General features: G+C 46.6%; 3 protein-coding genes, 1 long non-coding RNA gene and 7 pseudogenes across 6 annotated transcripts; 1 reads left to right on the top strand and 10 right to left on the bottom strand.

The window, feature by feature from the left end:
* Window positions 1–5,709: 5,709 nt before the first annotated feature.
* On the bottom strand, window positions 5,710–7,038 carry LOC125540110 (36.4 kDa proline-rich protein-like). Its single transcript, XM_048703698.1, has one exon. The coding sequence runs from the start codon at window positions 6,957–6,959 to the stop codon at window positions 5,997–5,999; it is 963 nt and encodes a 320-aa protein (XP_048559655.1). The 5' UTR covers window positions 6,960–7,038; the 3' UTR covers window positions 5,710–5,996.
* A 4,576-nt stretch (window positions 7,039–11,614) lies between these two features.
* On the bottom strand, window positions 11,615–12,234 carry LOC125534342 (putative lipid-binding protein AIR1). The gene has a single exon (XM_048697593.1). It carries the CDS (start codon window positions 12,188–12,190, stop codon window positions 11,795–11,797), a length of 396 nt encoding a protein of 131 aa, XP_048553550.1. The 5' UTR covers window positions 12,191–12,234; the 3' UTR covers window positions 11,615–11,794.
* Window positions 12,235–13,216: 982 nt separating this feature from the next.
* Window positions 13,217–17,742, bottom strand: LOC125540109 (haloalkane dehalogenase). The gene is made up of 11 exons (XM_048703697.1): window positions 17,269–17,742; window positions 17,106–17,181; window positions 16,636–16,721; window positions 16,092–16,185; window positions 15,933–16,009; window positions 15,720–15,847; window positions 15,239–15,310; window positions 14,939–15,009; window positions 14,290–14,365; window positions 13,948–14,091; window positions 13,217–13,638 (listed from the first exon to the last, which is right to left on the bottom strand). Exons 1-11 carry the CDS (start codon window positions 17,584–17,586, stop codon window positions 13,596–13,598), a joined length of 1,185 nt encoding a protein of 394 aa, XP_048559654.1. The 5' UTR covers window positions 17,587–17,742; the 3' UTR covers window positions 13,217–13,595.
* An 18,424-nt stretch (window positions 17,743–36,166) lies between these two features.
* LOC125540108 lies at window positions 36,167–38,771 on the top strand. 3 transcript variants are annotated; one of them, XR_007297190.1, is made up of 4 exons: window positions 36,167–37,011; window positions 37,757–37,835; window positions 38,201–38,292; window positions 38,457–38,771. It is a non-coding gene; the product is annotated as an uncharacterized LOC125540108 (long non-coding RNA). The 3 variants fall into 3 exon arrangements; XR_007297189.1 differs by having other exon boundaries at window positions 36,167–37,835; XR_007297188.1 differs by lacking the exon at window positions 37,757–37,835 and having other exon boundaries at window positions 36,172–37,011.
* Window positions 38,772–40,905: 2,134 nt separating this feature from the next.
* Window positions 40,906–43,469, bottom strand: LOC125538170 (annotated as a pseudogene).
* Window positions 43,470–44,201: 732 nt separating this feature from the next.
* Window positions 44,202–44,958, bottom strand: LOC125538169 (annotated as a pseudogene).
* A 1,343-nt stretch (window positions 44,959–46,301) lies between these two features.
* On the bottom strand, window positions 46,302–46,971 carry LOC125538168 (annotated as a pseudogene).
* A 49-nt stretch (window positions 46,972–47,020) lies between these two features.
* Window positions 47,021–48,366, bottom strand: LOC125538167 (annotated as a pseudogene).
* A 2,079-nt stretch (window positions 48,367–50,445) lies between these two features.
* On the bottom strand, window positions 50,446–51,623 carry LOC125538166 (annotated as a pseudogene).
* A 789-nt stretch (window positions 51,624–52,412) lies between these two features.
* On the bottom strand, window positions 52,413–54,698 carry LOC125538165 (annotated as a pseudogene).
* Window positions 54,699–56,352: 1,654 nt separating this feature from the next.
* Window positions 56,353–60,273, bottom strand: LOC125538164 (annotated as a pseudogene).
* Between the last annotated feature and the right edge of the window lie 11,331 nt (window positions 60,274–71,604).

Here is a 71,604-nt window from a genome sequence, read left to right as displayed (position 1 = left end):
AAATGAATAAACGTCTCGCATCAACCAAGATCCAGATATAATGTTTATGCTCAACCCTGGCACCAAATAAAAATTATTTAGGTCTAATACTAATCCCGAAGGTAGATGTAGAGGTAGCGTGCCGACCGCGATCACATCGACTTTGGAACCATTTCCCACGCGCATCGTCGCCTCGTCCTTAGCCAATCTTCGCTTAATCCGTAGCCCCTGTTTCGAGTTGCAAATGTTAGCAACAGAACCAGTATCAAATACCCAGGTGCTACTGCGAGCATTAGTAAGGTACACATCAATAACATGTATATCACATATACCTTTGTTCACTTTGTCATCCTTCTTATCCGCCAAATACTTGGGGCAGTTCCGCTTCCAGTGACCAGTTTGCTTGCAGTAGAAGCACTTAGTCTCAGGCTTAGGTCCAGACTTGGGTTTCTTCTCCTGAGCAGCAATTTGTTTGCTGTTCTTCTTGAAGTTCCCTTTCTTCTTCCCTTTGCCTTTTTTCTTGAAACTGGTGGTCTTATTGACCATCAACACTTGATGCTCCTTCTTGATTTCTACCTCCGCGGCTTTTAGCATTGCGAAGAGCTCAGAAATAGTCTTATTCATCCCTTGCATATTATAGTTCATCATGAAGCTTTTGTAGCTTGGTGGCAGTGATTGAAGAACTCTATCAATGACACTATCAACAGGAAGATTAACCCCCAGTTGAGTCAAGTGATTATGATAACCAGACATTTTGAGTATATGTTCACTGACAGAACTATTCTCCTCCATCTTGCAGCTATAGAACTTATTGGAGACTTCATATCTCTTAATCCGGGCATTTGCTTGAAATATTAACTTCAACTCCTGGAACATCTCATATGCTCCATGACGTTCAAAACGTCGTTGAAGACCCGGTTCTAAGCCGTAAAGCATGGCACACTGAGCTATCGAGTAGTCATTAGCTTTGCTCTGCCAGACGTTCATAACATCTGGTGTTGCTCCTGCAGCAGGCTTGGCACTTAGCGGTGCTTCCAGGACGTAATTCTTCTGTGCAGCAATGAGCATAATCCTCAAGTTACGGACCCAGTCCGTGTAATTGCTACCATCATCTTTCAACTTTGCTTTCTCAAGGAACGCATTAAAATTCAACGGAACAACAGCACGAGTCATCTATCTACAATCAAACATCGACAAGCAAGATACTATCAGGTACTAAGTTCGTGATAAATTTAAGTTCAATTAATCATATTACTTAAGAACTCCCACTTAGAAAGATATCCCTCTAATCCTCTAAGTGATCATATGATCCAAATCAACTAAACCATGTCCGATCATCACGTGAGATGGAGTAGTATCAATGGTGAACATCAATATGTTGATCATATCTACTATATGATTCACGCTCGACCTTTCGATCTCCGTGTTCCGAGGCCATATCTGTTATATGCTAGGCTCGTCAAGTTAAACCTGAGTATTCCGCGTGTGCAACTGTTTTGCACCCGTTGTATTTGAACGTAGAGCCTATCACACCCGATCATCACGTGGTGTCTCAGCACGAAGAACTTTCACAACGGTGCATACTCAGGGAGAACACTTATACTTTGATAATTTAGTGAGGGATCATCTTATAATGCTACCGTCAATCAAAGCAAGATAAGATGCATAAAAGATAGACATCACATGCAATCAATATAAGTGATATGATATGGCCATCATCATCTTGTGCTTGTGATCTCCATCTTCGAAGCACCGTCATGATCACCATCGTCACCGGCGCGACACCTTGATCACCATCGTAGCATCGTTGTCATCTCGCCAATCTTATGCTGCCACGACTATCGCTACCGCTTAGTGATAAAGTAAAGCATTACAGCGCAATTGCATTGCATACAATAAAGCGACAACCATATGGCTCCTGCCAGTTGCCGATAACTCGGTTACAAAACATGATCATCTCATACAATAAAATTTAGTATCATGTCTTGACCATATCACATCACAACATGCCGTGCAAAAACAAGTTAGACGTCCTCTACTTTGTTGTTGCAAGTTTTACGTGGCTGCTACGGGCTTAGCAAGAACCGTTCTTACCTATGCATCAAAACCACAACGATAGTTTGTCAAGTTGGTGTTGTTTTAACCTTCGCAAGGACCGGGCGTAGCCACACTTGGTTCAACTAAAGTTGGAGAAACTGACACCCGCCAGCCACCTATGTGCAAAGCACGTCGGTAGAACCAGTCTCGCGTAAGCGTACGCGTAATGTCGGTCCGGGCCGCTTCATCCAACAATACCGCCGAACCAAAGTATGACATGCTGGTAAGCAGTATGACTTATATCGCCCACAACTCACTTGTGTTCTACTGTGCACAACATCAACGCATAAAACCTAGGCTCGGATGCCACTGTTGGGGAACGTAGTAATTTCAAAATTTTCTACGCACACGCAAGATCATGGCGATGCATAGCAACAAGAGGGGAGAGTGTTGTCTACGTACCCTCGTAGACCGGAAGCGTAAGCGTTAGCACAACGCGGTTGATGTAGTCGTACGTCTTCACGGCCCGACCGATCAAACACCGAAACTACGGCACCTCCGAGTTCTAGCACACATTTAGCTCGATGACGATCCCCGGACTCCGATCCAGCAGAATGTCGGGGAAGAGTTCTGTCAGCACGACGGCGTGGTGAAGATCTTGATGTTCTACCGTCGCAGGGCTTCGCCTAAGCACCGCTACAATATTATCGAGGATTATGGTGGAGGAGGGCACCGCACACGGCTAATAGATCTCAAGGATCAATTGTTGTGTCTAGAGGTGCCCCCTGCCCCCGTATATAAAGGAGCAAGAGGGAGGGGCGGCCGGCCAGGAGGAGGCGCGCCAGGGAGGAGTCCTAATCCTACCGGGAGTAGGACTCCCTCCTTTCCTTGTCCAACTAGGAGAGGGGGAAGGAAGGGAGAGAGGAGAGAAAGGAAAGGGGGGGGCGCCGCCCCTCCCTCCTTGTCCAATTCGGACTAGAGGGGGAGGGGGCGCGCAGCCTGCCCTGGCCGCCCCTCCTCTGCTCCACTTTGGGCCCATGAGGCCCATTAACCCCCGGGGGGTTCCAGTAACCCCCGGTACTCCGTTTTATATCCGATAACTCCCGGAACCATTCCTGTGTCCGAATATAGTCGTACAATATATCAATCTTTATGTCTCTACTATTTCGAGACTCCTCGTTATGTCCGTGATCACATCCGGGACTCCGAACAACCTTCGGTACATCAAAATATATAAACTCATAATGAAACTGTCATCGTAACGTTAAGCGTGCGGACCCTACGGGTTCGAGAACAATGTAGACATGACCGAGACACGTCTCCGGTCAATAACCAATAGCGGAACCTGGATGCTCATATTGGCTTCTACATATTCTACGAAGATAGGCAAAGCGGGATACAGCTCGTTTATTACCTCAAAGAAAACAAGAAACAGGTCTTTTCTAATCACGGAACACGAGAATAGCATGCACGGGAGAAGGATTTAGGGAAAGGTACACGCTGCTTTTTCGGAGTCTATAGGCCCTTGAATAGTAAGCCCCGGAATTACTAAATTGTATGGTTGTTTTCCGCGTGGTGAGCAGGATCCAACCCATCGAGCGGTGGCCCTATCCAACGGTTGGTTCTTGTTATAATGGTTGGGGAGACCTTTGATTGTGAATACCAAGTGGAACAAGCGAGTAAAGAGGGAAGGCAGTCTAAGTTTTCAATCCAGTGTCCTAAGCGCCCTTATCTTTTGACTTTTCTAAGGATAGCCGAGTAGATATACTAGAATGGGATGAATCGAGCACGAGAAATCACTAGGCACAGGGGAGCCGTAAGGAAGAGGAGATCTTTTATCGGTCAGACCGCATAACAACATACGTTGTTCCCTTTGTCATCGGTATGTTACTTGCCCGAGATTTGATCATCGGTATCTCAATACCTAGTTCAATCTCGTTACCGGCAAGTCTCTTTACTCGTTCCGTAATACATCATCCCGCAACTAACTTATTAGTTGCAATGCTTGCAAGGCTTATGTGATGTGCATTACCGAGAGGGCCCAGAGATACCTCTCCGACAATCGGAGTGACAAACCCTAATCTCGAGATACGCCAACCCAACAAGTACCTTCGGAGACACCTGTAGAGCACCTTTATAATCACCCAGTTACGTTGTGACGTTTGGTAGCACACAAAGTGTTCCTCCGGTAAACGGGAGTTGCATAATCTCATAGTCATAGGAACATGTATAAGTCATGAAGAAAGCAATAGCAACAAACTAAACGATCAAGTGCTAAGCTAACGAAATGGGTCAAGTCAATCACATCATTCTCCTAATGATGTGATCCCGTTAATCAAATGACAACTCATGTCTATGGTTAGGAAACATAACCATCTTTGATCAACGAGCTAATCAAGTAGAGGCATACTAGTGACACTATGTTTGTCTATGTATTCACACATGTATTATGTTTCCGGTTAATACAATTCTAGCATGAATAATAAACATTTATCATGATATAAGGAAATAAATAATAACTTTATTATTGCCTCTAGGGCATATTTCCTTCATCTTCTTGGTCGCTGGCGGCTGGGCGGTGGGGGAAGCGGCGGCGGGAACCAGCTTGCTCCCCGGCGGCAAAATGGCGGCGGCGGGCGAGTGGGGGCAGGGGCAGCGTTGTTGGGCGGATGTGGAGGCGGCGGCAGCTGGAAGAGTCGCCGGAAAAATGGGCGGCGGCGTTGGTGACGGAGGAGGCGGGGGCGAGGGTTGCTTGTTGGCCGGGGGGAGGGGAGGCCAATGTGCCACAGACAAGCGGGCCCGAGGAAAGGAGTAGGCGAGCGCGCGTCCGTCTCGCGTCTGCGCCGACACAAATCAGGCTCAAAAATGGGTCGGGAATGGGTCGTCCACGGACGAAAAACGGACGCGCGTCCGTTTCGGTCGGCGCGTTGGGCCGCCTTTTCTGTCCGCGCCGACCCGAACGGACGGCCGCGGATGAAATGGGTCGCCCCATTAAAGTTGCTCTAACCGATGCTATATTCGTAGGATATAACGTTGAGGTCCGTGCGATTTTTTTAATTATTCTTTTTTCTTGACTTGATTATAAATTTTAGTCGACTGATACGTAGACACATCCTATTGAGAAATACTACTCTCTCTACCGTAATATTTGTCGTTGAAGCCGCTGACAAATATTACGGTACAGAAGGAGTGGTACATAATTTTATATAGGGATAAATACCATTGTTCCCCTAAAGAGGGGAAAGGGGGGGAAGGGGGGGGGTGTTAAAAAATGTTGTCAGAATACCGAGAGCCGCTCGGTAGGTTTACTGAACCACGCCATCTGTTGTAACCGTTTTTGTACCATGTTCTCTGTTATTTTGAAGGTTTCATTTATTTGGAAAAAAAAATTCACAAGTACATAAGGATGTATGATTAGATTTTAAGATGTGAGCTCCATGAAAACAGCAAGTTCGTGGATATTGATAGTGAGCAGCGTATCTGCTAAAAATCCATGAATTTGTTTTTTTCTGTGTGTAGCTCACATCTTAAATAACCCATGGAGTATCAATGTATCACAGTGAAAATTTACACACATGTAGATGTACATGTAGCCTTTTTTGAAACTTGATTTTTTTTTCGAGTTTTAGAAAAATGGGGCTCCATGCAGGTTGGAGGCTTGGATTACCTTTTGAAATCAGTAGAAAAATGAAGTTGTTCAAGGGAGCATCATGGACGAGAATGGAATTACATCACCAGGATAAATAGTTTGAGGTTGGTACACAATACAATTACACCTTCCATAGGAACCGGATATACAAATCTTACAAGATGAATATCAAACGGAAAGATGGTAATAATAGTAATAATAATAATAAAATAAATTGTAGTAGTACTAAATGAACAAACAAGAAGCGAGTGGCTTCATCGACCGAACAACAACCTTGATTTCAAACTTGTGGCTTAAATTTTGCGCGTCGGATGTGGAACGGACGGACGGATCAGGCGCAGGTGTAGCCCGGGGGCACGGCGCAGCCGCAGTCGTTGACGAGCAGCTGGAGGGCGAGCGGCACGTAGAGGGCGAGGTTGAGCACCTTGGCCTTGATGGCCGTGCAGAGGCACGCCGCGGCGGTGAGCCCGGCGATGCCCTCCACGAGCGGGCAGCACTTGACGCTGGCGTCGCCGATGTGCAGCTCGTTGCCGAGCAGGTCCAGGCACACGCCCAGCTTCAGCGTGTCGATCGGGCACGTGTCGGAGGAGGGCGTGGGGCTAGGCGTGGGCGTCGGCGGAGTCGGCGCCGGGGTCGGGGGAGACGGGGTGGGGGTCGGGGGCGAGGGAGGACACGCCTTGCGTCCGCCGTGGCGGGTCTTGGGGGACGGGGAGCCCCCGATGATGGGAGCCACGACGCCGATGACGGGAGTGACAACTCCCCCGACGACGGGGACGCCGCCAACCACGCCGCCTACGGTGCCGACGACTGGAGAGACCACGCCACCGGCGGCAGGGACGGCGCCGCTGACGACGGGGACTTTGCCGACGACGCCGCCTACGGTGCCGACAACAGGAGCAACCACGCCGCCGGCGACTGGGGTGACTTTGCCGACGACACCGCCCACGGTGGGGACGGCGCCGCCGACGACTGGGGTGACTTTGCCGACGACACCGCCCACGGTGGGGACGGCGCCGCCGACGACTGGGGTGACTTTGCCGACGACACCGCCGATGACCGGGGTGACTTTGCCGACGACACCGCCGACGGTGGGGACGGCGCCGCCGATGATCGGAGTGACGGTGCCAACGATACCGCCGACCGGGGGTATGCTGACGCCGCCGGCCGAGGGCGTGCCGCTCGACGGGGTGCCGCTGCCGCACCCGGAGGCGGGGGAGCACGCGAGCACGACGGTGGGCGAGGAGAGCGCCAGCATGGCGAGCACCAGCAGCGCGGAGATCTTCGTGGACTCCATTGCAGCTACCTCTCCGAGCTCAGGCGGCGATCGACCGGGTCCGTGTTACGTGGGGTGCTGCTGTGCCTGTGTCTCCGGCCGAGCACGCTTTTATAGGCGCGCGCGCGTGACGGGGGCCGGGCGTGGGGCACGCACGGGAATTATTGCAGCGCGCGCGATGCCATTGGTGTGCGGTGGCAATGGCATGCAATGCGGATGGCTGGCGGAGCCAACCCAACCGGCCGGCTGGCCGGACCGGTCACGTGGAGGCGCAGCGGCGGTGGGGGGTGGGGGATCGCCAGTGCAGCTGGCCGGCTTGGCTGGTTGCCGAAGCGGCCAAAAGAGGCGCGGCCGGCGTGTGACTCGCCCTTGTCCGCGCCCGTCCGCGCGCTGCATGATTGCAGCCTAGGTGAGCTAGCGTGATGCGCCTTCCGAGCTACGTAACGTACCTAGTTGCTTCCATGGTTGGGCCTAGGATTAGGGCTAGATATGTGTGATGTACGCGTAATCAATCGGTCGGTACTGTGTTTGATGTGCTATGTGTTCGTCTTCCTCGCGCCCTGGGTTCAGTTTCAGACGTCCTGCACTTTCAGTTCAGCAAGAACAGCGCGGAAACCATGAGGCGGATTGAAGTTTCTGGTTTTGTTGCAGTGGAATTTAGGAGCTATGCGCAGTCCATGTGGCATATGTTCATCTCAACCCGCACTTTCAGCGAGATATGTGTGGTGTACGTGTAATTGATAGGCACCACTGTCTAGTGTCCTGTGTTCATTCATCTCGCCCGGCCGCTGGGTTTAGTTCCAGTTAAACTTCAACGTAGTGCAGATTCTGCAAGAAAAGCGCAGAAACGATGGGTGAGATTGAAGTTTCTGGTTTTGTTGCAGTTGAGTTGAGGAGCTATGAGGAAAAGCAGTTCATGTGTACTATGTTCATTTGAACCTGCGCTTTCAGCAAGAAGGGTGCAGGAGAGGAAACCGTGGGTGACACTGAAGGAAGTTTCTGGCGTTATTAATTGCAGTGCAATTGAGGAGCCATGGGCAGTTCATCAGTTGAGGTACATATCGGATCCTCCCTTGAGATATATACCTTGCTTACATGCAGAGAGAGGGCTGGCCAGGCCAGTTGGGTCGGCGTCCATGTCTGCTTCACAGTAAGAAAGCTGTTTCCCTCCAGCGTTGCGTTTGGAGCTGTCCGGCCAGTACTCCAATCATCGACCTGTAGCCAGCTGATACACTGAGCGAAGACCCCCTCAGCATCTGCTGGGTAGCTCGATCCCAATGCCTCGATCGGTCGGTTCAGCATTGCAATTTGCATGCATGCATGCATGTGAGCGACTGTGCAACCCCAAAGCAAGCAATCAATCAAGCAACACCTTTTGCATCGATCTACTAGCTAGCTAATAAGCCCGGCTAAAATGTTCCATCGGCCGGTCTAGTCAGTAGTCACACACATCTCATCTCACACTACTAACCTACATCCACACACGCATACCGACCGGCGCGCAGAGGCCAGAGGCCAGCCAGCAGCACACGCCATCGATCGAGATCGTGCATGCTCATGTGACGGGGACGTACGTGGCCGCGCTCATCCGACAGGATCGAGCGAGGCCAGTTCAGCGCGATGGGACGTACGTACGCAAGGCGCCTCGTGATTCCCCTTCCACCCGATCGACCGGCGCCAGGATCATCGACGTGCCTGGCTGACACCGCCGCCGCGTTTGGCCTCACGCATCGTTTCGGCAACCAGGCCCGGCCCTAGCTAGCTAGACAGCAAGCGAAGTTTGTGGCGACGACGTGAGCTCCAGCCGGGTCGTCTTGGCGAGCGGCATGGGCGGGTATTTGGTCGCATGCGTATTCAGAGAGAGACAGGCAGGGCAGAGATCTCGTGTAGCTGTCTTTCATGGGATTTTGTAAGTACGCATGCGAGATTAATTACCCCATGGTTATTTCGGCTTGAGATTTCATCGATCAGGAACTGCGCGTCGGCGTGGTACACACACAAGTCGCAGCCACGGCGCCGCAGAGGTAGCAGCCTACGGCTTGGGAAGAGGATGGAGCCATGGAGGAACGGCGAGGAGGCTGTGGAGCGTCCCGGACGGAAATGCACCGTTGGTGGTGTGGCCACGCTGTTCGGACATGGCCGGAGTGAGCTTGAGCTGCTAGTGCATTTCATCAAACATGTGCTGTGCGTACTCAAGGATGGCATACATGGCAGGCAAGGCAACAGGACCAGCTATGGTCGTATGACAGAAATAGAAGGAGGACCGTGTCTTCGTGGCAACTCATCCATCATCCAATAATAACGACGATAAAAGTGGAACTATCGTTGCACCGTGGACGTCAAATAGAACAACTCAGTAGATGGAAAAATATGATCATTTGCACGAGAAACATAAACTAGTCCGAAGTACTCGTCATGCCTCGTATGTGATGTATAAATGCATAACCCACCTTTTCCTATTAGCTTGAGCTTTTGGGTGAACTGGCTTGTGTGTATAGTTCTACATCGTACGCCCATGGTCATGTCTTTGCCACACCTGTCTGAAGCCAAAATTTTGATATCTTTATGCATCTGGCTGCAGAACCAGGCCAACCCGACACATTTTTTTAACACGTTTAAATTGTATAATTTTAATCATAGTATTTGAATTCAATCTTGGTAGCATTTCATACATGTGCCAAACATTCAATTGTTTCAAATGCAATGTTTACAAAATTTGTTCCTGTCATTTTTATCTAATTTCATTTATCTTTGTGACACTGAAAAAAATTGTTCATTTTAATGAATTGTTTCAGTGACATTTCATCGTTTCAAAAAAGTCTAACTTCAATAATTTTAGTCATATTTCAATCCATTTAAGAAACATTTCACAGATATCACATAAATTTCAATTGTGTCAGTCACACTTCAATCTAACTGAGAAACATCTCATGCACGTGCTAAATATTTCTTTGTTTCAAAAAAAGTATCAATATATTTCAGAAGCATATAAATATGCACGCAAATCTCAATTGTTTGAGTCATATTTCAGTCATTTTCATTGTACATGTACTAAACATTACTCTAAATATTTTGCTTGTTTCATAAGTATATGTTAGGTTACGTGCGTTGGCAACGAGGAGACTCCACTGCATAGTGGTTCCTTTAGAAACCCAGTAATATCTCTCTCTCTACAAAAGAAACTTTCACCAGGCCATGCACGTACCATTTTAATCACAATATTTTACATCAATGTTGGTAATATTTCATATGTGTGCCAAACCATTTTAGTTGTTTCAAACGAAATGTTTGCAAAATAATGTTCCTGTCATTTTTATCTAATTTCATTTATCTTTGTGACACTAAACAACATTTTGTTTCATTTTTATGAATTTGTTCAGTGCCATTTTATCGTTCGAAAAAAGTTTGAAATGTATTTCATAAATAACCACACAAACTTCAATAAGTTTAGTTGTATTTTAACCAATTTTAGAAACATTTCACGGATATCACAAAAATTTCAATTGTGTCAATCATACTTCAGTCAAATTCTGAACATCTCATGCACGTTACTAAATATTTCTTTCAAAAACAAGTATCAATATAATTTAGAAATACATAAATATGCACACAAATCTCAATTGTTTAAGTCATATTTCCGTCAATTCCATTATACAAGTACTAAATATTTCATTGTTTCGTAAGTATGTTAGGTGTACGTTACATGTGTTGGCAATGAGGAGACTCCACTAGAAATGAGTCCGCACTGCTTGAAAAATGGCCGTTGCCGTGTTTCTTTATCTTTGCCGAGAGCTGAACTCGGCAAACTCTCTGCCGACTGGGGATCGGCTTTCACCGAGTTTATCACGCGCTCAGGAAATATGAAAATTGCGGTAGGGCTCCCCCATCTCTCTCTCTCTCTCTCTCTCTCTCTAAAAAACTCTCACCAAATACAAGCCTTTCAGCAGGCCATGCACGTAACCGAACAGTGTCACAATGCAAGGTTTACAAGCCAACGAAGATTATATTTTGGCCTGAGCGCATGTCCACCGCCCGATGCCCCCACTGGAACTGTACAGAGCAGTATGCATAACGAGATAACACGAGGTGTGGTCTACGTGAAGAATCCGGCACTCCAAAAAGAAAAAAGACCCCAACCAAATTCGATACTGCACCACTCACTCCGATCCACGCTAATTATCGTGTATCTCGCAGGTTCCATATATAACGTGCAAACTTTCTGATTAATCGATCGGCACCATAGCTCTCCAGTACCATCAGGGCCAGTGGTCATGGTCATTTCCTGCCACACTTCCAATCTGCCTCGAGTCGTACACAAGTTTGGTGCACCGTCACATCAAAACGAGCCGGTGAAAGATCGACCGACGGGGTCCAGGGTCATGGGGATCAATGTACGATCGACCTGATGCATGTGATGACCATCCCGTTTCGTACTCCATCCGTCCCGCCATATACCGCGCGTCAATGTTTACAAATTTGACCACTAATCTTTGTGAAAGTGTATTGAGTTTAGCATGTAAAAATGGTATGGTTCTGCCTAGCTTGTAAATACTTTCACATCGTGTGTTTTTCACGCTAGTTCTGTAAGCATTCTATATGTGAGATTTGTAGTCAAAAGTATTCCTCACCAAAAAAAAATTTTGTAAACCCCGGCCTCTCCTTCGTGGAAAGCAAAATAAATAAACTGACGATGATTCATGTATAGTTGACGCAAACATGCAATTACGTTTGCATACACCGGGAAGTGAAACAAAATGTCTACAAGTCGAAGAAGAAAGCAGTTTTTTCACTTTGACAGACAGCACTGCTCAAATGCATGGGCACTCGCTTCCACCAGACGAAACAACATCAACATGTCACACGCACTTGAAGCCGTCGGGGATCTCCGTCTTGCAGGCGCTGGCGAGGAGCTCGACGCCGACGGACCACTCGGCGGAGACGAGGCCGAGCACGCCCTCCTTGGCGGCGACGCAGAGGCACGCGGCGGCCTCCGTCGCGGCGAGACTGCCCACGAGCTGGCAGCACTCGCTCCCGAGCTGCGCGCCGGCCTGCGCGTCCGCGAGGCCGAGCACCGCCGCGCACGCGCCGAACTTGACGGCCTCCCACGGGCAGAACGGGTCGGCCGGGACGCCCTTGCTCCACAGCACCCTACGTGGCGCGCCGCCGGCCGTGGGTAAACCGGCGGCTGAGGAGAACGTCGCCGCTGCGAGGAGGAGTGCGAGGACTGACGCGGTGATGCCGAGGCGGGCCATTCTTGCGCGCTAGCTAGCTGTAGCTTAATTTGGAGCCGTTGCCACGCGTGTGTTACGTGCATTTTTATACTGACATCATTGCCACCGTATTGTCCAGGTATACGTTCGCTGCAGCAGATCAAGGGTGTGCCGTGATCGCGAAAAAGTAAAGCGAGATGTACACACGATTCCGCAATTCCCGATTGGTTTACTTTTACGGTGTGCATGAGTGTGTTCGGCATTGCACGATGCTGCCTTCCAGGCTGTGTTGGACATTGCATGATGTGTGACTGGTAAGGATGACACGGCACGATGGCAGCTCCGGCCGGCCGGCTGGTGGTCCATCCATGGCCTTGTGCGTCCCGGGCGATAGTACTTGAGCCAACCAGCGAATGCCGTATGGGGTATGGGCATTTTCTCCATGAATGCGCTCCGTACGCTACGTACGTTGGGAGCTCATGTGACGATGGGATGGCTTCGTCGAAGGGAACAAGGCATGCACAGGGAGACGGCGGGGCCGCATGCATGCATGCATGCCGCCAATGGCGCCAGGGTCGCCTTAGCTAGCTAGCTAGCGTGTTGCTTCAGCCTTTGGTCAGGATCTCCTCCACACAGCAGCTTAGAATTTATGTAGATCTGTAGTTTTTCTGTGGAGTAGGGCAGAAGAGTTGGGATCGATAGGGATACGATCTGCTCGTCCATGGCTCCATGCGTGCCCGCCCATGTGCTAGGCCAGCAGCTGGTGATAGCTCCAGCGGCTGGCGCTACGACCAAGGTCAGTCCATGTCCATGACAGTAAGCAACGCCAGCAGAGGGTAGCTGGTCGCGCCAGCCACCCCCGGTCCACCTTGCAGACAGCTAGCCTGCCAAGTTCAACTTGGGAGCCTGCCTCGGCCGGGGTCGGTTCACGATGCTACACACACTGGAGTGCCCTTCCTTCTGCCAGCGGAGACCACTGCGCTGCGCTCACGGCCACCGGCCGGCAGACCAGAACCGGGGTCGAACCAAGTAAATAACTGCACAGCTGGGTAACTGAAGATCATGCCGTCCGTCGCATACATACATTTACTCGCATGATCTTCAACCCTTTCATTTACAGTGCGAGTAAATGTACCATGTGCGTGTAATCAACTCTTGTATATACACGCAAGTTGTCCTCAACCGCCCTTCATCTACACAATGTGCATCTGAACTGTACAGTTTCATATATATACCAACTGATCAACCACAGCTTTAACCTTGTATGATGACCTCCTTCAATAATAGACTAACAACGCTGCTACACACACGATAGGATCTGGACGATTTCTGCACGATGCAGCAGATCATGCCATCCATGCGTAGTGGACAACTGGGTATGACCTTTCGATCCTCCATCGTCCATAGTTCGTCCACACCAAGTCGTCCGCATAGTAGTTCCGATAGACTAATACAGGAAGGAATTCAGGGCCGTCACCACCTTCTCTGGCCTGCATAGCACAAACCTCGCCAGTGATCAGCACAAGCATACAATCTCGTATAACGCGTCTAGACTAGACTAGACTACACTAGACTGAATGTTAGAACACAGTGTATGGTACACACGTACTGTGATTTTCAGAAACTGGGTAATAATCTACATGAATAATACTTGTGGCGCGGGTGCATCCTTTTCCACCGGGATGGTTTTCTTGTTTTCGTTCCGAAAAAGAAGTACATGAATAATACTGTAATAAGGTGCAGGTGGAGGAGCAGGACACAAATCGACTGAATTTACTCTGCCACACAGAAGAAATTACCAGTCCTCTTGCGGCATGTGACCAGCTCCTTCGATGGGTTTCAGTTTCACCACTGATGGATTGTTTTTCTTGAACTCCTCGGCTATCGAGAGCGGTAGGTACTTGTCCGACTCCCCCCATGCCAGCAATATTGGTTTGTCCCAGCTGCAGGAAATTGCCCACAAGATGGTTTCAGCACAGCAAAAACATTCGATAAGTAATTTGCCTGTTTGATAGTAGTAATATTGGGTGCATGTGTTGACTTCAGAATGACTAGTGAGTGACACTAGAGCTTACTACACCAAGCCTTGCATAAAGACACAGCCTGCCTGTTTTAATTAATTGTTTGGAGGATAAGTCTACCTGTCGGATGAAAATCCAGCCGAAATTCTGCTTAATACATCTTGAAAATTGGCCTTCCTGGCAGCTTCAAGTAATGCTAAAAAAAAGATATAGAAGAGTGAGATGTTAAGATTGCCAACTGAAAAAGTAATTTGGAAGTCTAACTAATCTTATTCAAGAAAAAAAAGGCAAGCCAACTGAAACATTATAATATAATCAGTGTAAGATTTTCCATCAAGTGGGGTTCTATTTGATTTTTTTTCCAATGAGGCACATCCTTCAATGAAAACACATATGCAATTGTATGAAACACAAATGCATAGGCAAAGAGGAAAGTACTTGGACAAGAAAGTCTCGAAGAGCGAAAGTATGACTCTTTCCTTAGATAAGATAGCAGGATAGTTAGGTCAATATGCATAGATATATCGTGAAGACAATTTCCCGAGGGGAAGGCATGAGTATATATAGTTATGACTTATGATGATGCATGGGTTCAGGTGATTTAAAGTTACCAAAGCATGTTAAATAATGTGTGACATCCCATGTAAAACTTGCATTCCTTTTCTTAGCAAAAATAGATTCTTGGTTTGGTAATTTAAATTTCCTTTCATGCCTAGAGATAATAGAAAGTGAACGTAAGAAAACCAGTAGACTGCGAGTAAGGACAAACCAAATCCAGGTGCTCCACTTGATAGATACGGCAATCTGTATACGTCGGCCTTCTCTGACTTCAGCACATACCTGTCAAACAAAATGGGGTTCAGATGCAAATTTCTCACCTGGAGGTACTGATGGTACACTGCTACAGAGGTACTGATGGTATGAACACAAAATAGCATCATTTGGGGGAATAAACGGAAGTTATTCCCTTGTTTCAAGCAGCATGCGCTTCCGCAGGAAACAAAGAGTGCTAGTGCTAACAAAACTGGCATGGTATAATAAACAGAGTTTCTGCGACAAGGATACATACGGGCTACCTGCTTCAATGAATCTCTCAGCCAGGATAGCATTTTGGCAGGTAAATTCGCCCACAAGTGGAAACCTGCATTAAAATTGATTCCCTCAGTTCACATACATAAGTACAAACTTAGAGGAAAAAAAAGAATATTAACTAAAATATTAGTGAAAAATAAGAAAAATCTAGGTGAAATAAACATCTATAACACCACCAGCTTGCCAAAAATATATTTTGGATTGAAAAGCGAAACCACTGGGCGAATAAATATCATCACACTGTACCCAAAATAAGACGCAATAGATGAAAGAGTTCTGTTAAAAAACAAAAAAGATATGGCAGCAATAAAGCATATATGTGTGTTCCAAGTCAATTTAGTTGTGGATTTCAGCTGTTTAAATGTTTGGAGTCATGGTTTTGAAATCTACCGAAGCACGCTGGTTGAATTTACAACGTAGAACAACTAGAATTAAGGAACAAAGAGAAGCATGCTGACCTGAGCTGCTTAAAGACTCCAGGCACTGGAGAAGAAACAGTAAGTGGGCTGTTAAGGATTGCTACCTTAAGAAGTTTGTTCGAGTTCTTCAATGCCCATGTCAGACCATAAGAACCCACAAGAAATCCCTACAAAGAAATGAATGAAATGATTCAGACGTCCATATGAGAACTTCCATGGCAAGGATTTTCTGTAATCTTCCAAAATGTGTACCTGGACAACTAAGAAGAATGGTTCAGTGATATTTAGAGTAACAAGAAGTTCATCAAATGCCTTGTGGAACTCCTCTTCTACAAATGGTAGAACATACATGTGTCTTTGGTTAGTTTTATAGACACATTTGTACCAGGAATTTCACAGACATTTCATCACCTTTGAAATCGAATCCATATCCAGGCTGTGGCATCTCACTGAACCCAAATCCTATCCAGTCAGGAGCAAAGCAATGGTAGCCAGCATCTGCCATCTAGTAAGGTCAATAGCTTCTTAGAGGCTGGAATGGTCGGTTGCAACAAAAGCATAAATGTGTATATTCACATCATAATTTTAAGCCTTTTGAACGTGTTATTCAAAAATGATTAAAATTAAACCCCAGTTATTTTATCAATCGCCAATTGAAGGTCATTTATCACATCTGGTTCCCAAAACAACAGTCAAGTTCGAGGTTGTTAATCTGCGTCAAGGCACGATTCAGATAAAGTATGGCTCTAAACTTTGTAACCAAATATAGTTATCAAGATAGAAGAAACCCATTTTTTTATTGTGTAATACAACGGTAAATGATTACTTAAAAACATGTAGCTATCTTTATAAGTAACCAGTTCAAATATTATTAATGTTGTTTTTAAGTAAGGCAAAATAAGAACAGCTAGTTGTTTCATACTAAGGTATAAAATATGCGGTCAATAAAGCTAACCTGAGCCATAACCGTGCGATAACTAAATGACTGAGTTGGAGCACCGTGAAGAAACATAATAGTCCCACGCCGTGAATCAGGAGAACCTACAATTGCATTGCAAATTGTATGAAAACTAACAATTACATGAGGGCTGTGTTTGCAGAACATGGAACACATATTCTGATGATCCTTATAAGTGAGGAACACAACGCAGCGCACACCCATCGATTTTATAGCAGCAACAAGCTTTGTTTTCGCGATTACTATCAAAAGTGAGGATACATCATACTGCAATAAAAATATCCAACACTTGTTTCGAGAGAGTTTCAGTTCCACCAAGGTCTGCCACACTTTTTCATAAATATAAAATGTGGTTTTATTCTTGCAAACCAATTGGCATTCACAGTCGCACACTACGTACCCCCGTCAAAAACAATGGTGCCGCACGAAAATCATCTCAGCAGCCCGAAGATGAAGAAGCAAATTACCTGTTTGCCTCACGAACCATCGAAACTCCCCTGATCTCACGCTCTTGCCGTACTCCCTCCCTTTGTCCTCCGTCCTCTGCACGCGACAAGGTACGATCAGTCATCAGCAGCTCAAAAGCACAGCAACAAGGATCAAACAAGAGGAAGTGGAGGTCGGCATTACGTAGAGCATCTGGCCGACATTGCCGTCCTGGGCGGGCGACGCGGGCAGCTGGATGGCGCTGCGGCTGGACGGGTTGTCCGTGACGAACCCGAACGGGTTGAACGCCGGCTCCCCCTCCTCCTCCTCCCCCGCCTCGGCCTTCTCGTCCTTGCTGCCGCTGCTCGCCGCGACTATCGCGCGCGCGCCTCTCCGTGGGCCGCGCGAGGAGGAGAAGGCGACGGTGCTGCGCCTGGAAGCGGCGGGGACGGAGCTGGAAGGGGGCAGGAGGGAGAGTGGAGAGGAGGCGGAGGCGGAGGTGGAGCAGGGGCAGCCGGACATGGCGGCGGCGGCGGTGGCTGATGCCTGGATCGGTGGGGGTGCCAGCGGGTGGTGGAGTCCGGCGGAATGTGGCCGCGAGGCGAAATGCTTCGGTTGGCTCAGCGGCGCCGCGGCCCGCGAGCCACGGGAGCGAAGATTCTCCGGATTACCGTGGGCCCGCCTGTCGGTAGGGACCGCCCCTCCATTTCTTTTTCAAATCATAAAAGTCTGACGTCAGCGTGTGCTGTCCGAACGGCTGCGAGAATCTTGATGCACTGGGCCTTTCCTCTCAACCGCTCAATATCCAGCACCAATTTCCCAGTCTACGACCACCAAACTAGTGAAAAATAGTAACGCTATTTTGAACAAGAGGGCGCCGCTACGCGTCCACCGGGCGGATGTGTTAGAAACATCCGTCGTCCGGAGAGTCGTTGGATTAGACACCTGACCGCCGTCGGATGCAACCATCACGCGCCATTGACCAGGCCATTACTTCCTGCAACGGTCGTTCTGTTTCAGAAACAGAATCCCCTGTCCGCCGTCCAGGCAAACATGCGCGCAGTGCGGCTCTAGTCCCCACCACCGCAAAATCACTGCCGCCGGCGCGGGCCAGCTAGTCCTGCAACGCAAAAACCTGCAACAACATGGCGCATCACATCACGAGGCATATGCTAGGATCCGATGCAGATCGAGCTTGCCGGGGGCCGCTGCTTCGAGGATAGCCGCGACCAACGTTCTCAGATCTGACCACCGCCGAGGGGGTTCCTGCGCGAGCTGCAGTATCATCCTGGTTCACAACCCCCCGGGTTGTGTTTCCTAAAACAACTTCCACCAGATCACATTAGGATAGCTGGGTGAGTTCCTCACTCTAAAAACATGAACACTTGTCTATCTCCGAAACTCATGAAAAACCTGTGTATCAGAAACATATATAGAATTCCTATTTGTTTCATGTGTGTGGCAGCTAGAAAATCAATTTTGTTTCATGTGCGTGAGTGGAACCAAAGCACATCCCCACACACCTGTCCGCTTCTTCTATCTCTGCAACATGATCCCCTCTGTTACCTGATATTTATCAACCTATTTGATGAAGAAAGCAATATATCTATCGGTGTACAAAAGTAAGGGCTCTTTTTTTGACCCCTTTACTTGTGCACGGGCAGTCAGAGCTGCGCGCCACGACAACACTTAGTAGGGTAGAGGAGGGAAGCCGGAGAGAAGCCGAAGCACGAGGCAACCAAGGCAACGCCAAGACCAGAAGAGCAGGAGAGCAAGAGGGCGAGCTGGACTCCCTCGGCAAGATCCTTGCCGAGGCAGCCTCCGCAGCCCTGGCAAGAGCCTTGTCGGGGCAACTTGCCCGATGCCAGTGGAGTGAGCTACCCTTGAGCCCACAGGCTCCAACCCAACCAACTATATTGGAACCAAGGCTCGGGAGGCGCCTCTGTGGTGGCATGCAAATCTTCTTCAAGATCATAAACATATGAGATCAGATGAGGACCAGAAGACGGCGAACCTCAGCGGGATCCTAGCCGAGGAAATCCACAAGACCCCCAGCAAGACCCTTGTCGGGGACGACTGCAACGCCACATCAGCACGCTTGCCGAGCCCCCGGCAAGACCCTTGCCGAGGGCATCAGCAGGGCCACTGCCAGGCCCGCGCCAACCAAGACTCCACAATCGTCCCCAAGCAGCTGCTAGCTCAACCAGATGGGCAGGCACCTGCGTGGCGACGGACGACCTCTACACCGACTCAGCAAGCACCTGCGTGGCAGCATGCGACCCTTCATGAAGGCTCCACCACCGTGCTAGCCCAGCAGCCAGCCAACGTGGCGCCATGATGCCTCATCAGCTCGGACGCGTGTCGAGGCTAGGCGAGGCGGCGACAGCTGGGACGTTCTTCCCTGGCGTCCCCGATAAAGCAAGGAGGGCACGTCGGCAGCGCATTAAATGCGTTTGTCCGTCAGTCCCAGAGGATAGCTTGTCGACTGTAGACCTTTCCACCTCCTGTGTGCCACTGTGGCAACCGCTTTTTCCTATAAAAGGAGGCCCGAGGCGACCAGGAGAGGGGATTCGGCTCTTTTGGGCAAAGTTGCACCCCATAGCTAGCTCAAGAACACAAGAACACTCAAATACATCCACCAAAGCAGGACTAGGGTATTACGCATCTTCGCGGCCCGAACCTGGGTAAACGATCCGTGTGCTTCTTGTCAGATCCGCTCTTCGCACAACCTCGCGCCCGCCAACCGTAGAAGGGATCCCAGTGACCCCATAGGTGTCGTTTCCACCGACATCTCTGGCGCGCCAGGTAGGGGGCGCAGTCGTGAGAATCTGGTCTGATCGGGGCAGCGGTTTCATCGTGGCCGTCGTTCTAAGGAAGAAGACGACCGAGCTTGGCGGCACCATCTGCGGATGCGGTGGATGCCTGTGCAACGACAGAAAATCTAAGTCATGTGAAACTTTGGGCAATTTCTTTTTATATATATGATTATTATCCTTGAAGGTCCTGACCTGTGTATGGAAAACCCGCACGCAAAGGGGCCCTTCCGCAATTGGCAACACCCTTGTTCTGTTTCGAGTCCGCTCAACAGCTCAAGCGGCCGCGTCGAGAGTGGCAGGGTAGCCTTCTGCAATTGGCAACGCTCTCGATTCTGACTCGAGTCAAGCTCGACAGTTCGAGCGGTCGCGTTGAGAGCGGTAAGGTGGTTCACCTGGCAGCGAGCATACCCGGCAGGCTATTGGGGATCCGTCCTTAAGGCGACGTGGCCTGGGTTACGCACCGGCAAGCCTACCCGATTAACGTAGGGTGGACATACAAAGGAGGATCAAATAGGACAATAACATGCATCGTTTTCAAAAGTACTGCAGAGTTATATTACATCAATTGTTGCTGCGGTTTTAACTAAAGATATAAATTGGCTTGGCCATGAACCTGCAGAGGCAATGAGAAACGGGGTGCCTAATCCCGGCGCTGGTCCTCCAACCTCTCGATTCCGCCGATGCGGCTGATGATGGGCTTGATACGCTCCTTGAGCGCCGTGAGGTCTGCATCCTCCGGCAAGCTCTCCAGCGTGGCGTCGAAGTCAAGGTTGGGGTTCCAGTTCGCCACCTTAGTGAGAACCTTGGTCATGGCACCCCGGCAAAGCCTCCGGGACTCATCGGCCAGAGAGGCCGCCCGATTGGAGTCGAGCTGCTCCAGGGCCCCGAGGACTCCCTCGAAGAAGATGGTCAGCTTGGCGTTGGGACTCGCGTTGCACTCCGGGGTATACCTCACATTTGGCATCCCCATGGTAGCCAGCCGCGTGGTGATCCTGCCGGCAACGCCTTCGAGGCGCCCGATCCAGCGGTTCTCGCGTTCCACAAAATCCTTGTGGTTGGCGGCTTCGTTCTTCCGCAGCTGCCTCTCAGCCTCCAGATCCTTGGCCAGGATCTCCTCCCGGGCTTTGGCCTCTGAGAGCATCCCCTCGAGACCCTCCAGCTTCAGCTTGAGGTCTCTGATGGAGTTATTGGCCTCGGAGAGCTGCCCAGCCTTGTCGAGGACTACGCCCTGCGCCTCAACCAGGGCACCGTTGAGCATGTCCTTCTCCTTGGACAGCTTCAGGACCTGGTCCTTCAGCCCGTCCTGCTCCACCTCCAGCTCCTTCACCCTGCCGGCGTGAACCAGAGCCTGGGCATTCAGTGCGTCCTTGTGCCTCTGCTCCAACTCCTGGGTCCGTTGCATGACGAGCTTCTCCACCTCCTCGTCCTTGCCACGAAGCGTTGCGGCAAGCTTCTCCTCACGCGCGGCAAGGTCCTCCTCCTGGGAGTTCAGCACGGCCTGGTGCTGGGTTCGAGCGACCTCGGCTTCGGCGACCAGGTTCTTCGCCGTCTCCTGGGCCTTCTCGATGTCGCCCTGCTTCATGGTGAGCTCCACCTCGCGCTTGGCCAGCTCTCCCTGGGCGGCCTTCAGCTCCTCACAAGCTTGGCGGAACCAAGTTTGCGCCTCGACGACGCGTCCCTTGAGGTCCGCCCCGCCTTATCCACCGTTGCCATCCTGAACTTGACCTTGTCCAGGCAGGCGCGGTGGAGCGCCTGGAGCTTTCGAAACTGGCGCCCATGGCCTGGAGAAGCCTCTCCTTCGGAGAACCGTCGCCACCGGCGCTTGGCTCGTCGACGACCTCGAGCCCGGCGGCGGCAAGCACCTCCTCGTCGAACACCTCTCCCTCGATGGGCGCCCTGGAGCTCGACGCCCCTGGAAGGTGGACGAAAAGATCATCGTTCACCTTCAGATACCTGCCGGAGCCAGAGGCATCAGAGGAGGAAGGCTAGTCATCGACCACCTCCTCCTCGGCAGCGGACTTGCCGGCCTCCTCGGCAGTAGCCATACCGGGCTCCCCGGCAGGCCCCTTGGCGGCGTCCTCAGCAGCGCCCTTGGCGGCCTCCTCGGCGGCGATCTTCTCGGCCTCCGCCTTGGTGGCCTTGGCGACATCCTCGATGGCGGTGTCTATATCCTCCTAGCCTGCCGATGGAGGATCTGGATATCGAGAAGGGGATGAAGCGAAGCCAAGACCAAGATTCAGAAAGAAGAGAAAAAGAAAAGGGATGGGAGGAGAGTGGCTTACCCGTGCCGGCCTGGGAAGAAGAGGCCCCATCCCCGCCAACATCCGGCGCCGAGGTGTGGCCACCAGTGCCCAAGCTTGCCTCCTCCTCCTCTGTGTGCATGGGCTCGGTGCTTGGCGCCCTTGCCGAGGACACCCCTCAGGGCGGCGTGGTTGACGGAGGTGGCGTGTTGGGGGTAGCCCTCAGTGGCTCCTCCTGCTGCTATCCTCCTCCTGCGATCACGGCAAGGTCAGTACCAAGAATCGTACCCCCGACACACGTTGACGAGGGGCGGGTGATGAGCTTACGCTGGGGGTTGTGCCGGGGGCTGCTGTCCGGACTGCTTAACACCACCAGCGGTGTACCGGAAGTGCCTGCCAGGGGCTGGCTGCCCGTCGAGGACCTGGCCCTCTTCACCCTCTGGGCCAGTGTCTCCACATCACTGCCAAGATGAAGACAAGTCAAGAAAAGAAGCACGGTCCGAAGGGACGGAGATGAAAAAAGTGGAGGCACTTACTCATCCTCCGCTTCTTCTTCCGCTGTCTTCCTCTTCCTCCTCGGGCTAAGAGACCCGAGGTCGAAGAAGACCTCCATGTCATCACCTGTAGGAGGAGGGGAAGCAGGTGGAGTTGGGCAACGCTTGGACGAAGAAGAGGCAGATGATTTCTTCTTTGCCACCGCGGCCTTCACCAATTTATTCGCCGCCGCGGCCCTCGTTTGGTGCGCGGACGTCTCCTGGGCATGTCAGGGTTGCACGGCCCTGCCGGGCTGAACCGGCTCGCTGGAGCTGGCCCGCTGCAGGACTCGCTCTCTCCCCGTGGCTGGAGGGTCGACGGCCTCGGCCTCCTCCTCCTCTTCCTCCTCCTCCTTCGACGGCTCGTTGTCATCGTCTTCAATAAGAGGGGCCCCGGTGCCAGCGCTGCTGGCCTCCCCAGTAGACTACGCTCACTGGGCGAGCTCCCTCTCCTCTTTGGCCGCCACGGCTTTGTCCTCCACGCCGCTGGCGCTGCCGGCCTCCTTGGCGAGCTCCGCCTCTGCCGCCCTGGCGGCGATGTAGTCCAGCTCCGCCTGGGTGGTGTCCTAGATGAGCCGCGGCTCGTCGCGGACGTACTTCTCCTCCAGGGTGTCAAAGAACTCCTACACTTGATCCTTCAGTGGCTCAGCCCAATTTGGGACGAGGCTGTGCACGTTGAACTCTGGCATCATGGCGATGATGTCGTTTCGGCGCGAGTTATTGCTTAGTGGGACCACCCCACCGGCAACCCAAACAAGGGCCCCTTGGTGAACTTGCCGGGCTTCGTGGCCTTGCCAGACCTCTCAGCCTTGCCGTCGCGGTTCACGTCAAGCTGGAAGAGCCGCTGGCATAAGTGGGCGTGCTCCATCACCGTGAGGTTGTGGTCGAGGCCGGGGCCGGGGCGAAGCCTCATGATATCGGCCGCATTCGTGAAGAGCCATGCCGACCTCCCCTTGTTATGCAGCAGAGCGATTCGGCGGCGGATGAAATCCGCCCCGATCATCTCAAGGGTGAGCCCGACCTTGGTGAGGCGAAGAATCCTGGTGGTGGTGACCGTGAGCTTCGCGCCGTCGGCATCGACATTGCTCTAGTTTTTTTTCACAAACCGAAGGCGCTTGGCGAACCCGGCAGAATTCTTGTGGATCCTCCTCTTCAATCCAGCACCACCGGCCCCGCCACTCCTCCCACCTCTCCTTCTGAGCGCCCTCCGGGTATGTCCCCTTGTACCTCGGGATCCAGGCAACACAACCGGAGATGGCGCCTCCCTTCTGGATCCGAGGGAAGAAGTAGTGGTGGAAGAGCGCCGTGTTAGGATGCACTCCGGCGAAGCCCTCACAGAGATGGGCGAAAAGAGCCATGCACGCCACAGCATTTGGGGGTGAAATCCAGGAGGTGGAAGCCGAAGATATGCATGATGTCATTGAAGAAATCAGAGAAGGGGGGCAGAGGCCGTAGGAAAAGTAATCGACGAAGAACGGATACCGATTCGGGGCGGCTTTGCCGCAGTTGGCGGGGATGACGCGTGTGGCAGGATGCCCCGTCGTTTCTCCCCCCGTCTTGACCCCCCACAGCGGTCTGAAGTTGTCCCGGAGGTGGGCCGCGTCAACCGTCGAGGGGAAGTAGGCGAGCTGCATCCTCCACGCTGCCAACTCATTCTCCGGTGGCTCCGCCCCTCCGGTGTCCTTGGCCGCTCCCTTGACCTTGCTAGTCTTGGGTGCCATGGCGGCTACGAAAGGTGGAAGGGAAAGGGCAGCGAAAATGCGGCAACGACGAGCGAGAGCAGGGGCTTGAGGAGGAAGAAGGAAGGGACGGCGGTTCCAAGATTGGAGAAGGCACATGGGGTAAATGAGCAGCGCGCCCACAGTCGTTCCTTTTTACGGGGAAGGCGCGGGCCGCCTCTTTACCATGATGGGATGCATGCATGCGGAAACCGCCCCACGCATGACCCCCACGTCATGCACGACCCTCCACGTCGCGCGTTCAACGCAGGGCGTGGGGAAGCGCAGCGGACGAGAAGTTACTGCGGTAAAATCCGCCCTACCTGCCCGCGCACCGTTCTGGGCCTAGCCCAACAACACGGTGCACTTATGTGTGGCCCAGGCCCGGGGGCTCCTGTCGGTGTACAAAAGTAGGGGCTCTTCTTTTGACCCCTTTACTTGTGCACGGGCAATCAGAGCCGCGCGCCACGGCCACACTTAGTAGGGCAGAGGAGGGAAGCCGGAGAGAATCCGAAGCACGAGGCAACCAAGGCAACGCCAAGACCAGAAGCGCAGGAGAGCAAGAGGGCGAGGTGGACTCCCGCAGCAAGATCCTTGCCGAGGCAGCCTCCGCAGCCCCGGCAAGAGCCTTGCCGGGGCAACTTGCCCGATGCCAGCGGAGTGAGCCACCCATGAGCCCACAAGCTCCAATCCAACCAACTACATTGGAACCAAGGCTCGGGAGGCGCCTCTGTGGTGGCATGCAAATCTTCGTCAAGATCATAAACATGTGAGATCAGATGAGGACCAGAAGACGGCGACCCTTGGCGGGATCCTAGCCGAGGAAATCCACAAGACCCCCGGCAAGACCCTTGCTGGGGACGACTGTGATGACCCACAAGTATAGGGGATCTATCATAGTCCTTTCGGTAAGTAAGAGTGTCGAACCCAACAAGGAGCAGAAGGAAATGATAAGCGGTTTCCAGCAAGGTATTCTCTGCAAGTACTGAAATAAGTGGTAACAGATAGTTTTGTGATAGGATAATTTGTAATGAGCAACAAGTAACAAAGGTAAATAAAGTGCAGCAAGGTGGCCCAATCCTTTTTAGAGCAAAGGACAAGCCTGGACAAACTCTTATATACAGAAAAGCGCTCCCGAGGACACATGGTAATATCATCAAGCTAGTTTTCATCACGTTCATAAGATTCGCGTTCGGTACTTTGATAATCTGATATGTGGGTGGAACGGTGCTTGGGCGCTGTCCTTACTTGGACAAGCATCCCACTTATGATTAACCTCTATTGCAAGCATCCGCAACTACAACAAAAGTATTAAGGTAAACCTAACCATAGCATGAAACATATGGATCCAAATCAGCCCCTTACGAAGCAACGCATAAACTAGGGTTTAAGCTTCTGTCACCCTAGCAACCCATCATCTACTTATTACTCCCCAATGCCTTACTCTAGGCCCAAATAATGGTGAAGTGTTATGTAGTCGACGTTCACATAACACCACTAGAGGGATGACATCATACATCTCATCAAAATATCGAACGAAGACCAAATTCACATGACTACTAATAGCAAGACTTCTCCCATGTCCTCAGGAACAAACGTAACTACTCACAAAGCATATTCATGTTCATAATCAGAGGGGTATTAATATGCATATAGGATCTGAACATATGATCTTCCACCAAATAAACCAACTAGCATCAACTACAAGGAGTAATTAACACTACTAGCAACCCACAGGTACCAATCCCGGACTTGGAGATAGGAATTGAATGCAAGAGATGAACTAGGGTTTTGAGATGAGATGGTGCTGGTGAAGATGTTGATGGAGATTGCCCTCTCCCGAAGAGAGGAGCGTTGGTGATGACGATGGCGATGGTTTCCCCCTCCCGGAGAGAAGTTTCCCCGGCAGAACAGCTCCGCCAGAGCCCTAGTTTGGTTCCGCCAAGGTTCTGCCTCGTGGCGGCGGAGTTTCGTCCGAGAAGATGGCTTATGATTTTTTCCCATCAAAAGACCTCATATAGCAGAAGATGGCCATCGGAGGGCCACCAGGGGGCCCATGAGGTAGGGGGGCGCGCCCAGGGGGTAGGGCGCGCCCCCCACCCTCGTGGGTAGGGTGTGGCCCCCCCGGTGAACTTCTTCCGCTGAGTATTTTTTATATATATTCTGAAAACGCCTTCCGTGAAGTTTCAGGACTTTTGAAGCTGTGCAGAATAGGTCTATAATAATTGCTCCTTTTCCAGCCCAGAATCCCAGCTGCCGGCATTCTCCCTCTTTATGGAAACCTTGTAAAATAAGATAGAATAGGCATAAGTATTGTGACATAATGTGTAATAAAAGCCCATAATGCAATAAATATCGATATAAAAGCATGATGCAAAATGGACGTATCAGACATAGCATACAATAGGACTGGTAAACAACATAGCATACTTTATAGAACCTATGACTGAGGCATAGGGAATGACTTATCATTCTCTTTCTATTTTCTGCTGTGGTCGGGTTTTGAGTCTTTACTCAAGTTCACACCTTGCAACACAGGCATGAACTCCTTCTTTGACTATTCCATTTTGAACTACTTCAAAATCTTGTCAAGGTATGTACTCATTGAAATAACTTATCAGGCGTCTTGATCTATCTCTATAGATCTTGATGCTCAATGTGTAAGCACCTTCATCGAGGTCTTTCTTTGAAAAACTCCTTTCAAATACTCCTTTATGCTTTCCAGAAAATTCTACATTCTTTCCGATCAACAATATGTCATTCACATATACTTATCAGAAATGTTGTAGTGCTCCCACTCACTTTCTTGTAAATACAGGATTCACCACAAGTCTGTATAAAACCATATACTTTGATCACTTTATCAAATCATATATTCCAACTCCGAGATGCTTGCACCAGTCAATAGATGGATCGCTGGAGCTTGCTCACTTTGTTAGCACCTTTAGGGTCGATAAAACCTTCTGGTTGCATCATATACAACTCTTCTTTTTAAGAAATCCATGAAGGAATACAGTTTTGACATCCATTTGCCAGATTTCATAAAATGCGGCAACTACTAACATGATTCAGACACACTTTTAAGCATCGATACGAGTGAGAAAATCTCATCGTAGTCAACACCTTGAACTTGTCGAAAACACTTTGCGACAATTCAAGCTTTGTAGATAGTAACACTACTATCAGTGTCCGTCTTCCTCTTGAAAATCCATTTATTCTTAATGACTCACCGATCATCGGACAAGTCAATCAAAGTCCATACTTTGTTCTCATACATGGATCCAATCTCAGATTTCATGGCCTCAAGCCATTTCGTGGAATCTGGGCTCATCATCGCTTCCTCATAGTTCGTAGGTTCGTCATGTTCAATTAACATGACCTCTAGAATAGGATTACCATACCACTCTGGTGCGGATCTCACTCTGGTTGACCAGCGAGGTTCGGTAGTAACTTGATCTGAAGTTACATGATCATCATCATTAGCTTCCTCACTAATTGGTGTAGGAGTCACTGAATCAGATTTCTGTGATGATCTACTTTCCAATAAGGGAGCAGGTACAGTTACCTCATCAAGTTATACTTTCCTCCCACTCACTTATTTCGAGAGAAACTCCTTCTCTAGAAAGGATCCATTCTCAGCAATGAATGTCTTGCCTTCGGATCTGTGATAGAAGGTGTACCCAACTGTCTCCTTTGGGTATCCTATGAATACACATTTCTCCGATTTGGGTTTGAACTTATCAGGATGGAACTTTTTCTTATAAGCATCGCAACCCCAAACTTTAAGAAACGACAACTTTGGTTTCTTGCCAAACCATAGTTCATACAGTGTCATCTCAACGGATTTAGATGGTGCCCTTTTTAACGTGAATGCAGCTGTCTCTAATGCATAATCCCAAAACTATAGTGGTTAATCGGTAAGAAACATCATAGATTACACTATATGCAATAATAGTATGGTTATGACGTTCAGACACACCATTATGCTGTGGTGTTCCAGGTGGCACGATTTTGTGAAACTATTCCACATTGTTTTAATTGAAGACCAAACTCGTAACTCAAATATTTGTCTCTGCGATCAGATCGTAGAAACTTTATTTTCTTGTCACGATGATTTTCCACTTCACTCTAAAGTTCTTTGAACTTTTCAAATGTTTCAGACTTATGTTTCATCAAGTAGATATACCCATATCTGCTCAAATCATCTGTGAAGGTCAGAAAATAACGATACCCGCCGCGAGCCTCAACACTCATCGGACTGCATACATCAGTATGTATTATTTCCAATAAGCTAGTTGCTCACTCCATTGTTCCGGAGAATGGAGTTTTAGTCATCTTGCCCATAAGGCATGGTTCGCAAGCATCAAGTGATTCCAAAATCCCATCAGCATGGAGTTTCTTCATGTGCTTTATACCAATATGAACTAAACGGCAGTGCCATAAATAAGTTGCATTATCATTATTAACTTTGCATCTTTTGGCTTCAATATTATGAATATGTGTATCACTACGATCGAGATCCAACAAACTACTTTTATTGGGTGTATGACCATCGAAGGTTTTATTCATGTAAACAGAACAACAATTATTCTCTGACTTTAAATGAATAACCGTATTGCAATAAACATGATCAAATCATATTCATGCTCAACGCAAACGCCAAATAACATTTATTTAGGTTTAACACTAATCCCGAAAGTATAGGGAGTGTGCGATGATGATCATATCAATCTTGGAACCACTTCCAACACACATCGTCACTTCACCCTCAACTAGTCTCTGTTTATTCTGTAACTCCTGTTTCGAGTTACTAATTTTTAGCAACTGAACAAGTATCAAATACCCAGGGGCTACTATAAACACTAGTAAGGTACACATCAATAACCTGTATATCAAATATACCCTTGTTCACTTTGCCATCCTTCTTATCCACCAAATATTCAGGGCATTTCCGCTTCCAGTGACCATTTCCTTTGCAGTAGAAGCACTCAGTTTCAGGCTTTAGTCTAGCTTTGGGCTTCTTCATGGAAGTGACAACTTGCTTGCCATTCTACATGAAGTTCCCTTTCTTTCTCTTTGCCCTTTTCTTGAAACTACTGGTCTTATTAATCATCAACACTTGATGCTCTCTCTTGATTTCTACCTTCATCGATTTCATCATCATGAAAAGCTCGGGAATCGTTTTGTCATCCCTTGCATACTATAGTTCATCACGAAGTTCTTCTAACTTGGTGATGGTGACTAGAGAATTCTGTCAATCACTATTTTATCTGGAAGATTAACTCCCACTTGATTCAAGCGATCGTAGTACCCAGACAATCTGAGCACATGCTCACTGCTTGAGCTATTCTCCTCCATCTTTTAGCTATAGAACTTGTTGGAGACTTCATATCTCTTAACTCGGGTATTTGCTTGAAATATTAACTTCAACTCCTGGAACATCTCATATGGTCCATGACGTTCAAAACATCTTTGAAGTCCCGATTCTAAGCGTTAAGCATGGTGCACTCAACTATCAAGTAGTCATCATATTGAGCTAGCCAAACGTTCATAACATCTGCATCTTCTCCTGCAATAGGTCTGTCACCTAGCGGTGCATCAAGGACATAATTCTTCTGCGCAACAATGAGGATAATACTCAGATCATGGATCCAATCCGCATCATTGCTACTAACATCTTTCAACTTAGTTTTCTCTAGGAACATATCAAAACTAAAATAGGGGAGCTAAACGCGAGCTATTGATCTACAACATAGATATGCTAATACTACTAGGACTAAGTTCATGATAAATTAAAGTTCAATTAATCAAATTACTTAAGAACTCCCACTTAGATCAACATCCCTCTAATCATCTAAGTGATCACGTGATCCAAATCAACTAAACCATGTCCGATCATCACGTGAGATGGAGTAGTTTTCAATGGTGAACATCACTATGTTGATCATATCTACTATATGATTCACGCTCGACCTTTCGGTCTCCAGTGTTCTGAGGCCATATCTGCATATGCTAGGCTCGTCAAGTTTAACTGAGTATTCTGTGTGTGCAAAACTGGCTTGCACCCGTTGTAGATGGACGTAGAGCTTATCACACCCGATCATCACGTGGTGTCTGGGCACGACGAACTTTGGCAATGGTGCATACTCAGGGAGAACACTTTTATCTTGAAATTTAGTGAGAGATTATCTTATAATGCTACCATCAATCAAAGCAAGATAAGATGCATAAAAGATAAGAATCACATGCAATCAAAATATGTGACATGATATGGCCATCATCATCTTGTGCCTTTGATCTCCATCTCCAAAGCATTGTCATGATCTCCATTGTCACCGACATGACACCGTGATCTCCATCATCTTGATCTATATCAATGTGTCGTCACATGTTCGTCTCGCCAACTATTGCTCTTGCAACTATAGCTCGCATAGCGATAAAAAGCAATTATTTGGCACTTGCATCTTATGCAATAAAGAGACAACCATAAGGCTTCTGCCAGTTCCGATAACTTCAACAAAACATGATCATCTCATACAACAACTTATATCTCATCACATCTTGACCATATCACATCACAACATGCCCTGCAAAACAAGTTAGACGTCCTCTACTTTGTTGTTGCAAGTTTTACGTGGCTGCTACGGGCTGAGCAAGAACCGTTCTTACCTACGCATCAAAACCACAACGATAGTTCGTCAAGTTAGTGCTGTTTTAACCTTCTCAAGGACTGGGCGTAGCCACACTCGGTTCAACTAAAGTTGGAGAAACTGACACCCGCCAGCCACCTGTGTGCAAAGCACGTCGGTAGAACCAGTCTCGCGTAAGCGTACGCGTAATGTCGGTCTGGGCCGCTTCATCCAACAATACCGCCGAACCAAAGTATGACATGCTAGTAAGCAGTATGACTTGTATCGCCCACAACTCACTTGTGTTCTACTCGTGCATACAACATCTACGCATAAAACCAGGCTCGAATGCCACTGTTGGGGACCGTAGTAATTTCAAAAAAATTCCTAAGCACACACAAGATCATGGTGATGCATAGCAATGAGATGGTAGAGTGTGTCCACGTACCCTCATAGACCAAAAGCGGAAGCGTTAGCACAACGCGGTTGATGTAGTCGTACGTCTTCACGATCCAACCGATCAAGTATCGAACGCACGACACCTCCGAGTTCAGCACACGTTCAACTCGATGACGTCCCTCGAACTCCAATCCAGCCGAGCTTTGAGGGAGAGTTCCGTCAACACGACGGCGTGGTGACGATGTTGATGTTCTACTGTCCAGGGCTTCGCCTAAGCACCACTACAATATTATCGAGGTGGACTATGGTGGAGAGGGGCACCGCACACGGCTAAAAGATCCAAGAGATCAATTGTTGTGTCTATGGGGTGCCCCTCTCCTCCGTATATAAAGGAGGGGAGGAGAGGGCCGGCCAAAGGGAGGAGGCGCGCCCTAGGGGTGAGTCCTACTCCCACCGGGAGTAGGACTCCTCCTTTTCCTATTTGGAGAGGGAGAGGGAAGGAAGAGGAAGGAGGGAGGAAGGAAAGGGGGGGCCGGCCCCCTCCCAATTCGGATTGGGCTTGGGGGGGCGCCCCCTCTCTTGCTCCTTTCCCCTCCTTTCCACTAAAGCCCATTAAGGCCCATATACCTCCCGAGGGGTTCCGATAACCTCCCGGTGCTCCGGTATTATTCGGATCTCACCCGGAACCATTCTGGTATCCAAATATAGTCGTCCAATATATCGATCTTTATGTCTCGAACATTTCGAGACTCCTCGTCATGTCCATGATCACATCCGGGACTCCTAACTATCTTCGGTACATCAAAAACTATAAACTCATAATATAACCGTCATCGAACTTTAAGCGTGCGGACCCTACGGGTTCGAGAACTATGTATACATGACCAAGACACGTCTCCGGTCAATAACCAATAGCGGAACCTGGATGCTCATATTGGCTCCTACATATTCTATGAAGATCTTTATCGGTCAAACCGCATAACAACATACGTTTGTTCCCTTTGTCATCGGTATGTTACTTGCCCGAGATTCGATCGTCGGTATCTCAATACCTAGTTCAATATCGTTACCGGCAAGTCTCTTTACTCATTCCATAACACATCATCCCGCAACTAACTCATTAGTTGCAATGCTTGCAAGGCTTAAGTGATGTGTATTACCGAGTGGGCCCAAAGACACCTCTCCGACAATCGGAGTGACAAATCCTAATCTCGAAATACACCAACCCAACAAGTACCTTTGGAGACACCTGTAGAGCACCTTTATAATCACCCAGTTATGTTGTGACGTTTGGTAGCACACAAAGTGTTCCTCCGGTAAATGGGAGTTGCATAATCTCATAGTCATAGGAACATGTATAAGTCATGAAGAAAGCAACAGCAACAAACTAAACGATCAAGTGCTAAGCTAACGGAATGGGTCAAGTCAATCACATCATTCTCCTAATGATGTGATCCCATTAATCAAATGGCAACTCTTTGTCTATGGCTAGGAAACATAACCATCTTTGATCCATGATCTAGTCAAGTAGAGGCATACTAGTGATACTCTGTTTGTCTATGTATTCATACATGTATCATGTTTCTGGTTAATACAATTCTAGCATGAATAATAAACATTTATTATGATATAAGGAAATAAATAATAACTTTATTATTGCCTTTAGGGCATATTTCCTTCAAGATCCGCTCTTCGCACAACCTCGCGCCCGCCAACCGTAGAAGGGATCCCAGTGACCCCATAGGTGTCGTTTCCACCGACAATATCACTGTGATACAATTTTGAATGTGTATGCTTATGTGAGAAAAGGCCACATCGAGTGAAGATTTTTGTGTCCAAATGAAGCTGAAAAACTGTTGATTGATGTATCTGTGTACCTGAATTTTTGAAACAACACCTCTCTATTTACATAAAAAAACACGTGTCTCGTTTCAGGAAGCTGGGACTGAAGGGGAAGAGAGCTATGTCCAAGGGAACTTCTCTGTCGATAATCATGAATATTCAGATGGTTTGTTTCATGTTGATGATGCGATGCAAAATGATTTAGATGACGGGGATGTTTCATCGCAGCCACTACCACCCTATGTTGGCATGGTGTTTGATACAATTGAGGATGCCAAGAAATTCTACAATGACTATGCCTTCAAGTTGGGGTTCGGCACACATATATCTTCTACAAAGTACAACCAGAAGAGAGGCCAGAAACAAGAGGATGTGTTAATGATCAAGAGGGTCTTTGGGTGTGTGCACGCTAGAAAGCCCGATAAACCGGAAACAAGTCGCCAGGGGAAGTTCTTGGTCCTAGTCCAAGATGTTTTGCATTCCCTGTGCTTGAGCAAAAAACATTCATAATTTCCTTTCATTGTTGCAACCTTGATGATGTATTTAGATTCTATTTCAATTTGGAAAACGTATGTTACACTAAAACAGAAAAAATAAGAGATCTCATATTTGGACTTGAGACATTCACGATAGCTCACATTTTGTCTTTTGAATTTTTTTGAGGTATGTGCCATATTTCCAGTACTACTCCAGCACAGAATGTGTTGTTTGTTATATGATTCATGTTGTACATTTTGTCCTCCTTGGCATATACATGAACCTGGCATATACATGAATGTACCGTTTGCTTCATGTTGTGACATCATGTTTTTACTGCTCAGAAAAGCTATTCTATAGATGACTGATGATACATGATGGTTTCATTGTGCATTCTTGCTACAACATGTTTCCCCAGAGCACATAATAATACAAGTAGGATTCATTGTTTCAGCAAAAAAATACCAATAAGGAAGGAAACAAACTACAAAAAAGCCAGTCATTTTCATTGCCAACTCTGCATCCACCTATAGTTCACATTGATAGCTAAGCATGGCTAATGCTCCAGCATTTTCAAGAAAAGAGGGGAAAAGGGGACATGCCCCAGCATGATACATGCTCCAGCTTGAGTTTCGCAAAAAGACAACTAGCTAGTTAACAGAAACTTGTTGTTTCAGTTACATAAAAGACTGTAGAGTACACAAGGACCTGCAAAAGCCTAAAAACTAAACTAGCAAGATCTTATTTCGGAAACAGCATCTTCTACGAGCTTCTCAATAGTTTCTAGAACTCTTCGGCTGAGTTGACTGTGTTTTGAGGATGTTTGAATAGCTTCGCCACAATGAATCACTACACCACGACACTACATTCCCTACAGACATGTGTTGGGAAAAGTCACTTTCGGCGACCGACTGTTGGTTGGAAAAACTTGTGACGAACAATCGGTCGGGAAAACTTGTAAACAGGAACGGACAGTTGGTTGGGAATGTGAGCACAATTATTGTCAAAGGATGGGTCGGGAAAGCTCTAAAGCCCATCCATACATCGGTCGGGAAATAACCCCGACCAACGGTCTGTAGGAAATGGGCCAGCGCGCGCGTATAGAAATTTTAGCGCCCCCTTTTGGCCCAAAGCCCGCGAAATGTTTCCCCACAACACATTAGTCACCACGCACGGGAGAGGCAAATCCCTATCCCCTTTCTCATTCCCCACGCGCGCCACCATGGGCACCCGCTGCTGGCCTCTCCACCCGGCGTTCGCGCTACCCTGCCCCCCGCACTACCCTGCTGGCTTGCTGCCCCCACACGCTCAAACCCTCTTCTCAACCCCAGTGCTCTCTCCTCACCTCGTCGTCGTCACGGCGGGCACCGTGTAGATCTGGGGCTTAATTTGCTGCAGATCCCAAGAGCGACGGGGCTTAACCTGCTGTAGACGGGGGAGACAGGGCGGGCACCGTGACGAAGCACTCCCTAGAGGCGCTGGTGCTTACCTCTTGTGGAAGCTTTCAAGGTTGGGATCCCGGCGAGCGACGTCATCAACTCCGGCACTTACCTCGACTCCCAGGTTCCCGTTCCTCCTTGCAAAAAGAGAGACTTGACTAGAGTATCACCTGTTCATCTTTCACCTTTTTCGTCCCATCCTCCTAGATGAGCATGGCAGAAGAAAGTGACGAGATTGCTACTAAGACAAGGCTGTTGTCACTTGAACTGTTGCAGGTTAGTTTACATCCTGGAGGCTGCTAATTTTGATTTTGTTTGTTTAGATGATATCTGCTAATTCTTTTACCTTCAGGGATTGTTACACTTGCGCCCGTGCATACGTGCTCATGTGCATCCATGTGTGGCTCTCTAATCAGATCCAGCCACTGCCTCCCTATACAGCAGGGGCCAAACTATGCGCCGCCCTACGCATAGTCGGATCTCTAATCAGATGAGCTGCCTCCACTATTGTACGCATGTTAAGCTGGGACGATAAAATTGCATGTGGCAAGTGATTGACCATCTACTGATTGATTTTGCAGATCTAGCAATCTGGATAGCTAAATATGTTATATAGCGGCCTCTATGATTTAGGACGTCTTGTTTTTCGGGAAATGATTCAGGGCATCTGAAACATGTGGAAAAACATATATAGCATTAGATAATTAATCTCACAGTTGGTCATATTATGATGCTCAGTAAACTTAAATAAGTTATACGGTTAACTTTTATGTCTTTGTCATGCTTCCCAGAAAAGATAATGGTAATCACAATAATATGCCACTATTTATGAAGAAAAACACTTGTTGTACTATATTTGCAGCACTCAGTTGCATGGTTCTCTTGGTTCTTTAAAATATATAGGTTAACTTGAGCTAATTTCTTAGCATGTGTATGAGCATAGTTACGAGGCATCCAAAGCAAGGAGAGGTTAATTTCTTAGCATGTGTATGAGCATAGTTACGAATGTATGGGATGAACAGAACAATTTCCAATTTGACCCGTATTTGGTCACGCAAGGTTAGCTTTTCTATAGCTTTTATTGATGAATTTGAAAATACATACAATGCCTTCTGAATCTGAGCAATATCCCCACAATTTTTTTCTGTATCACAAAGAGACCACCATGATGAGTATGTGTTCCAATGAGCAAGTGGTGCTAGCGTAACTCATGAATAAGGGAACACTATATCAAGGCTGTGAAGAAGGCTACCATCGAGACAAAGAGCGATCACCCCAAGGGTTAATGCGTGGCGTAGAAGGTTATCAAAAGAACTATGTCATTTTTTAAAATTAATTTCCTAGACAAGTACACTCGCACATGCATCTTTGCGACAAAATAAAAACTGCACTACTCTCTCTCTCTCTCATCTAATGTTATCAGAAGTACTAATTGTGGATTTCATCGCTATTTTCTCCAAAAACTCTGTTTAGTATCCCTTCCAATGTAAGTTTATTACTATGTGATTAGAGAAATTAAGAGGTATATGCGCATACTATAAGATCATGATCAGTGGTGTACAGAAATCCTATGAAGTGAAATACACAACGTATTTTATATATACTATCTGTCGTTAAATTCCAATGTATGTATATTGAGATATTTGTTGGAAGTGTCATTAATGCAAACCATTGTGCTGTAATACTTCACGCAGGATATCTAAAGGGAACTCTTTTAAATTATGGTCTTATTCTACAACTATGATTAAGGGAGTATGCACGGGTTGATGAAAATGTCGCACAATTAATTCTATGTTGTATCACCCAATGGACAGCAGCTTCCTTGACTTTATTTTGTTCTCATCTAGTGGCATGGTATTCTGCCATGTTCCCTTGTCTTTATGTACAGTTTCGATGTCCAGTGAAAAGACCAAATCATTTACTTAGTCGCTCTTGGCCTGTTCTGCTATCATGGTTTTACTGATGTTCACATTCCAAATTAACAATTAGTTGCTAGTGGGTGTTGTCCTTGCTGAAATGCTCACTTTATGGATTCCAAAGCTTCTTTTTTTACATCTGAGCGTTGGAGTGCTTCCAATTAAAGGACTTGTATTATTATGCATGGCTAATTAATACACTTCTATAACTATGGAATTTTGATATTTGTTGTACTAAAACTCCACTATGACAACCGGTGCACAACAACAACTTTGTAATCCATGTGAGCTTCTAGGTTCTGGCTTTGTAGTGTGCATCATATCTAGCTAAAAAATGTAATGATGTGAAACTATGTTAGATCTTGCTGGTGTGCTGCTTGTCAACCTTGCTATGTTGTTGTCTGCTGAATTCTGGGTGTACATCGACGCAAATGAACATGGAAACAACTTCAGAACTATTCTTCACATTTTTTGACTAAAAATTCGAACCACTGAACATGATCACTTCCATATCTCTGAAATGAGAATTTACTCAAGTTTCTATTCTGCTAGCGATAGTTTTGTTGTCATGTTCATATAAGAAAATGCCAAATACAAATGGCCTTCATTAGCATTACTATATTAGCAACACAATATGTAGTAGCAAACCCCAACATAAATGATATCTTTAGTTCCTATGACAGATATAGATGGATTATTAGTTCATAAAGCAAGCGATACAGCAAAAAAACTAAGTGTTATGTATTTGTGAATCAGAAAAAGGTGAACTCTCTCTCTTTCTCTCTCTCTCTCTCTCTCTCTAGGGTCTCTTGAACATATTCACTTCTTCCTGCATGATTTCTCTCCCCTTTTTAGATTTATTTTTGTGTTTGCCAACTTCGTAGTTTTACTTATATTCCAGTGAGCTCTGTTCTATACTGGTGTAGTTATGTTTGTAATGTTTTTTCTCCTTGTGTGCTGATTTTGCAATGGTAATTGGTTTCTGTACTCTGCAAGCCTGATGATGCTAATTGAAATATCCTTTATCATGTTGCAGATGCTTAGCAAATGCTTTCGCTGCTACCTGTTCTTAATCAGTTGCTACTTTTTCTTAATCATCCGATTTCTTACTCCTTTCATTTATGTAGGAATGGCATGTAGGTAGTTATCCCCCATGGGCACATAGACCAGGATACATTGTATCTCAGGATATAGGAAACACAAAAGAGGTGTGCTAAAGGTACACGCCCTTCTAAAATTTCTAGAAGGGTACCCCTTTTCCTGTCTCAGTGGTAATGAATTATCTTCAGTTGCTTTGGTATGAAATGATGTTGAAGGCAGCTTAGAGAAAATATAATGGTCTGTAGTTGGTGCGGAATATTTATTGGGTATTTTGACTTGCAGATGTTCAAGCTGGAGAATGTTCTCCAATGGGATGAAGAACGAAGGCTTTGATGTCAAGTGCGAGAATGATGAAATGATCTTGCTGGAAAGCTGTGAGGATGGGTAGTAGTTGCCCACTACAAGGAGCCAAGGCAGATGATGTTTTGCAGAAAACAAAGTGATGAACTTTTGCTCTCAGACAATGAACTATCAAGTTTCCTCTATTTAATTAGTTACATTAGTTTATTTATAGGAAACTTGGCTGCTCATTGGTTCATAACAAATGAACTATTTATATGTGAAAATTAATGAATGTGTATGACTATTGTTTGGTTCTGGTTTAATATTGTTGAATGATGCATGTTATTGTTATGTACGAATATGTAACTTGATGGACATTCTGTTGGTAATGTGAAATCCTGCTATGGGAGGGCTAACAGATGTTGGTCGGCAAAACATACCTTGTCAGACCAGGAAAGGCTAATGCTTGGCCCCATAGGATGTTGGTCGGGAAAGAAGAACCTATCAGATAGTCGGTCGGGAAATCTCTTGGCTGCGCTAATGGATTGTTGGTCGGGAAAGATTACACTGTATGATAGTCGGTCGGGAAAGGCCCATGGCAACCCCAACAGACTGTCGGTTGGGAAAGGCCCACGGCAACCCCAACATACAGTTGGTCGGGAAAGATACACCATAGCTGACAAACAGTCGGTCGGGAAAAATATGTCGGTCGGGAAAGGGTTTTCCCATCTGGACTTTCCCCAACAGACGGTGTCGGTTGGCAATACTCTTTCCCGACCGACTGTGTGTTGGGGGAACTTGTATTCCCGACCAACCTAGTTGTTAGGGATGTAGTGTTGTGGTATAGTGAATGTTTGGACATTGAGCAACGACCTCGTGTCCCGAGCATACAAAAAGAAAAAAATAGAAAAACATCATTAGAAACACAAGATGGGGGATGTTGATAGGAGTCATATTCACAACACTAGTGTTTCGAAAAACAAAAAATGTTATTTAGCTACTCCCTCCTTCCATCTATATAGGGCCTAATACGTTTTTCGAGGCTAACTTTGACCAAATGTTAGAGCAATAATATATGACATGCAACTTACACAAAGCATACCGCAAAATTCGTATGTGAAAGGAGCTTTCAATGATATAATTTTCACATTATACATCTCATGTACTATTAGTCTTGTCAATAGTCAAAGGCGGTCTTGAAAAACGCATTAGGCCCTATATAAATGGAGTACTAGTGTTGCATAGAAAAAATGGTTATACCGTGTTGAATGGCTTCATCACCCTTGCTATTAGATTCCATGTATAGAATAACAAAGAATCCACAATCAAACTTGCCAAAAAAAAGGTACACCTAAAAATGCTTCCTGAAACAAATGTAGAAAGTTGTGGATGCGCACATGAAAGAAAAGAAAAATGAAAAAGATAATAATACGTTGTTGATTGCTGCGGGTACCCCTTTGGGCTGAAACAATCGAACTTGTCAAGATCAAGCTTCCATAGGTTTCGTTCTCGGACCAGAGTTTTGAAGTTTGTTATCTACACATATAATATCAGAAAAATTAAGATATAAAAATATGGCACGGTGACATCTTCTTTGATTGGCACAACATCAATTTGATACGAGAAAAAGAATGAAAATGACCAAACAAAGATGGAAAAAAGCGGTGTAGTTTTCATACCAGATTGCAACATGGGTGCTCAAGGTTGCTGACGTAGTCAGGGTCGTCGCTCCTGGAGTCAAAAAACATTGAATTGTTTTTGCATCAAGTTCGCAACAACAACTTCCCAATGTCCATCCTTGACAATGGTGAAGAAGAGCTGCAATATTAACATTTTTTTCACAAACCCAGATGATGATGCACTAAAAGATAGCTGTGAAAAGATAGCTTATAGCATTATAAAAAATTCAGTAGCATAAAAACTATAAAAATTCAGTCAGAAAGCTATGAACTACAGAAAGCTTACCGGGCAACCGGCTGAATCCTACGAAAGCTCTCTGGAGTCGGAGATGAGGGACTTGTTCAAATCCCCATATCTAACCTACGTAGTATAGTTTACTAGATACATAATAGTCTCAGTAATCACCAATTTTAAAGATACATGAAGCAATGCGGCTTGGAACATACTCTGTTCATCCCATATTAGTTGTCACTAAAATGGATATATGTAGATGTATTTTAGTGTTAGATACATCCGTTTAAGCGATTACTACTATGGGACGGAGGGAGTAGTAGTGTTGAAAAACATGCTATCGGATGCATCATTGTACACATCAGGAGTTCTGTTTTATGGATATTGGGCCAAATAGAAATAGAAACAAATATCCATGTCCTAGTATTTGCCTTGTATAATTCCGAACACACCAATCTAAGATAAATCAATCAGAATGTTTCTTGGGACAAGGCTACGATTTCTTTAATTGGTAGGCATGCTATGGGGCCATTTTTCTTTATCGAGAGTAATATGTGAAGATAGATCTAGAGAAGCCTTCCGATCTTTCAAAACCATAACGATTGTATTTTCCTGGGCGTTGGGTGCAACATAGGATGACACACATGACCAGGAGTATAATTGCTAGGTGGCCTCAAGTGTTGTGAATCTGCAATAACATAGAAGGTCTCAAGCCGTTCGCTAAACATCCAATGTTTCTAGTATGGAGAAATACCATTATTGTTCCATAATCTGTAAGTGTCTAAAATATTCGGGTGCAAAATTTGGAGGACGATGGGAAATGAAGACTTGATCTCTTATGCAAGGAGGATGCCAATGTAAGAAGCCTTGATATTCTCAGGCGTGAGAAAGATGTCGAGGAAATAACCTTTGACCTGGTAGTCGAGGCGGAGGATTCCAAGCATGTAAGTCGTGACCTAGTAGTCTAGGAGGACGATATGGACAATATGAGTCTTGCTCTGCTAATACCAGTGGGGCTGACGAAAATATAGGCCATCATCTACTGGTGCATGATGAGATGAACATGATATGTCATTGATCTGAAAGAAGTGGAGGATGATGTCCATGATAAGCAAGTACCAAAGGAGGACAACGAGGGAATAAGGCTTCCATGTATGTTTTCTCAATACTTAATTCTCCCTTGCATGTATTTACCAGCGATTTTTGGTCCGGCACAACAAACTGATTAATGACTCTTTGTTTGTATCAACTATTGATGTGCCTTTCCAGAAACCATATTTTTCAAGGACACTTACTATGTGCTTCTTTTCAGGACATACATGAATATTTGAACCATATTTCTCCTATAAAGGGGATAAAAGTGTATGTCTCATTTTCCAGATAAGCCTTCCGATATTTTAAAACCATAGCGATTGTTCCCAGACCATGGGTGCGACATGAGACTCCACACACAACCAGGAGCAGAACCGCCAGGTGGCCTCAGGTGTTGTGAATGTGCAATAATATGGTCAGTCTCAACTCATTCGCTAAACATCCAATTTTGTTGGTAAGGAGAAATACCGTTTTTGTTTTCAAGATCTATTAACGGCCTGAAATATTCTGGTGCAAAATTGTTAGGACGATGGGAAATGAAGCCTTGATGTCCAGTGCAAGTAGGATGCCAATGAAAGGTACCTTGATGTTTTAAGGCATGAGGAGGATGTTGTGGATGTAACACTTGACATGGTAGTTCAGTTGAGGTTGCGGAGCATGTAAATCATCACCTAGTAATCCAGGAGGAGTTAATGGAAAATATGAGCCTTGCTCTACTAGTACAAGAGGAGTAGCCAAAAATATAGTCCATCGTCTACTCGTGCATGAAGAGAATAAACATGTATACGATCTTTGGTCTGAAATAAGAGAAGGATGATGTCCATGATAAGAAATTACCAGAGAAGGACAATGATACGTCTCCAACGTATCTATAATTTTTGATTGCTCCATGCTATATTCTCTACTGTTTTGGACATTATTGGGCTTTATTATCCACTTTTATATTATTTTTTGGGACTAACCTATTAACTGGAGGCCCAATATAAAAGTGGGCTGGGCTGGGCCTCCAGTTAATAGGTTAGTCCCAAAAATAATATAAAAGTGGAAAATAAAGCCCAATATTGCCCAAAACAGTAGATAATATAGCATGGAGCAATCAAAAATTATAGATACGTTGGAGATGTATCATGCTTTCACATGAGCTCCCCTGGTATCTTGTATTGTCACAATACTTATCTCTCCCTTGCATGTTTTTCCTAGTAATTTTTGGTCCCATGCAACGAAATGGATTATTGAGTCATGGTTTGTATCAAGTGTTGACGTTCCTTTCCAAAACCCATGTTTTTATAGGACTATTATTATGTCCTTCTATATGGGACATACATAAATATATGAACCACTTTTCTCCTAGAAAGGGGGAGAAGTGTATGTTTCATTTTAGGGAGAAGCCTTCCGATCTTTCAAAACCACAGCGATTCTTCCTGGACCTTGGTTGCAATATGGCACATAACTCATGCCCAAGAGTAGAACCGCTAGGTGGCATCAAGTGTTGTAAACCCACAATAATATATTCAGTCTCAAGTCATTCGCTAAACATCAAATGTTGTTGGTCAGGAGAAATACTGTGGTTATTTCCATGATTTATTAAGGCTTGAAATATTCTGGTGCAAAATTGGGAGGGCGTTGGGAAATCAAGCCTTGATCTCCTGCGCAAGAAGGATGCCAATGCGAGATGCCTTGGCATTCTGGGGCATGAGAAGGATGTCGAGGATGTAACCCTTCACCTGGTAGTTTGGTTGAATATGTCGAGCATGTAATCGTCACCTAGTAGTCCATGAGGAGGATATGAACAATATGATCCTTGCTCCGCTAGTACCAGAGGAGGACGCCAGAAATATAGGCCATCCTCTACTATGCATGAAGAGGATGAAGAGGGTATAATCATTGGTCTAAAACAAGAGAAGGATGATGTCAATGATAAGCAAGTACCAAAGGAGCACAACGATAGAATATGACTTGGTCTAACAGATAATACAAACTTACCATATGTCCCTTCTTGTGCTTCCACATGAGTTCCCTTGTTTTCTTCTATTGTGACAATACTTATCTCTCACTTGCATGTGTTTAGTGGTGATTTTTGGTCCCGTACAACGAAATCGATTATTCGGTGTTGGTTTGCATCAACTATTGATGTGCCTTTCCAAAAGCAAGCAAGTACCAAAGGAGGACAACCATAGAATAAGACTTACAATTATGTGCTCTAACAAATAATACAAACTTACAATATATATATCACTTCTTGTGCTTCCACATGACTTCCCCCGGTTTCTTGTTTTGTCACCATACTTATCTCTCACTTGCTTGTGTTTAATGGTGGTTTTTGGTCCCCGTCAGCCATTCTCGCGGCGGTTCTATCTGCCGGGAGAACCACTATCCCGACAGTTTGTCTGGCCTTTAAAGAGCCTTCTCCCGGCAATTTTTCTGTCCTTACATCAGTATTGTGGTGTAGTGGATTATTGGGTCTTGGTTTGTGTCAACTGTTGGCATGCCTTAACAATGGGAATATTTTTCGAGGACTATTTTTATGTCCTTCTCTCCGGGACATACATAAGTATATGACCCATTTTCCTCCTAGGAAGGGGGAAAAGTCTATGTTCTATTTTCCAAAGAAGCATTCCGATCTTTAAAAACCATATCAATTGTTGACCCTGGGTGAGACATGAAACACAACTCACGATAAGGAGTAGAACCACTAGCTGGACTCAAGTGTTGTGAAGCTGCTATAATATAGTCGGACTCAAGTCATTCGCTAAACATCCAATGTTGTTGGTCAGGACAAATATCGTTGTTGTTTCCATGATCTATTAAGGGCATAAAATATTCTAGCACAAAACTGGGAGTATGATGGGAAATTAAGCCTTTATCTCTCGCGTAAGGATGATGCCAATGAGAGATGCCTTGACATTCTGGGCATGAGGAGGATGTCGAGGATGTATCCCTTGACCTTGTAGTTCAGTTGAGGATGGCGAACATGTAAATTGTCACCTAATAGTCTAGGAGGAGTATATGTACTAAGGCTTTCTCCACAAGTACTAGTGTGGGATGCTAAAAGTATAGGCCATCGTCTACTCGCGCATAAAGAGGATGAACATCATATTATCGTTGATCTCAAAGAAGATAAGGTTAATGTCCATGATAAGTAGGTACCAGAGGAGGAAGACAATATAATAAGACTTACTAACACATAATACAAACTTACCTTATATCACTTCATGTGCTTTCACATGAGAGTTCCCCCAGTATGTTGTATTTTCACAATACTTATCTCTCCCTTCCATGTGTTTAAGAGTGATTTTTGGTTCCATACAACGAAACCGATTATTGAGTCCTTGTTTGTATCGACTGTTGATGTTCCTTTACTAAACCCATGTTTTTATAGGACTATTATTATGTCCTTCTACCCGAGACATACATAAATATATGAACCACTTTTCTCGTAGAAAGTGGGAGGAGTGTATGTTTCATTTTCCAGAGAAGCCTTCCAATCTTTCAAAACCATAGCGATTGTTCCTCGACCTTGGGTGCAATATGGGACACAACTCATGACCAGGAGTAGAACCGCTAGGTGGCCTCAAGTGTTGTGAACCTGCAATAATATAGTCGGTCTCAAGCCTTTCGCTAAACATAAAATGTCTCTGGTTAGGAGAAATACCGTTGTTGTTTCCATGATTTATAAAGGCTTGAAATATTCTGGTGCAAAATTAGGAGGGCTATTGGAAATCAAGCCTTGATCTCCTGTGAAAGAAGGATGTCAATGAAAGACGCCATGACATTCTGGTGCATGAGAAGGATGTCGAGGATGTAACCCTTGACCTGCTAGTTTGGTTGAGGATGTCGAGCATGTAATCGTCACCTAATACTCCATGAGGACGATATGAACAATATGATCCTTGCTCTGCTAGTACCAGAGGAGGACGCCAAAAATATAGGCCATCCTCTACTGTGCATGAAGAGGATGAAGAGGGTATAATCATTGATCTGAAATAAGAGAAGGATGATGTCAATCATAAGCAAGTACCAAAGGAGCACAACGATAGAATACGACTTGGTCTAACAGCTAATACAAACTTGCCATATGCCCCTTCTTGTGCTTCCACATGAGTTCCCTTGTTTTCTTATATTGTGACAATACTTATCTCTCACTTGCATGTGTTTAGTGGTGATTTTTGGTCCCGTACAACGAAATCGATTATTTGGCTTGGTTTGCATCAACTATTGATGTGCATTTCCAAAAGCAAGCAAGTACCAAAGGAGGACAACCATAGAATAAGACTTACAATTATGTGCTCTAACAAATAATACAAACTTACCATATATATATATATATATATATCACTTCTTGTGCTTCCACATGACTTCCCCTGGTTTCTTGTTTTGTCACCATACTTATATCTCACTTGCTTGTGTTTAATGGTGATTTTTGGTCCCCGACGGCCATTCTCGTGGCGGTTCTATCTGCCGGGAGAACCACTATCCTGACAGTTTGTCTACCCTTTAAAGAGCCTCCTCCCAGCAATTTTGCTGTCCTTACATCAGTACTGTGGTGTAGTGGATTATTGGGACTTGGTTTGTGTCAACTGTTGGCATGCCCTTCCAAAGGGAATATTTTCCGAGGACTATTATTATGTCCTTCTCTCCGGGACATACATAAGTATATGACCCATTTTTCTCCTAGAAAGGGGGAAAAGTGTATGTTCTATTTTCCAGAGAAACCTTCCGATCTTTCAAAACCATATCAATTGTTGAACCTGGGTGAGACATGAAACACAACTCACGATAAGGAGTAGAACCACTAGCTGGACTCAAGTGTTGTGAAGCTGCTATAATATAGTCGGTCTCAAGTCATTCGCTAAACATCCAATGTCGTTGGTCAGGACAAATACCATTGCTGTTTCCATGATCTATTAAGGGCATAAAATATTCTAGCACAAAATTGGGAGCATGATGGGAACTGAAGCCTTTATCTCTCGTGCAAGGAGGATGCCACTTAGAGATGCCTTGACATTCTGGGCATGAGGAGGATGTCGAGGATGTATCCCTTGACCTTGTAGTTCAGTTGAGGATGATGAACATGTAAATTGTCACCTAATAGTCTCAGAGGAGGATATGTACTGAGGCTTTCTCCACAAGTACTAGTGTGGGATGCTAAAAGTATAGGCCGTCCTCTACTCGCGCATAAAGAGGATGAACATCATATTATCGTTGATCTGAAAGAAGATAAGGTTAATGTCCATGATAAGTAGGTACCAGAGGAGGAAGACAATAGAATAAGACTTACTAACACATAATACAAACTTACCTTATATCACTTCATGTGCTTTCACATGAGAGTTCCCCCGGTATCTTGTATTTTCACAATACTTATCTCTCCCTTCCATGTGTTTAAGAGTGATTTTTGGTGCCATACAACGAAACCGATTATTGAGTCCTTGTTTGTATCGACTGTTGAAGTTCCTTTCCAAAACCCATGTTTTTATAGGACTATTATTATGTCCTTCTATCCGAGACATACATAAATATATGAACCACTTTTCTCCTAGAAAGTGGGAGGAGTGTATGTTTCATCTTCCAGAGAAGCCTTCCAATCTTTCAAAACCATAGCGATTATTCCCGGACCTTGGGTGCAATATGGGACACAACTCATGACCAGGAGTAGAACCGCCAGGTGGCCTCAAGTGTTGTGAACCTGCAATAATATAGTCGGTCTGAAGTCATTCGCTAAACCTCAAATGTCGTTGATCAGTAGAAATACCGTGGTTGTTTCCATGATTTATTAAGGCTTGAAATATTCTGGAGCAAAATTGGGAGGGCGATGGGAAATCAAGCCTTGATCTCCTGCACAAGAAGGATGCCAATGAAAGAGGCCTTGACATTCTGGGGCATGATAAGGATGTCGAGGATGTAATCCTTGACCTGGTAGTTTGGTTGAGGATGTCAAGCATGTACTCGTAACTTAGTAGTACAGGAGGATGATATGAACAATATGATCCTTGCTCTGCTAGTACCAGAGGAGGACGCCAGAAATATAGGCCATCATCTACTATGCATGAAGAGGATGAAGAGGGTATAATCATTGATCAGAAACAAGAGGAGGAGGTCGTTGAGAGGAAAGTACCAAAGGAGGACAATTATAGATTAAGACTAACAATTATGTGGTCTAATAGATAATACAGACACACCGTATTTCACTTCTTGTGCTTCAACATGAGTTGCCACGGTTTCTTGTATTTTCACAATATTTATCTCTCACCTGCATGTGTTTAGTGGTGATTTTTGGTCCAGTACAATGAAAAGGATTATTGGGTCTTGGTTTGAATCAACTCTTGATGTGCCTTTCCAAAAGCAACAAGTACGAAAGGAGGACAACGATAGAATAAGAGTTACAATTATGTGGTCTAACAGATAGTACAAACTTACCATATATCACTTCTTGTGCTTCCAAATGACTTCCCCTGGTTTCTTGTGTTGTCACGATACTTATCTATCACTTGCTTGTTTTTAGTGTTGATGTTCAGTTTCGTAAAAGGAAACCGATTATTGGGTCTTGGTTTGTATCAAACTGTTAGCATGCCTTTCCCAAGGCCATATTTTTCGTGGACTGTTATTATGTCCTTCTCTCCGGGACATACATAAGTATATGATCCATTTTCTCCTAGAAAGGGAGAAAAGTGTATGTTTCATTTTCCAGAGAAACCCTCCAATATTTCCAAACCATACAAACGGTTGATCTTGGGTGCTATTGGATTATATGGTAGGGTGCGTCAACTGCAAATTAAAATTTACCTACGCGCAAAAAAACCAAGTACATGCTATGGGAGATGGATCACAGATCTTTACCACTAGACACGCAGTGCCGTGCAGCAGAAGTAGAGTTCAGGAAGTGCGTCCAAAGTCGTATCCTCCTCATCCGATCTCGCTCGAGCAGCCAGAGTGGATCCCGTGTACAAGTTCGCCGAAGCGGCACAAGTGCACCGCCTCTAACGATATCCGCGCGTGCAAGAGGAACACTGTGCGGCGGACTACTAGGTGCAATCACACAGTCGGCGGCAAGTGGAGATGGCTATTCGCAACACATGCAAACACTAGTGATAGTGCCGAAGTGATCAACCGCATGAGTGTGCCCAACCCCCACTATATATAGGCACTCGTCGTGGGCTCAACATTTGGGCCTCGCACAAATCCTAAAGCCCACAAGTCTACTTGGCGATGATCCAAGTCCAGCTCGGATCACTTCCGATCGGTGTCCTCGGATCCAACCTCGTAGGTTCTTTCTCTTAAGCGCGACACCCCTTAGGTTCAAGTCGGCTTGGTCATAGTTCGGATCACCTCCGACCTACACGGTTGGTAGCGGCCTCTAGCAAGGCATGCCGACCACCAAGTAGACTATGAAGCTAGTTAGGTAAACCTATACAACATGTCACACTCATGTTCCCTTTGTGACATGATATATGTTGTCGGGCTCAAGGCGAGTCTGTTATCCTTGTGCTAGCCCGACCACTTTCTCATTCCAGTGATGCCAACCACTAACCAGATTATCTCATAATCCCTGTCACATGGCCATGCTTATCTTGGTCGGATCACACGAGGGCCCCAGAGTTTATCTCGCCTGATCGAAGGGGCAAATCCCATCTTGCTCGACCATGTCTCGCAGCATGGGTCTGGAGAAGCCCGAAACCTACCTTTGTAACTACTCAGTCACCGAGTAGTGTTTGGTCGGCCCAAAGCAGGTCTGTCACCATCCCGAGTACATGCTCCATCTTAGGTCTTAGGACATAGAACGTATGTTGTACTAGAGACTCACAGATGACATGTCGCTGTGTCTCATAGTTGGGTCTATCCGACTCGGACCTTATGTCAACTCGGATTCAACATAGGATCCGACTATGTCAAATTCGACCAGACCCTTCCGAGTCCATATTATCTGGTTAGCATCCAATGCTTCATGGCTAGTGAGACCAAGCCATCAACCATGTCATATGCTAGTCTAGTCGGCTGTGCGTCCACATAACCCTTTCGACTAGGAACCTTTTAGGACATTCATCATACAGTGCATAGTCCCACAAACAAGTCACATACTTGCTGATACACATCATTGACAATCTCCAAGCACTATCTTTATTCATAAGCACATAGGAAATATCATCATACATGATTGCCTCTAGGGCATATCTCCAACATGTGCGACATGGGACACAACTCACGACGAGGAGTAGAACTGCTAGGTGGACTCAAGTGTTGTGAAGCTGCTATAATATAGTCAGTCTCAAATCATTCGCTAAACATCAAATGTCATTGGTCAGGAGAAATACCGTGGTAGTTTCCATGAATTCTTCAGGCTTGAAATATTCTGGTGCAAAATTGGGAGGCCGATGGGAAATCAAGCATTTGTCTCCTGCGCAAGAAGGATGCCAATGAAAGACGCCTTTACATTATGGGGCATGAGAAGGATGTCGAGGATGTAATCCTTGACCTGGGTGTTCAGTTGAGGATAACGAACATGTAAGTTGTGACCTAATTGTCTAGGAAGACAATATGTACTAAGGCTTTCTCCACAAATACCGGTGGAGGACGCTAAAAGTATAGGCCATCGTCTACTCGTGCATAAAGAGGATGAACAACATATTATCGCTGATCTGGAAAAAGACAAGGTTGATGTCCATGATAAGCAAGTACCAGAGGAGGAAGACAATAGAATAAGACTTACTAACACATAATACAAACTTACCTTATATCACTTCTTGTGCTTTCACATGAGTTCCCCCAGTATCTTGTATTGTCACAATACTTATCTCCCCTTTGCATGTGTTTAGCATTGATTTTTTGTTCCCATATAACGAAACTGATTATTGAGTCTTGGTTTGTATCGGCTGTTGATGTTCCTTTCCAAAACCCATATTTTTATAGGATTATTATTATGTCCTTCTATCTGAGACATACATAAATATATGAACCACTTTTCTCCTAGAAAGTGGGAGAAGTGTATGTTTCATTTTCCAGAGAAGCCTTCGGATCTTTCAAAACCATAGCGATTGTTCCTGGACCTTGGGTTCAATATGGGACACAACTCATGACCAGGAGTAGAACCTCTAGGTGGTCTCAAGTGTGAACCTGCAATAATATAGTCGGTCTCATGTCGTTTGCTAAATCTCAAATGTCGTTGGTCATGAGAAATACCGTGGTTGTTTCCATGATTTATTAAGTCTTGAAATATTCTGGTGCAAAATTGGTAGGACGATGGGAAATCAAGCCTTGATATCATGCGCAAGAAGGATGCCAATGAAAGAGGCCTTGACATTCTTGGGCATGAGAAGGATGTCGAGGATGTAACCCTTCACTTGGTAGTTTGGTTGAGGATGTTGAGCATATTGTCGTCACCTAGTACTCCACGAGGAGGATATGAACAATATGATCCTTGCTCTGCTAGTACCAGAGGAGGATGTCAGAAATATAGGCCATCACCTACTGTGCATTTAGAAGATAAGAGGGTATAATCATAGATCTGAAATGAGAGGAGGAGGTAATTGATAAGCAAGTACCAAAGGAGGAGAACGATAGAATAAGACTTACAATTATGTGGTCTAATAGATAATACAAACACACCATATTTCACTTCTTGTGCTTGAACATGAGTTGCCCCGGTTTCTTGTATTGTCACAATAATTATCTCTCACTTGCATGTGTTTGGTGGTGATTTTTGGTCTAGTACAATGAAAAGGATTATTGGGTCTTGCTTTGTATCAACTGCTGATGTGCCTTTCCATAAGAAAGCAAGTACAAAAGGAGGACAAAAATAGAATAATACTTACTATTATGTGGTCTAACCGATAATACAAACTAACCATATATCACTTCTCATGCTTCCACATGACTTCCCCCGGTTTCTCGTATTGTCACAATACTTACCTCTCACTTGCTTGTTTTTAGTGTTGATGTTCGATTCCGTATAAGGAAATCGATTATTGGGTCTTGGTTTGTATCAACTATTACCGTGCGTTTCCAAAGGCCATATTTTTTGAGGACTGTTATTATGTCCTTCTCTCCGGGACATACATAAGTATATGATCCATTTTTCTCCTAGAAAGGGAGAAATGTGTATGTTTCATTTTCTATAGAATCCCTCCGATCTTTCCAAACCATACCAATTGTTAACCCAAGGTGCGACATGGGGCACAACTTACGATGAGGAATAGAACCGCTAGGTGGACTCAAGTGTAGTGACGCTGCTATAATATAGGCGGTCTCAAATCATTCGCTAAACATCCAATGTTGTTGGCGAGGACAAATACCGTTGCTCTTTCCATGATCTATTAAGGGCATAAAATATTCTAGCGCAAAACTGGGAGGACGATGGGACAGGAAGCCTCTATCTCGTGCGCAAGGAGGACACATTTGAGAGATGCCTTGACATTCTGGGCATCAGGAGGATGTATCCATTGACCTGGTAGTTCAGTTGAGGATGATGAACATGTAAGTTGTCACCTAATAGTCTAGGAGTAGGATATGTACTAAGGCTTTCTCCACAAGTACTAGTGGAGGAAGCTAAAAGTATAGGCCATCATGTATTCGTGAATAAAGAGGATGAACATCATATGATCATTGATTTGAAAGATGACAAGTTTGATGTTCATGATAAGCAAGTACCAGAGGAGGAAGAAAACATAATAAGACTTACTAACACATAATAAAACTTACCTTATATCACTTCTTGTGCTTTCACATGAGTTCCCCCAGTATCTTGTATTGTCACAATACTTATCTCCCCTTTGCATGTGTTTAGCATCGATTTTTTGGTCCCATATAACGAAACTGATTATTGAGTCATGGTTTGTATCGACTGTTGATGTTCCTTTCCAAAACCCATATTTTTATAGGATTATTATTATGTCCTTCTATCTGAGACATACATAAATATATGAACCACTTTTCTTCTAGAAAGTGGGAGAAGTGTATGTTTCATTTTCCAAAGAAGCCTTCGGATCTTTCAAAACCATAGCGATTGTTCCTGGACCTTGGGTTCAATATGGGACACAACTCATGAACAGGAGTAGAACCGCTAGGTGGTCTCAAGTGTGAACCTGCAATAATATAGTCGGTCTCATGTCGTTTGCTAAATCTCAAATGTCGTTGGTCATGAGAAATACCGTGGTTGTTTCCATGATTTATTAAGGCTTGAAATATTCTGGTGCAAAATTGGTAGGACGATGGGAAATCAAGCCTTGATATCATGCGCAAGAAGGATGCCAATGAAAGAGGCCTTGACATTCTTGGGCATGAGAAGGATGTCGAGGATGTAACCCTTCACTTGGTAGTTTGGTTGAGGATGTTGAGCATATTGTCGTCAGCTAGTACTCCACGAGGAGGATATGAACAATATGATCCTTGCTCTGCTAGTACCAGAGGAGGATGTCAGTAATATAGGCCATCATCTACTGTGCATTTAGAAGATAAGAGGGTATAATCATAGATCTGAAATGAGAGGAGGTAATTGATAAGCAAGTACCAAAGGAGGAGAACGATAGAATAAGACTTACAATTATGTGGTCTAATAGATAATACAAACACACCATATTTCACTTCTTGTGCTGGAACATGAGTTGCCCCGGTTTCTTGTATTGTCACAATAATTATCTCTCACTTGCATGTGTTTGGTGATGATTTTTGGTCTAGTACAATGAAAAAGATTATTGGGTCTTGCTTTGTATCAACTGCTGATGTGCCTTTCCATAAGAAAGCAAGTACAAAAGGAGGACAAAAATAGAATAAGACTTACTATTATGTGGTCTAACCGATAATACAAACTAACCATATATCACTTCTCGTGCTTCCACATGACTTCCCCCGGTTTCTCGTATTGTCACAATACTTACCTCTCACTTGCTTGTTTTTAGTGTTTATGTTCGGTTCCGTATAAGGAAATCAATTATTGGGTCTTGGTTTGTATCAACTATTACCGTGCGTTTCCAAAGGCCATATTTTTCGAGGACTGTTATTATGTCCTTCTCTCCGGGACATACATAAGTATATGATCCATTTTTCTCCTAGAAAGGGAGAAATGTGTATGTTTCATTTTCTATAGAATCCCTCCGATCTTTCCAAACCATACCAATTGTTAACCCTAGGTGCGACATGGGGCACAACTTACGACGAGGAGTAGAACCTCTAGGTGGACTCATGTGTAGTGACGCTGCTATAATATAGGCGGTCTCAAATCATTCGCTAAACATCCAATGTTGTTGGCGAGGACAAATACCGTTGCTCTTTCCATGATCTATTAAGGGCATAAAATATTCTAGCGCAAAACTGGGAGGACGATGGGACAGGAAGCCTCTATCTCGTGCGCAAGGAGGACACATTTGAGAGATGCCTTGACATTCTGGGCATCAGGAGGATGTATCCCTTGACCTGGTAGTTTAGTTGAGGATGATGAACATGTAAGTTGTCACCTAATAGTCTAGGAGTAGGATATGTACTAAGGCTTTCTCCACAAGTACTAGTGGAGGACGCTAAAAGTATAGGCCATCATGTATTCATGAATAAAGAGGATGAACATCATATGATCATTGATTTGAAAGATGACAAGTTTGATGTTCATGATAAGCAAGTACCAGAGGAGGAAGACAACATAATAAGACTTACTAACACATAATACAAACTTACCTTATATCACTTCTTGTGCTTTCACATGAGTTCCCCCGATATCTTCTATTGTGACAATACTTATCTCTCCCTTGCATGTGTTTATCAGTGATTTTTGGTCCCATACAACGAAACCGATTATTGAGTCATGGTTTGTATCAACTGTTGACGTTCCTCTCCAAAATGCATGTTTTTATATGACTATTATTATGTCCTTCTATTCGGGACATACATAAATATATGAACCACTTTTCTCCTAGAAAGAGGGAGAAGTGTATGTTTCATTTTTCAGAGAAGTCTTCCGATCTTTCAAAACCATAGCGATTGTTCCTAGACCTTGGTTGCAATATGGCACACAACTCATGACCAGGAGTAGAACCGCTAGGTGGCCTCAAGTGTTGTGAACCTGCAACAATATTGTCGGTCTCAAGTCGTTCCCTAAATATCAAATGTTGTTGGTCAGGAGAAATACCGAGGTTGTTTCCATGATATATTAGGGCTTGAAATATTCTGGGGCAAAATTGGGAAGGCGTTGGGAAATCAAGCCATGATCTCCTGTGCAAGAAGGATGCCAATGAAAGATACCTTGAGATTCTGGGGCATGAGAAGGATGTCGAGGATGTAACCCTACACCTGGTAGTTTGATGGAGGATGTCGAGCATGTAATCGTCACCTAGTAGTCCATGAGGAGGATATGAACAATATGATCTTTGCTCTGCTAGTACCACAGGAGGATTCCGAAAATATAGGCCATCATCTACTGTGCATGAAGAGGATGAAGAGGGTATAATCATTCATCTGAGATAAGAGGAGGAAGATGTCATTGGTAAGAAAGTACCAAAGGAGGATAATCATAGAATAAGACTTACAATTATGTGGTCTAATAGATAGTACAAACATACCATATATCACTTCTTGTGCTTCAACACAAGTTCCCTCGGTTTCTTGTATTGTCACAATAATTATCTCTCATTTCCATTTGTTTAGTGGCGATTTTAGGTCCAATACAATGAAAAGGATTATTGGTTGTTGGTTTGTATCAACTAGTGACGTGCCTTTCAAAAGCAAGCAAGTACCAAAGAGGACAACAATAGAATAAGACTTACAATTATGTGGTCTAACAGATAATACAAACTTACCATATGTCACTTCTTGTGCTTCCACATGGCTTCCCCCGATTTCTTGCATTGTCACAATACTTATCTCTTAGTTGCTTGTTTTCGGTGTTGATTTTCAGTTCCGTATAAGGAAACCGATTATTGGGTCTTGGTTTGTATCAAATGTTAGCATGCCTTTCCAAAGGCCATATTTTTCGAGGACTGTTATTATGAGCTTCTATCCGGGACATACATAATTATATGATCCATTTTCTCCTAGAAAGGGAGAAAACTATATGTTTGATTTTCTACAGAAGCTTTACGATCTTTCCAAACCATACCAATTGTTGACCATGGGTGCGACATGGGACACAACTTACGACGAGGAGTAGAAGCGCTAGCTCTCAAGTTGTGAAGCTGCTATAATATAGTCGGTCTCAAATCATTCGCTAAACACCCAATGTTGTTGGTCATGAGATATATCGTTGTTGTTTCCATGATCTATTAAGGGCATAATATATTCTAGTGCAAGACTAGGAGGATTATGGGAAATGAAGCCTTTGTCTCCCACAAAAGGAGGATGCCAATGAGAGATATGCCTTGGCATTCTGGGCATGAGGAGGATGTCGAGGTGGTATCCCTTGACCTGGTAGTTTAGTTGAGGATGACGAACATGTAAGTTGTCACCTAATAGTCTAGGAGGAGGATATGTAATAAGGCTTTCTCCACAAGTACTAGTGGAGGACGCTAATATTATAGGCCATCGTGCACTCGTGCATAAAGAGTATGAACAACATATCATCGTTGATCTAAAGAAGATAAGTCTGATGTCCATGATAAGCAAGTAGTAGAGGAGGAAGACAATAGAATAAGACTTACTAACACGTAATACAAACTTACCTTATATGACTTCTCGTGCTTCCATATGAGTTCCCCCGGTATCTTGTATTGTGACAATACTTATTTCTCCCTTGCATCTGTTCAACAGTGATTTTTTGTCCCATACAACAAAACCAATTATTGAGTCTTGGTTTCTATCAACTGTTGACGTTCCTTTCCAAAACCCATGTTTTTATAGAACAATTATTATGTCCTTCTATCCGGTACATACATAAATATATGAACCACTTTTCTCCTAGAAAGGGGGAGAAGTGTATGTTTCATTTTCTAGAGAAGCCTTCCGATCTTTCAAAACATAGCGATTGTTCCTGGACCTTGGGTGAAATATGGGACATGATTCACGGCCAGGAGTAGAACCCCTAGGTGGCCTCAAGTGTTGTGAACCTGCAATAATGTAGTCCTTATCAAGTCATTCACTAAACATCAAATTTATTTGCTAAGGAGAAATACCGCAGTTGTTTCCATCATTTACTATGGCTTGAAATATTTTGGTGCAAAATAGGGAGGGTGATTGGAAATCAAGCCTAGATCTCCTGCGCAAGAAGGATGCCAATGAAAGAGGCCTTGACATTCTAGGGCATGAGAAGGATGTCGAGGATGTAACCCTTGACCTGGTAGTAGTTTGGTTTAGGATGCCGAGCATGTAATCGTCACGTAGTCCTCCATAAGGAGGATATGAACAATATGATCCCTGCTTTGCTAGCATCAAAGGAGGATGCCAGAAATATAGGCCATCATCTACTATGCATGAAGAGGATGAAGAGGGTATAATCATTGATTTGAAATAAGACGAGGAGGATGTCATTGATAAGAAAGTACCAAATGAGGACAATGATTGAATAAGACTTACAGTTATGTGGTCTAATAGATAATACAAACATACCATATATCACTTCTTGTGCTTCAACATGAGGTCCCCCAGTTTCTTGTATTTTCACAATAATTATTTGTCACTTGCATGTGTTTAGTGCTGAATTTTGGTCCAGTACAACGAAAAGGATTATTGGGCTTTGGTTTGTATCAACTGGTGATGTGCCTTTCCATAATCAAGCAGGTACCAAAGGAATACGACAATATAATAATACATACAATTATGTGGTCTAACAGATAATACAAACTTACCATATATCACTTCTTGTGCTTCCACATGACTTCTCTCGGTTTCTTGTATTATTAATACTTATCTCTCACTTGCTTGTTTTTAGTGTTGATTTTTGGTTCTGTATAAGGAAACTGATTATTGGGTCTTGTTTTGTATCAACTGTTAGCGTGCCTTTGCAAAGGCGATATTTTTTAAGCACTGTTAATATGTCCTTCTCACCGGGACATACATAAGTATATGATCCATTTTTCTCCTAGAAAGGGAGAAAAGTGTATGTTTCATTTTCCAGAGAAGCCTTATGATCTTTCCAAACCATACCAATTGTTGACCCTGGGTGCGACATGGGACACAACTCACGACGAGGAGTAGAACCGCTAGGTGGACACAAGTGCTATGAACCTGCCATAATATAGTCGGTCTCATGTCATTCGTTAAACATCCAATGTTGTTGGTGAGGAGAAATACCGTTGTTGTTTCCATGATCTATTAAGGGCAAAAAATATTCTAGCACAAAACTGGGAGCACGATGGGAAATGAAGCCTTTATGTCCCGTGCAAGGAGGATGCCAATGAGAGATGCCTTGACATTCTGGGCATGAGGAGGATGTCGAGGATGTATCCCTTCACCAGGAAGTTCAGTTGAGGATGACGAACATGTAACTTGTCACCTTATAGTCTAGGAGGAGGATATGTACTAAGGCCTTCAACACAAGTACTAGTGGAGGACGCTAAAAGTATAGGCCATTGTCTACTCGTGCATAAAGAGGATGAACAACATATGATCTTTGATCTGAAAGAAGACAAGGTTGATGTGCATGATAAGCAAGTACCAGTGGAGGAAGACAATAGAATAAGACTTACTAATATATAATACAAACTTACCTTATATCACTTCTTGTGCTTTCGCATGAGTTACCCTAGTATCTTATATTGTCATAATACTTATCTCTCCCTTGCATGTTTTTAGCAGTGATTTTTGGTCCCGTACAACGAAACCGATTATTGAGTCTTGGTTTGTATCAACTGTTGAAGTTCCTCTCCAAAACCCATGTTTTTATAGGACTATTATTATGTCCTTCTATCTGGGACATACATAAATATATGCACCACTTTGCTCCTAGAAAGGGGGAGAAGTGTATGTTTCCTTTTCTAGAGAAGCCTTCCAATGTTTCAAAACCATAGTGATTGTTCCTGGACCTTGGGTGCAATATGGGACACAACTCATGACCAGGAGTGGAACCGCTAGGTGGCCTCAAGTGTTGTAAACCCATAATAATATGGTCGGTCTCAAGTCATTCGCTAAACATCAAATGTTGTTGGTCAGGAGAAATACCGTGGTTGTTTCCATGATTTATTAAGGCTTGAAATATTCTGGTGCAAAATGGGGAGAGCGTTGGGAAATCAAGCCTTTATTTCCTTCGCAAGAAGGATGCCAATGAAAGATTCCTTGACATTCTGGGGCATGAGAAGGATGTCGAGGATTTAACCCTTCACCTAGTAGTTTGGTTGAGGATGTCGAGCATGTAATCGTCACCTAGAAGTCCATGAGGAGGATATGAACGATATGATCCTTGCTCTGCTAGTACTAGAGGAGGACGCCAGAAATATAGGCCATCATCTACTTTGAATGAAGAGGATGAAGAGGGTATAATCATGATCTGAAATAAGAGGAGGATGATGTCATTGATAGTAAAGTACCAAAGGTGGACAATGATAAAATAAGACTTGCAATTATGTGGTCTAATAGATAATACAAACATACCATATATCACTTCTTGTGTTGCAACACGAGTTCCCCCAGTTTCTTGTATTGTCAGAATAATTATCTCTCACTTGCATATGTTTAGTGGTGATTTTTGGTCTAGTACAATGTCGGTGCAACAAACTCTGGGGCCCTTGCCCAGGCTATGCACAGGCCTAAGGACAACATTGCAGCACCCAAGATCAGACCAAGCACAAGAGATCAACTCTTTGAAGGATTAAAGTACAGATCAAGAAGACCAAGACGAGCTAATGAAGCAAGATATCACTAAGGGAGAAACCTCCCTTGCCGGGAAGGCAAGCCTGGCAAGGTTGGGGTTACCGCGGAAGCAAGCTTCCAGATCGTCCCGGCAGGCTTGCCGGGGCTTGCGAAGGCAAACCACTCCACCGCACCACCTCACAGCGACGCAAGTCATCGATCAGTTCAGTGTCAAGCTCCTAAGTGACAAAGCGGCTGCCTCCTGCCGCATGACAGCCACTTCCTACGAAAAATGCCTCCAAATGACACCCGTCCTAAGATGTGTCAAGCAAGCAGATGCGAAGCTGGCAAAATAGCCTGGCAAGGCTTGCCGGGCGCACCACAGCGCATTTAATGCGCTCTGTCCACCTGCAGAGTTAGGTATGATAGCACTGTTTGCTATCTAACAATGTGTAAAAGACGGATTTGCGACTATGAGGACCCCTTTATCTGTAAAAGGAGGCCCATGGCAACCGTAGAGAGGATTCGGACCCTCACACATTCATACGCGCGTAGCTACTCTCGCCCCAAGGCAACCTTGCTGGGCAAGAGCGCTGCGTTCTCCACCATTATCCACGAACAATCCACCAAAGCAGGAGTAGGGTTTTACCCCTCGTGGCAGCCCGAACCTAGGTAAAAATTGCCTGTGTGATCTCTGTCGTGCTGTGTTGCGCTTCTCCTCTCTTTGTGCAACGTGCGCATTCCCTTCGCGGAACCAAAAGGGGCTCATGGTCCCATAGGTGGCCGTGGTTTCCCATGACATCTTTGGCGCGCCAGCTAGGGGGAGTCACTTGCGCGAACCCGAGAGTGTAAGTAGCACATCATCTTCATCGACATTTTCATCATCAGCGGCTCCTTCGACTTTGGCACCCAAGAAGAAGCCCGTGCCGCAGATCACCCGTCCACCTTGAAGGCCCCGCTGCCTGCGACCGCCGACGCCGCGGGGAATGCGGGGACTCATGAGGATGTGGACGTTGTGGGGGACATGCTCGCAGGCGGTGTTGTCACCAGCTCCCCCGCGGCCGAAGCAGGAACGAGAGGCACCTGAGAAGGACACCACTAGTAACATCCCGGTGACCATGCTCCATGAGGTATGGGTAGAGAGATAATTCCTTCTATCCCTCCCTGCCTAGCTGAGGGGCATAGCCATGGTGGTGACGTTCGCCCTGAGGCGAATAGCAATCCTTCGGCCGCCCCCGCCGTGGATGCGGTCGCAGGACATGTAGCACCCCCCCAGAGCAAATTGGCCATCCAATGCTCCGAACGGGGTCATTGGTGCACACGCGCCACCACCTCATCACCACACCATTCAAGCGACTGGCTCCCAACGGTGGGAGCCTGATGCCGCCACTGCTGGCACCGTCAGGAGCCGGGCGGCGTTGCGTTCTACATCATCCTCACTTATGCCAAGTACCGAGTTGGAGGCCATGGCGCGAGCCCAGCTACTGCTGAGATTTCCGCCGGCAGCTGATCAGATGGATGAGTCGAGAGCCACCATTCAGAGTCTGATTGGTTGTACGGAGGCTGGAGGCTCACAGCGAGCTGGCCCGCCACAGCCTCCCTAGATGATGACGGTAGCCCACGCTGCTGGCCATGCGGAAGGGGCCACCCCCACGGTGCAATCCCCACCGCAGCAACCAATATGAGTGCTGCACGACCAAGAGCTTGATGGTGTCTCGATGGCTTCATATGATCCTTGAGCACGTCAAGGACGACGGTGAGTCCCGGAGGACAGGCAGAGGGAAGGCGCGCGCTTCACCATCGAGCGACGCCGCGACAACCACCGCAGGTCCGATGGGTGCGATGGCCCCGACGTCGACGAGCCCGCGCACGACGAAGGCGGATACCTGCCCTTCGAGGCTGGGTGCTCTTCCTTCACCCGTGAGCTGCGGCAAGTTCGTTGGCCGTCAGCTCACACGTTCAAGCCAGAGATACCAAAGAAGTATGATGGGAGACTGAACCCGATAGAGTTCTTGAGTGTCGGTGTCAAAACCGGCGGATCTCGGGTAGGGGGTCCCGAACTGTGCGTCTAGGCCGGATGGTAACAGGAGGTAAGTGACACAAAGTTTTACCCAGGTTCGGGCCCTCTTGATGGAGGTAAAACCCTACGTCCTGCTTGATTAATATTGAAGATATGGGTGTTACGAGAGTAGATCTACCATGAGATCAGAGAGGCTAAACCCTAGAAGCTAGCCTATGGTATGATTGTATGTTGTGATTGTTGTCCTACGTACTAAAACCCTTCGGTTTATATAGACACCGGAGAGGGTTAGGGTTACACAAGGTCGGTTACAAAGGAGGAGATATCCATATACGTATTTCCTAGCTTGCCTTCCACGCTATGTAGAGTCCCATCCGGACACGAGACGAAGTCTTCAATCTTGTATCTTCATAGTCTAAGTCCGGCCAATGGAGATAGTCCGGCTATCCATGGACCCCCTAATCCAGGACTCCCTCAGTAGCCCCTGAACTAGGCTTCAATGACGATGAGTCCGACGCACAGTTGTCTTCGGCATTGCAAGGCGGGTTCCTTGTCCGAACACATCACAGAAGAATTTGAATACAAGGATAGTGTCCGACCCTACAAAATAAGTTCCACATTCCACCGCAGAGAGAATAATTTTTTCGCAAATCTAATTTGCTGGCTTGTTTTGACAGCATGACATCATGTCATGGCCCGGTGATTATTCGAACCGTTTCTCTTAACCAGCTCCACACATAACGTGAGGCGGTTTCTTGACACACCTTGCCGAAGCGGAGATCGTGTTCCCCTAGTTCCCCTAATTATGGGATTCTCATTAATGCGGTCGTGGGTAACCCAACTGTGTCTAGGACCCCTAGATTATAGGCAAGTCCCAAACGGCTACGGAGAGGACGCTTGATATTCACCCTCTTTATAAGGGGACAAGGTTTTCGCTTTTTCCCTCTCGTGCTCAAGCAAGCCCTTCCCCGCCTCGAGTTCTAACACCCAAAGCCCAGGTTAGGTGCTCCGGATCTTCAATCATGTCCGGATCTAGCCTTCAAGGCCGATGGATGCCCTCCTCCATGATGGAAGAGGACATTAAGAAGTTGAGGGAGGCCAGATACCTGACCGCCGAGGTTTCACATCGGCTGCCTGCTCGAGGGCAGGTCGTCCCTACTCCCGAACCCAACGAGAACGTTGTGTTCGTCTCCCACTTCCTCCGAGGTCTAGGCCTCACTCTGGATCCCTTCGTCAGGGGCTTGATGTTCTATTACGGGTTAGATTTCCACGATCTAGCTCCGGACTCCTTTCTCCACATCACGACATTTATTGTCGTGTGTGAGGCCTTCCTCCGTGTGACCCCTCACTTCGGCCTGTGGCTCAAGACCTTTGAAGTACAACCGAAGATGATCGAGGGGCAACATGCAGCGTGCGGAGGTGCATCAATAGGCAAGATGGCAGGAGCTCCATGGCCGAAAGGCTCCTTTCCAGAGGTGTTCGAATTATGGCAACGGGAGTGGTTTTATGTCACGACTCCCAGAAGTGCCAAGTGGGCGGCTGCCCCCGCTTTCCGCCCAGGCCCCCCACCAAAGCTGATGTCATGGATTAGCAGGGGTCTGAGCTGGGGTCCAGTCAAGGACGTGCCTATACTACAAAGCCGCATCCGAGATCTCTTCGAGGGAGATTTTAATTTGGTTGCGGTAATACAAGTTATGCTGGTTCGTCAAGTCCAGCCTTGCAAACGCCGGCCCCTGCGCTTGTGGGAGTTCAACCCAGAGGGACCACATGCCATTCAAAGTTTCCTCGGCCTGACGCACGAGGTGATGTACAAGTCATTCTTCGGACCTCAAGTGGGATGTCCGGATATCACCGAGGACGTGGGCCTGAGCAGTAACCGCGCCGCTGAACAAGTAAGAAATCCCCTAGCCGAACACGCTGTCTTTTATTCGAAGTTATTTCTGAGAGTTCGCCTTTTGACCAGGACTGGCTAACAAAGGCAAAGATGATTCGGTGTTTGGCCCCCCTCCTTGAGGGTTTGGAAAATCCGGTATTGGAGAAGATGCTCGAGGTCGCACCTTGCCCGGAGCCCTTGAAGGAAGATACTGAGGGAGATAATACGGGCGGACACGGGCCCCCATCGCTATCCGCTCCAACCGAGGGAACGAGCGTCTCCACGAAGGAGGACGATCGGGGGAGGAAAAGGACTGCTTCCGAGGATCCGGAAGCCGAAGCCTCCAAACGGGAGAAGAGGTCTCCCACTGAGGGTCCTGCCTTGGGGGGTGTTTTTGCCGCACAGAGTCCGCGGGCGGATCAGCCCTCGAACAAGTCGTAAGTGATCCAAAATATTTTAATAGCAAGGGTATGCTATCATTTTCCTCTGAGAAAATAACCACCGCATCTATCTTGCAGTTCGGGCCTCAGCCCCTCTCAAATGAGCTCGTCTTCGAGGGATCTTCTTCCAGAGATGATGGAGAGCAAAACGCCTCCCCCGGACTCCTCCGCTCTAGAAGCGGGCGACCCCGAAGTGTCGTCGCAGATGGCCTCTCCGGATCTGGTGAGGCCAGAAGATAATCCCGTAGACCCCCGAAGTCCCCAGTGTCCGGCTCCCGAAGAGAGCATACGAAAGAGTCCGGCACCGTCTGGTGTGCGGTCGGACATTCTGAGGGAGTTGGTGGGGCGAGCGGCCATCTTAGAAGAGGACCGTACGGTGATGGGTACGGTGATGGAGAGAATCTTGTCTGCTGAAAGCGGATTACATGAAGCCTTTATGAGTCTATTGACAGGCTTGGAGGTATATGAGATAATATGTGATAGTACTGCACATGTTAGGTGTGCCCTGTGTAGATAGTAGCCCCTGAGACTCTGGTTGTCTCCAAGAACGGCGGCGAACAGAGGATCATATTCCCAGGCAATAACCAAACTGCCTCTATGTGCAGGTGGTGGGAGCTCCGGTGGCTAGTCGGACTAGGGAGTGTGCCCAATTAAAACGACAACTGGATGCGGCAGACGCCGACCTCGAGCTTGTTAACAAGAGGCTTGACGAGGCACAAGGTAAGTGTTATTATCCGGTGAACGCCACATAGTAAGAGCGGCATAATGCCAGTATCTCTAATATGTTGTGACTGCAGATGGAGCTGCCACTGTGGAAGCCTTGCGGGCGGAACTTGCCCGAGCCAAGGAACAAGCGAGGATTAGTAATGCGGCTGCTTTGAAGGCGGCCGAAGAGTTGAAAGCCGAGAAGGCCGCACATTGCGAGAGTCAGGAGAAGATGGCCAAGATGGTCGTAGAATTAAAAGACACTGCCGACCGTTGCCGGGTCCTTGAGAAAGAAAACCGAGCGAAGGCAACGGACCTTGAGAAGGCCGCGGCGGCATACGAAGACACCCATTCTGCTATGAGAGCGAAGAAGGAGGAGCTGCGGGAAGCCGGGGATATTGCGGCTGGGAAACCCTTCATGTTACGGAGGAAGTTCGGAGATCCCCGATATGCCCCTCTGGATCGGCTATGGAGTTCGGCAGATGCGTATATGGATTTGGTGGCGAGCGCTGCTGATGCAGCCAAGTACTTCCAAGGTCAGACAGATCATGAAGTGGACAAGCTGTTATGGACACAATTCCATGTTCCAGAGCGTCCGCTTTCATTGACTGACCAGCTAGCCGAATGGGACGAACTGAATAGGTTGTCCGGACTCACCATGAGGTCCGTTGCGGATCAGCTATGGCCGGAAAGGCCAAAGCCGAACAGCTATTTCAGCTTAGTGCAGCAGTTCCTTGATGCGGTGTCGCGCATTAATGTGATGAAGAGGTCGGCGTGCATAGAAGGCTCACGGATGGCCCTTGCCCGTGTTAAAGCATACTGGGCGGAGATGGACGCTACCACTGTTGCGGCGCAGGGTTTGGCCATAGGCCAGGTGGCTGCCGAACACTATTTCAAGGAGGTTCTCGAGGGTTCTCGTTTGATAGAGGCCCAGTGCTCGAAAAATATTATGTTTGAGTGATATGTATTCTCATTGTAAGCACAATGCTTTTATGAATTTTTTATAAGGTTATTTTTATACTTTTGCCTGAAAGTAGTATGATGCCTCCTGTGCGGCCATTTATGTATACTTGTGTATAACCTGAAAGATTGCAGCCGTCGGCTTCAACCCCCACGCATAAAATGCGGGGGTGCTTGCAAAAAATGCGTGTTCACACTTAACCCAACGTCTTGGTCCTATTAAGGAGGTGATAGCGTAGCGAGCGAGGCAACCATACTATAATGCTTTAACACTTTCACTTAGCCATAGGAGTTTGACAGTGGGGCTACTAGATAGCCCCTGGTGGCTCCGCACTCTCCCGATCGCGGGGTGCATACATGCCTAGCCGGGAAACGGCCCTTCGTTAAGGCAGAGGAATTCTAACATTCTGATAGTTCACCGAGTGGTTGACCAGTCTCACGCTATATCATGATAGTCAGTTTTCGGCTTTCTCTACTGAGGTGCTCGTCCGGATGAACCACGGCACAATCGCAGTAGTTCTCATGGTGCTACCTTAGCCGGTAAAGCGGAACATAAGGCACCAAAACACAGGAGCCGGGCAAACCCAACATTTGACCAAAGACAATGATTCGGAGCTGATGCATATAAGGCCAAACTCGCGACGCCGAACACTCCCTAAGGTATTCGGTCTTTATGGTATAAACCGGGCCCAAATAGTGCCCTTCGTAAGAAACCCCTTGTGTCCAAGTACGTGCATTATTCTGACGTGGCCACATGCCAAGACGCCAGCATACTTCTCAACTGTGCTGAGAATGCAGTGGATATGTATCAACAAGAGACAGTAAAAAAGGTTTATGCAGGGTCTTAATCTGAAAAGAATCCTTGGAGCGGGTCCCTGCTGCACGTCTGCGCCTGTGTCTCCGTTGTGCCGTATCCTGGACGGGTGTAGCATGATGATCATCTGTAAAAGAGAGGAGCTTAGGTGAAAAAAGCTGTTGTGCAAAAAGATAGTTTTTTAAAGAAATCATGTATAATTCTAGGTAAGTAAGAATTGCCGCTTGTCTGCGCACGTTGAGCCCCTTGTATTTGTAATAGTGGTGTGATCATTGATCCGGTATAAATTGCATATGGCTGCGCCGAACTCGTCTAGCCGTGTCCGAGGTCGTGACGACCTGCTAAATGCTTTAGTTGATGAGGCAATTTTTAGTGTGCGGCTGCCAGGGCAGCCGCATGCTCTTCGGCGCGCAGAGATCGCTTAATACTTCCATTCACTGTAATGATGCCATGTGGACCGGGCATCTTGAGCGTGAGGGAAGCGTAGTGTGGTATTGCGTTAAAGCGAGTGAAAGCTTTGTGTCCGAGTAGTGCTTGATAGCCACTTTGAAACAGAGCGATGTGGAATGAGCCCCTGGGCCTGGCGTTACTCCTTTAAAGGTAATATTGCTATGGCAAATTTTTTTTGGGTCTATCCCCATTTCGCGGATTGTATCCTGGTATATTAGGTTTAGACTGCTGCCACCGTCCATCAGGACTCGTGTGAAGTGGTATCTGTCAATTATTGGTTCTAATACCAGGGCAGCCCATCCTGCACATTGGACACTTGCTGAGTAATCACGATGGTCGAAAGTGATCGGTTGAGATGACCAGTGGCAGGACTCCGCGGTGATAGGCCTTCGGGTGTATTTTGTTGGGAGTGCCGTTTTGTTTCTGCCATTGATCACGTGTAACACGTTTACTGTTTTGACTTCTGGTGGAAATTTCTGTTGTTCCCCAGTGTCTTCCTTGAGAGGCTCATCCTCATCTTCGCTTGGTGTATCATCCCCCTTGTGTACAGCGTTTAGCTTGCCGGACTGCTTGAAGACCCAACATTCTCTGTGGGTGTGATTGGCTGGTTTGCCAGGGGTGCTATGGACCTGACATATTTGGTCCAGAATTTTGTTTAGGATGGACAGTTCGTCTCTGGCGCCTTTAGGAGGCGGCTTTTGCTGACATGGCCGAGAGCTTTTGAATCCGGCGTTTACTGTCGTGCTCTTCGTGTTGTCTCTTTTATTCCGGCGTTTGTTATTATTGTTGCATCGTGATTTCCTGTTTCCATCTCTAACTTCAGATGTACTGGGGTCGCTGGAGCTGCATCGGGCTAGCCAGCTGTCTTCACCCGCGCAAAAGCGGGTCATGAGGCTTGTTAATGCTGCCATTGTTCTCGGTTTTTCTTGGCCGAGGTGTCGGGCAAGCCATTCGTCACGGACGCTGTGCTTAAAAGCTGCCAAGGTTTCAGCGTCTGAGCAGTCGACAATTTGGTTCTTTTTAGTAAGAAACCCGTGCCAAAGCTTTTGGGCTGACTCTCCGGGCTGTTGAGTTATATGACTCAAAGCATCCGCGTCTGGAGGTCGGACATAAGTCCCTTGAAAGTTTGCCCGAAAAGCGTCTTAGAGCTCTGCCCAGCTTCCAATGGAGTTTTCGGGGAGGCCTTTAAGCCAATGACGAGCTGGCCCTTTGAGTTTGAGTGGTAAGTACTTGATGGCGTGGAGATCATCTCCTCGAGCCATATGGATGTGGAGGATATAGTCCTCGATCCAGACCCCAGGGTCTGTTGTTCCGTCGTATGCCTCTATGTTTATAGGTTTGAATCCCTCTGGAAATTCATGATCCAGCACCTCATCGGTGAAACATAGGGGGTGTGCGGCACCCCTGTATCTAGGTGTACCGTGTTGTTCGGATGTTTTTGTGTTATATCGTATGCTGGGGCGCGCTTGCGTGGTCCATAGATGGATCTGGTTACGCTGTCCTTTTGGTGCAAGCCCTCGCGTGAATCGCGTATTGTCTTGTGGGTGGCATTGTTTGCTGCTCTATGTTGGCCGTGAGGTCGTCTATCCGGCCAGGTGGCTGTTTTGATTTTTGGTTGTGAGGGGTCTGAGGCCTCCTCATTGAATTCAGGTAGCAACTTCCGCTTTGAGTAGCTCTTGGTGGAGCGATTGTCGCCGTACTTCGCTACTGTGTTGAGTACTTTACTCCATCTGATTTGGAGTGTGTCCTGCGCAGCCTTGAGCCTTTGCTGCTGCTTTTTTAGACTCCTCGCGGTGGCAACAAGCCTTTAACGGGCATTCTGCTGCTCCGGGTGCCTGTCCGGCGTTGTGTCTTCCGGACTATTATCTTTGACAGAATTGGTTTGTTCGGTTTGATTCTCCGTATTGCCGTGATCCGGCAGTGGTTCGCCCTGCTCCAATGTTGGGTCTATGTTATCGTTATTTCTGGCGAGGCGTGATTTGGGGCGGCGCTTGCGCCGCCGCTTTGACTGCTTCTCGAGGGAATAAGCCTTCGGTGAGTCATTCCGTTCCTCGTCGTCTTCCTTTGGTGTGTCCACCATGTATACGTCATATGATGAATTGGACGTCCAGCGCCCTGTGACGGTGGTTCCTCTTCGCCTCCCGCATCGTCGTTCATACCGTCGATGTCTGCAGAGTCGAAGTCGAGCATGTCGGTTGAGTCATCGAGAGTGGCTATTAAGTGGGTGGTGGGTGGGCGTCGAATTTCGTCATCTGCATCCCAATCCTGTTGGCCATAATCCGGCCAGGGCTCTCCGGACAAAGAGAGAGACCTTAGTGAATTCAGAATGTTGCCAAAGGGCGAGTGCTGAAAGGTATCTGCGGTGGTGAATTCCATGATCGGTGCCCAATCGGATTCGGTTGGCGGGGGCGCGGGCGGTTCGGAGTCAGAAAAGGAGTCTGGCACCTTGGAGTCACGGGCTGTGCATAGGATTATGCTGGTGTTTAGCTCGATCACCGTTGAGACTACAGCCCCTGAGGCGGTGTCTAGCCACCCGTCCTTGATTAGCGCAGCTGGCTCTGAGCTAAGGGTCGGAGCTGATGTGGGCGCGGCCTCTGGGGTACCGTCAGGTGGCAGAGCTAAGTCATACCCATCGCGACAGTGCGGCGCACCCGGCTGTGGCTCGAATCCGTCGAAGATCAAGTCCCCATGGATGTTGGCCGTGTAATTCAAACTTCCAAATCTGACCTGATGGCCAGGGGCGTAGCTTTCAATCTGCTCCAGATGGCCAAGCGAATTAGCCCGCAGTGCAAAGCCGCCGAATATGAAGATCTGTCCGCGGAGAAAAGTCTCACCCTGGACCGCATCGCTATCGATGATAGTAGGAGCCATCAAGCCTAACGGCGACGACACAGAGGAACTCTCAATGAAAGCACCAATGTCAGTGTCAAAACCAGCGGATCTCGGGTAGGGGGTCCCGAACTGTGCGTCTAGGCCGGATGGTAACAGGAGGCAAGGGACACAAAGTTTTACCCAGGTTCGGGCCCTCTTGATGGAGGTAAAACCCTATGCCCTGCTTGATTAATATTGAAGATATTGGTGTTACAAGAGTAGATCTACCACGAGATCAGAGAGGCTAAACCCTAGAAGCTAGCCTATGGTATGATTGTATGTTGTGATTGTTGTCCTACGGACTAAAACCCTTCGGTTTATATAGACACCGGAGAGGGTTAGGGTTACACAAGGTCGGTTACAAAGGAGGAGATATCCATATACGTATTGCCTAGCTTGCCTTCCATGCCAAGTAGAGTCCCATCCGGACACGAGACGAAGTCTTCAATCTTGTATCTTCATAGTCTAACAGTCCAGCCAATGGAAATAGTCTGGCTGTCCGAAGACCCCCTAATCCAGGACTCCCTCATTGAGCATCTACACCATCGCTATTCAAGCTGCCGGGGGAAGAGACGAGAAGGTTTTTGCCAACTACTTCCCTTTGGTGCTCAAGCCAAACATGAGGTCTTGGCTGATGCACCTGCCGGAGAACTCCATCTCGACCTGGGCTGACCTGTGCCATGAGTTCATTGGTGCCTTCACGGGCGGCCACCAAGAACCAGGCGGCCCGGTGATTTGCAGCTTCTCCCGCAGAAGGAAGGAGAGACTCTGTGGAAGTACATGCAGAGGTTTAGCCAAGTCCACATAAATATTCCAGATATCCACCTGGCAGCTGTGATAGCTGCGTTCCAGTCCAACATGCGCAACCTTTGGATACATTCCAAGATGAACGTTCGGTTGCCCAAGACTGTGAAGGAGCTTTACACCTTGGTGGACAAGTGTGCTCGGGTGGAGGAAGGGAGAAAACTCCCTGGAGAGGAAGATGGCGTCGACATCGACTCAGAGGATGACGACAAGGCCACCAGCCAGAAGAAGAACAAGAAGCATAACAAGAGGCGCAAGGATAAGGAAGTAACAACCGTTGAGGGATCGCGCACGCCTAGTACCGGCAAGAAGGTTAAGGCTAAAGCCCCCGGCAAGGAAGTTGCTGCATGTACTGATTGTCGGGAGGTTGCGGCTGCCGAGAAGGCTGGGAAAGGTGATGGTCTGTACTGCAAGATTCATCGGACCAAGGGCCACGATCTCCAGGATTTCCATCAAGTTGAATAGCTCATCAAGAAGTAGAGGGCTGGGTATGAGAAGCATGACAAGGAAAAAGGTCAGAATGGCACTGGCGGGAAGGGTCGAGGCGGCGAAGCAAGTCGCTCCGGCAAGGATCCTCATAATCAAGGAAAACCCGCCAGAGGCCGTGAGAAGGAGTATCACAAGGATGAAAGTGATGGAGGGGATGAAGAGGAAACCACTGAGTAGGAATTCCAGAGGGCCACTAACGCCATGTGCATTGACGGGGGTGCATCTCTGCACTCCTCTCACCGCCAGCTTAAACAGTGGGCACGTGAGGTCAATGTTGTGGAGCCAACAACAGACTCTCGGAAGCCACTCAAGTGGTCATGCACACCTATCATCTTTGACGAAGTGGACCACCCTGACCGCACCACCGCGGTAGGGTGTTTGCCGTTGTTGGTCTCACCAACAATCCGCAACCTCAAAGTCACGAAGATGTTGGTTGACGGCGGGGCCGGGTGAATCTGATTTCCACAAAAGTCATCAGTAGACTTCAGATAGAAGAGGAAGAGCTCAAGGTCACGGGCACGTTTCAAGGAATCAATCCTGGAAGGATTCATCCTAATGGAAAGATCATGTTGCCAGTGACATTCGGAGGAGAGTTGAACTACCAGATTGAGAAGGTTGTGTTTGATGTGGTCGACCCCCCTTTCCGTACAATGGAATCCTTGGGCGCCCAGCTCTGGCCAAATTCATGGCGGCATCCCACTATGCCTACAACACCTTGAAGATGCCAAGGCCGGTGGGCGTCATTTCCGTTCTGTCAGACGAGAAGGACACAATTATTTGCGTGGATAAGATGTACTGGGACGCAGTTGCGGCAGAGGCCGCTGAAGCCGTAGCTCCCGCCAAGGAAAGCAAAAGAAAGAAAAAGGCTAGCAGGGATGCTAGCAAGGAATCCGGGAAGCATCCTCTTCGGAGTATGTTGCGCCTGTTGATGACTTGCCGGAGAGTTCCAACAGCAAGAGATCCAAGGCTGCTGCACCCCATGTGAAAAAGGTCCCAGCAGGGCTGGCTGGCGCTGATGGTACTTT

Source organism: Triticum urartu, chromosome 2, assembly GCF_003073215.2.
Source record: "Triticum urartu cultivar G1812 chromosome 2, Tu2.1, whole genome shotgun sequence".
Classification (NCBI taxonomy): domain Eukaryota; kingdom Viridiplantae; phylum Streptophyta; class Magnoliopsida; order Poales; family Poaceae; genus Triticum; species Triticum urartu.
This window is presented reverse-complemented; position numbering and strand designations above follow the sequence as displayed.

Bases quoted from the DNA above. Each gene is read 5' to 3' on its own strand.
- LOC125540109 (XM_048703697.1), bottom strand. From the start codon at position 17,586: ATGTCCGGCTGCCCCTGCTCCACCTCCGCCTCCGCCTCCTCTCCACTC. The intron at 15,010-15,238 runs GTATGTATCCTT...TTTGTTTGACAG, and splicing joins TTCATTGAAGCAGGTAGCCC to GTATGTGCTGAAGTCAGAGA. The intron at 14,092-14,289 runs GTAGACTTATCC...AATTTCCTGCAG, and splicing joins GCTGGATTTTCATCCGACAG to CTGGGACAAACCAATATTGC.
- LOC125540110 (XM_048703698.1), bottom strand. From the start codon at position 6,959: ATGGAGTCCACGAAGATCTCCGCGCTGCTGGTGCTCGCCATGCTGGCG.
- LOC125534342 (XM_048697593.1), bottom strand. From the start codon at position 12,190: ATGGCCCGCCTCGGCATCACCGCGTCAGTCCTCGCACTCCTCCTCGCA.